The sequence below is a fragment of the Mesocricetus auratus genome, unplaced genomic scaffold (genome assembly GCF_017639785.1).
Source record: "Mesocricetus auratus isolate SY011 unplaced genomic scaffold, BCM_Maur_2.0 Super-Scaffold_100004, whole genome shotgun sequence".
Classification (NCBI taxonomy): Eukaryota; Metazoa; Chordata; class Mammalia; order Rodentia; family Cricetidae; genus Mesocricetus; species Mesocricetus auratus.
The window spans coordinates 57,302,240-57,374,328 of NW_024429189.1; the positions used below are offsets into that span (position 1 = coordinate 57,302,240).

Genomic DNA, 72,089 nt, shown 5'->3' on the forward strand with positions numbered 1-72,089 from the left:
GGTATGTGCCCACTCATATATGGATTTTAGACCTAGAACAAAGGATTCCCAGCCTATAATCCACACTACCAGAGCATCTAGGAAACCAGGAGGACCCTAAGAGAGGCATACATGGTCCCTTGGAGAAGGGGAAAGGGACAACATCTACTGATCAAATTGGGAGCATGTGAGGAGGGGAGAGGGAGTTAGGAGAAAGATAAGGGGAGAGGGAGACATGAGGGAGCAGGAAGTTTGACTCAGGGGAAGAATAGAGGAGATCAAGAAAAGAGATACATAATAGAGGGAGGGAGCCATTATAGGTTTAAAGGGAAATCTGACACTAGGGAAATGTCCAGAGATCTACAGGGATGACCCTAACAACATAAGCAATAGTGGATAGGTTACCTTAAATGCCCTTCCCTGATAATGAGTTTGATGACTACCTTATATGCTATCCTAGACCTGTCATCCAGTAGCTGATGGAAGTAGAAGCAGACACCCACAGCTAAACACTGAGCCTAACTCCTGGAACCCAGTTGCAGAGAGGAAGGAGTGATGAGCAAAGAGATCAATACAAGGTTGGAGAAACCCACAGAAATAGTTGACATAGCTCATGAACCCCAGACTAATAGCAGGTGATGGGGGAAGTCCTTCTGTGTATATGTTGTCCTATTGGTTGATTAAATACAGGACTGTTGTATAATAGGGAAGCAAGATAAGTGGGATTATGAGTTGAGGAGGACTCTGGGAAGGAGAGGCACAGGAGTCATGGTGTAGGGAGTGGGAGAGGTAAGAGGTATGGACCCTTTCTTCGGTAAGAGAAGATCACACAGAATACTTAGATTAGCAGTTATGAGTTAATAATTAATTCAGAGCTAGCCAATAAGAAATTAAAGCTAATGGCCAACAGCTTCATAATTAATATAGTGTCTTGTGTGTTACTTGGAAGCTGAGACAGAAGAGGGACCCAAGTGGCTGGCAGGAAGAATGCATGTTACAAGCAGGGAAACCAGCATAGAATTGATCCAGACCTCCTGAATGTGGATGTCATTTAGGAGGCCAAGGGAATCTATGCGGATCAGTATTTTTCCCTAGTATACTAATGGACTTTGGGAGCCCTTTCCATATAGAGGGACATTTCTTAGCCAGACACACTGGGGAGGGCTAAGGCCTTGCTCCAAATGACATGACAGACATTAAAGATTTCTCATGGAAGACTTCACCCTCTTTGGGGAGTACAGAGGATGTAAGAGGGGATCTGTGGTGGACAGGTGGGAAGGGAGGTATGGGGAACTGGAGATGACATATAAAACAAGCTTGTTTCTTATTTAAAGATAAAAAGGGGGAAAAGGCATTCAAATTAAATCACTTATTATCCAAGATTGAATACTTTCTTAGTAACATTCTATTTGAAAATTTAACCTCTGCATTCTTTACAGTGTTGATAATAGGATTTAACATGGGAGAGACAAGAGTATAAAATTATGCGGTGGTTTTATCTACCTGAAAGTTGTCATTGATCACATATATGTATAAATACATAGCACAAAAAACATGAAAATTGTGAGGTGGGACCACAGGTAGAGAATGTCACTAGTTGTTTTGGCCCATGACACAATTACAACAGACATCAATTGATATTTATAGGCTGGCCAAACAGTTGATCAACTAATATTTTGGAGGAAATTCATAGTCAAGGATTATGAAAATATTGGTTATAACGACTGATTGCTTGTTTTTAAATTCACATGTGAAAAGGCAGTATAGTATCTCCACAATACCTATGCTGTAATGTGCAATCCTATATGATGTGTATATATAATCTCATATCAGGAAGATGATATAACTTTAACTATATACATATATATTTTTTCTACTAGGATATGCTGTATAACTAGATCTATTTGCCACAAAGACTGTGATACACAATAAAGCCTGCTTTGATATGACAAATTACCAATTTCTCCTCAGTCTAAAACAAACTGCACAAAATTAGCTCATCTTTACCTCCAAGCAAATGCAAACTAGACTAAATTTTTCTATAAATAGATCATAACTTAAAAACTTTCAGTTATACACAAAGTTAGAGTCACAGCTAAAATTATACAAGGGTAAAATGAAAGCATCTTCAACAAATGGTGCTGCCATACCTGGAGGCTGGAATGTAGAAGATGTGGATAAACCCATGTCTATTGCCATACACAAAACTTAAGTCCAAACGGATCAAACCTCAACATAAATCCAGCCACACTGAACATCTTAGAAGAGAAAGTGGGAGGTACCCTTGAATGAATTGGTACAGGACACAGCTTCCTGAACATAACTCCAGTAGCACAGACCCTGAGGTCAATAATTAATACATGGGCGCTCCTGAAACTGAGAAGCTTCTGTGAGACAAAGGACACAGTCAACAAGACAAAAAGGCAGCCCACAGAATGGGAAAAGATATTCACTAAAACCACATCTGACAGAGGGTTGATCTCCAAAATTTACAAAGAACTCAAGAAGCAAGTCTCCAAACACCAAAGAATCCAATTAAAAAGTGGGCTACAGAACTAAATAGAGAATTCTCAATAGAGGAGTCTAAAATGGCTGACACACTTTAAAAAGTGCTCAATATCACTGCCCATCAGGGAAATGCAAATCAAAACAATTCTGAGATATGATCTTGCTCCCCTCAGAATGACTAAAATCAAATACACCAATGGCAGTTATACTGGAGAGGTTGTGGAGAAAGGGGAACACTCTTCCAATGCTGGTGGGAATGCCAACTAGAATAGCCACTTTGGAAATCAGTGAGGAGATTCTTCAGGAAAATTGGATTCAGCCTACCACAAGACCCAGCAATTACACGCTTAGGCATACATCCAAAAGATGGACATTCATACAACAAGGACATCTATTCCACTGTAATCACAGCAGTATTATTTGTGATAGCCATAACCTGAAAGCAACCTAGATGCCCTTTAACTGAAGAGTAGATAGAGAAAATGTGGTACATTTACACAATGGATTACTATTCAACGGGAAAAAACAATGAAATCTTGAAATTCTCAGGCAAATGGACAGCACCAGAAGAAACCATCCTGAGTGAGGTAACCCAGTCACAAAAAGACAAACATGGTATGTACTCATTCCTATATGGATTTTAGATGTGAATCAGGGGGGTGACAGCTTACAATGCCACTGCCAGAAAGTCTGAGAAACAGAACCTTCAACCAATGACTGATGGAAGCAGAGGCTAACACACACAGCGAAACACTGAGCTGAATTCAAGGAACCCAGTGACAGAGAGCAGGGACTGATGAGCAAAGGGGTTAAGACTGGGTTTTTTTAAACCCACAAAAATAGTTGACCTGAACAAGGGGAAGCTCTTGAACCCCAGGTTGATGGCTTGGGGTCCAGCATGGCACTGTACCAGACCCCCTGAATATGGGTGTCAATGGGGAGGCCTAAGCAATCTATGGGTCATTGGGTAGCAGATCAGTATTTATCTCTGGCTTACAAATGGACTTTGGGTTACCATCCCACAATGAGGGATCTCTCTCAGCCTGGACTCTTATGGTAGGGAATAGGCTCTGCCCTGAATGAAATAACAACCTCTGGATATGAAACCCTGGGGAATGGAGTGGTGATTCATAGGGGGACTGGGGAGGTGGTGGGAGGGAATGGGAGGAGGGGGAGGGAGAGGGAGCTGGGATTGACATGTGAAATAACCCTGTTTCTAATTTAAATTTAAAATAAAAATTAATAAAAAACAAAAAAGGATTTCAGAAGCACTTGGGAATTTGAAATATGTCACCTTCCTGAGAAGGTTAAAGTCCTCTGAGAATGTCTTACTTCTAGTATCTGGAAAATTAAAACCTCCAACTTATTTATTTTGTTAAATCAGTTGATAATGTCTTATTGGTACTCTTTCACTTCTCATGTTGCCTAAACAAACTATTAAAGGAAAATTTATATTGATTCTTCATGCTTTATTCTTAACCATATTTCATATTAAATATACAATAAACCCCCTGTATAAATACATTAAGGTTTAGTAAGCTTTATTTCACTTATTCAAGTTATATAATTTCAATCCAATGTCTTCTCCTTCATTTTTATTATATTATCCTATGATCTGTCTAATGAGAAATGCTGTCAATGCTATGGGAAAAGGATATCACATATTATTTATGAGACTGTTAGTTGCTATGCCCTATATGCAAAACAATACAGAACTTTCTCTAAAGACAACTACAAATAAATCTCTTCTGTGGTCAGGAAAGCCCTGTTTTTATAACTATCTGGATGAGAGGTCATCGATAGTCTGAAGATGCACCTGAACTCCCTGTCTGTTGCAGTTCTCCTCACAGTAACCAGGAAATGGAATCAACCCAGTTTTAATGTGAATAAATTGGCAAAAAGTGACCAAAGCACAGTAGGAAAAACTATTCAGGAGCATAAACACTTGAATCTTGTCATTTGTTACAAAATTAATGAGCCTGGGAAAAATGTTCATTGAGATAACCTGTATTTTAAAAATCTTACAGCAAAGAGTTAAAGAACAAGTTTAACTGTCTGAAGTGATGGCTCATGATTTAAGAGCAGTGGCTGCTTTTTCAGAGGTTTGATATCCAGCTCCTACAATTTGACTCAAAATCTTCTGTTCCAGGAAATAAAGGACCCTCTTCTGCCTTCTCCAAGTACCAGGCACATGGGTGGTACACAGACATGCAATCAGGAATAATACTAATATGTATAAAATATTAATAACAATAGAGCACATTTCATTATTATTTCTAATGTCTTCATTTCCCAAGACACAAATGTTACATGGATGAAATGGAGCTAATTAAAGCAATAACATAAAGGAGGCAAACAAAACATACTCATTTGTATTTAGTGTTCTATAGAGGAGAGGTAGAATAAAGAAAACTTGGTAACTGGGAAGAAAAACATTGGGTAAGATAGGAGAAATAATTTGCAATGTTCTGTACAAGAGTAGTATGGCTATAATTCACAAAATTTTGTATATATTAAGCTATTCAAAAGAATTTTCATTATCTCAAAGGAAATGATAAATATTTGTAATGCTGGATATGCCAAATATGAAACTGCATCATACAAATTTCAAAATGTTCTAGTTTATCAATGTATAATTATTATATACCAATAAAATAATTTTAACATTACTTATAGCATTATCTTTAATTAAGTAAAAAATGTTGGAGGTAGCTTCAGGACAAATATTGGGGTTTTATGTGCTTGATTTTTTAAATTTTTTCCCTATATGGAATAGATGTTAGTCTTATTGGAGTAATTTAGAGGAACTATACACGTTTTTTGCTTAGTTGAACTATATTGTTACTTCAATTAGCTTCATTATTTTACAGGTGAAATATGCAATTATGGAAATAAAGATGGTGAGTGAACATAATTAAATACATCCTAGAACTCTTTAGGATTCTTGCCACAAAAATACACCCCAAAGATTAAAGATAAGAAAATAATAAGTACAGAATAAGTCTGTACTTTATATCAACTCATAATCCAAAGAAAAACAAGTAAATTAATAGTCTAGTGTCTCCATCTCTCTTCAATATTGTACTCGAAGTTCTTGCTATCACAATAAGACAACAAAAGGAGATGAAAGGGATAAAAATTAGAGAGGAAGTCAAACTTTCACTATTTGCAGATGATATGATAGTCTACATGAGCAACACAAAGCATTCTACCAGGTAATTCCTACAGCTGATAAGCATCTTCAGCAAATTGGCAGGATACAAAATTACTAAAAAAATTCAGTAGCCCTACTGTATACAGACAATAAAAGGGATATGAAGGAAATCAGAGAAACATCACCCTTTACAATAGCCACAAACAACATAAAAATATATTGGGGTAACTCTAAAAATACAGGTGAAAGGCCTGTATAAAAAGAACTTGGAGTCTTTAAAATAAGAAATTAAAGAAGATACCAGAAAATAGAAATATCTCCTATGCTCTTGGATAAGTAGGATCAACATAGTAAAAATGACAATCTTACCAAAAGCAATCTATAGATTCAATGTAATCCCTATCAAAATAGCAACACAATTTTTCACAGACCTCAAAAGGACAATCCTCAACTTTATATAGAAAAACAAAATATGCAGGATAGTCAAAACAATCCTGTACGATAAAGGAACTACAGGAGGCATCAACATCCATGACTTCAATCTCTATTATAGAGCTATAGTCCTGAAAACATATAAAACAGAAAAGTAGACCAAAGGAATAGAATAAAAGACTCTGATATCAACCCACACACCTTTGAACACCTGATCTTTGAAAAAGAAGCTAAAACTACACAAATGAAAAAGAGAGAATCTTCAAAAAATGGTGCTGGAAAAACTGGATGCTGGCATGTAAATACAGCAGATGTCCATCACCATGCACAAAACTTAAGTCCAAATTGATCAAAGACTTCAACATCAATCCAGCCACACTGAACCTCATAGAAGAGAAAGTGGGTGGTACCCTTGAATTAATTGGTACAGCAAACAGATTCCTAAATATAACACCAGTAGCACAGACCCTGAGATTGACAATGAAACTGAGATGCTTCTGCAAGGCAAAGGACACAGTCAACAAGACAAAAAGGCAGCTCACTGAATGTGAAATGATATTTACTAACACCACATCTGACAGAGGGCTGATCTCCAAAATTTACAAAGAACTCAAGAAGCAAGTCTCCAGAACACCAAAGGATCCAATTAAAAAGTGGGGTACAGAACTAAATAGAGAATTCTCAATAGAGGAGACTAAAATGGCCAAAAGACACTTGAGAAAGTGTTCAACATCCTTAGCCATCAGGAAAATGCAAATCAAAACAACATTGAGATACCATCTCACTCCCATCAGAATGGCTAAAATAAAAAACAATTCCACTCTTAGGCATACACCCAAAAGATTTATACCCATACAATAATAATATCTGCTCAACTATGTTAATAACAGTATTATTTGTCATCACCAGAACCTAGAAGCAGCCTAGATGCCCCTCAACTGAAGAGTGGATAGAGAAAATGTGGTACATTTACACAATGGTGTGCTACTCAGCGGAAAAGAAAATTGGAATGTTGAAATTCGCAGGCAAATGGATGTCACTAGAAAAATCCATCCCAAGTGAGGTAACCCAGTCACAAAAAGACATAGTATGTACTCACTCATATATGGATTTTATACATGAAACAGGGGATTGCCAGCCTACAATCCCACCACCAGAGAGTCTGGGAGGCAGGGAAGACTATAAGAGATATATGCATGGTACCCAGGAGAAGGTTAATGGGACAAGATCTCTGAATTGGATTGGGAGAAGTGGTGGAGGTAGGAGGAGAGGAGGGAAGAAGGGGAGAAAAAGAGGGGAAAGCAAGAAGGGGAGGAGGACACGCGGGAGCAGAAAGGTTGAACCAGGGTAAGTATAGAGGAGAGAAGATGAGATACCATAATAGAGTGAGATCTCCACAGATCTACAAGAATGGCACCAACTGGCATTAAGGCTACCTTAAATACCCTCCCATAATGTTGAGATTGATGATTACCTTATATACCATCCTAGAACCTTAATCCCATGGCTGAGGAAAGCAGAGGCAGACACCCACAGCTAAAAACTGAACTGAATTCCTGGAACACATTTGCAAATAGGAGTGATGAGCAAACAATTCAAGACCAGGGAAACCCACACAGGCAGCTGACCTAAACAAAGGAGAATTCATGAACCCCAGACTGATGCCTGAAAGGCCAGAATGGGATCTGATCCAGACATCCCTCCCAAACCTGGGTGTCAGAGAAGAGGCCTCAGCAATCTATCGGAACTTAGAGAGTAGATCAATATTTATTCCTGACAAACAAATAGACTCTGGGAGCCCATTCCACATGGAGGGATGCTCTCTCAGCCTGGACACACGAAGGAGCACCTAGGCCCTGCCCGGGATGATATTACAGACTCTGAAAATTCCTCATGGAAGCCCTTAACCTCCCTGGGGAGCAGAGATTCATTGAGTGGGATGGGGTGTTGGGAGGATGTCGGGGCAGGGTAGGAGAGGAGGGAGAGGGAACAAAAAGTAACGTGTAAACATTTAAATAAAAAAGAAAACAACAAAACCAAACCAGTGAATTTTTTACTAGATTTGAAGCCTACCATGTAGGAGGGGATTTATTTCTAGTACTGCAATATGGACAAATATCTGGGACTAAGGAGGCATTGACTCTGGGTTATTTGTGTGGTGGAGCATCAACTGACATTGTTTAAATAAATGGTGACATTGTCAAAGTTGCTTCTACATACCTTTGAGTATGGTTTGTGCTCTCTCAAAATCGTTAGAGAAGCTCTTATTGATGGGGGTGGTGGTGGATGTGGAGACTTGTAATGGGTCATATCGAAAGACTAGGAGTAAGACAGGCTCCCCTAATAAGCAGACAGACAGAAAGTGGGGCCATAACTGAGAAAAGAGGATGGTGAACTTCCATGATGACGGTGTTACTTTACATCCTCCTAACCCTAGACAAAATCCTGGCAGCTTAAGAGAGAGGACTTGTGTGCATTTTTCTCCTGTCTGCATGCTCTTGCTGATGGACATGCTCAATATGTTCAAGCCCAGATCAAGATGTCTTTACATATTTGGGGCAATCAGTCATTGTCTTTCTTCAAACTGAACCACACTAAATGAGTGAGGAAAACCCCTTCAGATGCCTAAAACCTCTCAGCACTCAATGAAAACCTGGGCTTTAGATTCCTGAGTACTTTGGGGTTAGGAGTCTTTTTCTGTGATATATGTCTCCTCACTCTCAATAAAATCCTTTCTTCAACTGATGATTGTGTCTGATCATGCTTACTGTATCTGAGATTTCTCTGATACAACCTGTAGAGATAGAGATATTTTTCATTGCAAATTAATTTTTAACTGAAAAAAATGTGGCTCAACAAGAAGAACACCAACATGACCCCACCAGAATCCAGGGAACCAACACCAGCAAGTCCTGAAAAGCACTACATAGACGAAGAAGAGACAGACCTTAAAAATTATTTCATGAAGATGATGGAGACCCTCAAAGAAGAAGCGAGGAAATTCCTTAAAGAAATAGAAGAAAAAACAAACAAAAAAATCCATGAAATGGGGGGAAAATTCAAGAAATAAACAAATCTCTCAAAGAATCTAAAGAGCACCAAGAAAAAACAACCAAAAAAAATTAAGGAAACAGCTCAAACAGTTGAAGGATTGAAAGCTGAAATAGAAACGATAAAGAAAACACAGAATGAAGGGATGCTGTAAATAGAAAAGCTTGGTAAACGATCTGGAACTACAGATGCAAGTATCACCAATAGAATACAAGAGATAGAAGAGAGAATCTCAGGTGTTGAAGACTCATTAGAGGATATAGAGTCGTCAACCAAAGAAAATCTCAAAACCAACAAATCCTTAACACAAAACATCCAGGAAATATGGGACACTGTGAAGAAGCCAAACCTGAGAATAATAATAATAGGTATAGAAGAAGGTGAAGAAATTCAACTTAAAGGTACAGAAAACATATTCAACAAAATCATAGAAGAAAACTTCCCTAACCTAAAGAAAGATATGCCTATGAAAGTACAAGAATCTTACAGAACACCAAATAGGCTTGACCAGAAAAAGAAGTCACCTCGCCATATAATAATCAAAACATCAAACCTACAGAGTAAAGAGAAAATATTAAGAGCAGCTAAAGAAAAAGGCCAAGTAACATACAAAGGCAGACCTATCCGAATTACACCTGACTTCTCAATGGAAACGATGAAAGCCAGAAGATCCTGGTCAGATGTCCTACAAACGCTAAGGGAACAAGGATGCCAGTCGAGACTACTATATCCAGCAAAGCTCTCAATTACCATAGATGGAGAAAACAAAATATTCCATGACAAAGCCAGATTTAAACAATACATATTCATGAATCCAGCTCTACAGAAAATGCTAGAAGGAAAAGCTAGAGCCAAGGAAGATAACTACATTCACAAAGACACAGGCAATATATAATCACACTTTACAAAACACCAAAAGAAAAAGGGAGGAGAAACTACACAAAATAACATCACTAACAATAAATCAAGCGCAAACAAGGATCACCAATCAATGGTCATTATCCCTCAATGTCAACGGCCTCAACTTGCCTATAAAAAGACCCAGACTAGCAGAATGGAAAAGAAGACAGAACCCTTCCTTCTGCTGCATACAAGAAACACATCTCAACATCAAAGACAGACGTTATCTCAGAGTAAAGGGAAAAGATCTTCCAATCAAACGGTCCCAAGAAACATGCGGGCATAGCAATCCTAATATCTAACAAATTAGACTTCAAATTAAAATCAATCAAAAGAGATGAAGAAGGGCACTTCATATTCATCAAAGGAAGAATACATCAAGACGAAGTCTCAATTTTAAACATCTACGCCCCAAATACAAAGGCACCTACATTTGTGAAAAAACATGACTAAAGCTCAAAATGCACATAAAATCTCACACACTAATAGTAGGAGACTTCAACACTCCGCTCTCACCGCTAGACAGGACCTCCAGAAGAAACTTAACAAAGAAACAAAAGAACTAGTAGAAGTTATGACCCAACTGGGTTTAACAGACATCTATAGAACACTCCACCCAAATACAAAGGGATATACCTTCTTCTCGGCACCACATGGAACCTTCTCTAAAATTGACCACATAATAGGAAACATAGCAAATCTGAACAGATACAAAAAAATTGACATAACCCCCTGCATCTTATCAGACCACCATGCATTAACATTAGAATTCAACAATAACACAAATCGCAGAAACCCTACAAACTCATGGAGATTGAACAATGCACAATTGCACCATCCCTGGGTAAAGGAACAAATAAAAAAAGAAATTAAAGACTTCCTCGATTTCAATGAGAATGAAGACACAACATACACAAACATATGGGACACTTTGAAAGCAGTGCTGAGAGGAAAGTTTATAGCACTAAGTGCCCACATGAAAAAACTGGAGAACAGTCATACTAGAGAATTAATAGCACAGCTGAATGTTCTAGAACAAAAAGAAGAAAACTCCCCCAGGAGGAGCAGACGCCAGGAAATAATCAAATTGAGGGCTGAAATCAATCAAATAGAAACCAGGAAAACACTGAGAAGAATCAATGAAACAAAGAGTTGGTTCTTTGAGAAAATCAACAAAATAGACAAACCTCTGTCAAAACTAACCAAAAGACAGAGAGAAAGCATGCTAATTAACAAAATCAGGGATGAAAAAGGGGACATAACAACAGACTCTGAGGAAATCAAGAGAATCATCAGGGCATACTTTTGAAAATCTGTACTCCACGAAATTTGAAAATTTAAAGGAAATGGACAATTTCCTGGATAGATATCACTTGCCAAAAACTAAATCAAGAACAGATAAACAATCTAAACAGACCTATAACCCCTAATGAAATAGAAGCAGTCATCAAAAGTCTCCCAAACAAAAAAAGCCCAGGCCCAGATGGCTTCAGTGCAGAATTCTACCAGAAATTCAAAGAAGAGCTAATTCCAATACTCCTCAAAGTATTCCACACAATAGAAGCAGGAGGCTTACTGCCAAACTCTTTCTACGAGGCCACAATTACCTTGATACCCAAGCCACACAAAGACACAACTAAGAAAGAGAACTATAGACCAATTTCACTCATGAAGATTTATGCAAAAATACTCAATAAAATACTCGCAAACCGGATTCAAGAACACATCAGAAAAATCATCCACCATGATCAAGTAGGCTTCATTCCAGGAATGCAGGGATGGTTCAACATTAGAAAATCTATCAATGTAATCCACCATATTAACAATCTGCGAAAGAAAAACCACATGATCATCTCACTAGATGCTGAAAAAGCCTTTGAAAAAATCCAGCACCCCTTCATGATAAAGGTCCTAGAGAGATCAGGGATAACAGGAACGTACCTGAATATAATAAAAGCAATATACAGTAAACCAACAGCTAACATCAAACTAAATGGAGAGAAACTCAAAGCAAGTCCTCTAAAACCAGGAACAAGACAAGGCTGTCCACTCTCTCCATATTTCTTCAATATTGTACTTGAAGTTCTAGCTACAGCAATAAGACAACAAAAGGAGATAAAGGGGATACAAATAGGAAAAGAAGAAGTCAAACTTTCACTATTTGCAGATGATATGATAGTTTACATAAGTGACCCAAAAAACTCCGCAAGGTTACTCCTAGAGCTGATAAACACCTTCAGCAATGTGGCAGGATACAAGGTAAACTCAAAAAAATCAGTGGCCCTATTATATACAGATGATGAAGTGACTGAGAAAGAAATCAGATAAACATCACCTTTTACAATAGCCAAAAACAGCATCAAATATCTGGGGATAATGTTAACCAAGGAAGTGAAAGACCTGTATATCAAGAACTTTGTGTCTTTAAAGAAAGAAATCAAAGAAGATACCAGAAAATGGAAAGATCTCCCATGCTCTTGGATTGGTAGGATCAACATAATAAAAATGGCAATCTTGCCAAAAGCAGTCTATAGATTCAATGCAATCCCTATCAAAATTCCATCACAATTCTTCAAGGACCTGGAAAGAACATTAATCAACTTTATATGGAAAAACAAAAGGCCCAGGATAGCCAAAACATCCCTATACAATAAAGGAACTTCAGGAGGCATCACCATACCTGACTTCAAGCTCTATTATAGAGCTATAGTCCTGAAAACAGCTTGGTATTGGCACAAAAATAGGCAGGTAGACTAATTGAAAGCCCTAATTTTAACTCACACACCTATGAACACTTGATTTTTGACAAAGAAGCTAAAACTGTACAATGGAAAAAAGAAAGCATCTTCAACAAATGGTGCTGGCATAACTGGGTCCTGGTATGCAGAAGACTGCAGATAGATCCAGGTTTATCGCCTTGTACAAAACTTAAGTCCAAATGGATCAAAGATCTCAACATAAATCCAGCCACACTGAAACTTTTAGAAGAGAAAGTGGGAGATACTCTTCAACGAGTTGGTACAGGAGACCAATTCCTAAACATAACACCAGTGGCACAGGCACTGAGATCGACAATTAACAAATGGGACCTTCTGAAACTAAAAAGCTTCTGTAAGGCAAAGGACACAGTCAAAAAGACAAAAAGGCAGGCCACAGAATGGGAAAAGATATTCACAAACCCTACATCTGACAGAGGGCTAATCTCCAAAATTTACAAAGAACTCAAGAAACAAGTCTCCAAAACACCAAAGGATCCACTTAAAAGGTGGGTACAGAGCTAAATAGAGAATTCTCAGTAGAGGAGGCTAAAATGGCCAAGAGACACTTAAGAAAGTGCTCAACATCCTTAGCCATCAGGGAAATGCAAATCAAAACAACTCTTAGATACCATCTTACTCCTGTCAGAATGACTAGAATCAAAAACACCAAAGACAATTTATGCTGGAGAGGATGTGGAGAGAGAGGAACACTCCTCCACTGCTGGTGGGAGTGCCGACTCATACAGCCTCTTTGGAAATCAGTATGGAGATTCCTCAGGAAAATGGGAATTAATCTACCACTAGACCCAGCAATTCCACTCTTAGGCATTTGTCCAAATGAGGCAGGTTCATACAACAAGGGCATCTGCTCCACTATGTTCATAGCAGCATTGTTTGTAATAGCCAGAACCTGGAAGCAACCTAGATGCCCCTCAACTGAAGAGTGGATAGAGAAAATGTGGTACATTTACACAATGGAGTATTACTCAGCAGAAAAAAAAACAATGGAATCTTGAAATTTGCAGGGAAATGGATAGCACTGGACGAAACCATCCTGAGTGAGGTAACCCAGTCGCAAAAAGACAAACATGGTATGTACTCACTCATATATGGATTTTAGACATGGATCAGGATAGTGCCAGTCTGCACTTCCACAGATAGAGAGTCTGGGAAACAGGAAAGAACCTAAAAGATATGCATATATGCATAGTACCCAAGAGAAGAGGATGGAGACAAGATCCTCTGAATGGATGGGGTACACGTCGAGGGGTGGGGGGTGTGGGTCCTGGGAAGAAGAGAGGGGGTGAAGAGGAAGGGAGTTGGTCATGGGGGAACAGGAAGTTGAGGGGGTGGGGGTAGAATAGGGGGAAGAGGGAATCATAGGTTAGAAGATAGATCAGGCACCAAAGTGACCTCGAGTGATCTAAAGGGATAACACCAATTGACAAGCTAAGCAATAGTGGAGGGACCACCTCGAATGCCCATTCCTGATAATGAACTTGATGTCTATAACCATCCGGGAGTCTTCATCCTGTGACTGATGGGAGCAGAGGCAAACACACAATTAATCACTGAACTGAACCCAAGGAACCCAGTGCCAGAGAGAGAGGAGTGATGAGCAAATTGGCAAAGAATGGGCTGGCAAAACCAGCAGAGACAGCTGAACTGAACAGGGGAGAGCTCTTGGACCCCAGACCGACAGTGGGTAGGCCAGCATGGGACTGATCTGGACCCCCCAAATGTGAGTGTCAGTGAGAAGGCCTGGGCAACCTATGGGGCCCTGAGCTGTGGATCAGTGTCTATCCCTGGTGTACAAACTGTCTTCGTGTGCCTATAGCACAAAGAGAGATGCTCTCTCAGCCTGGACTCTTGGGGGGAGTGCCTGGACCCTACCAAGAGTAAAATGACAGACTCTAGATATCCCCTATGGGGAAGGATTTGGCAATAGGGTGGGAGGGAGGGGGGGGGAAGAGGAGTGCGGGAGGAGGGGAGGGAGAGGGAACTGGGATTGACATGTAAAACAAGCTATTTAAAATTAAAATAAAAAATGATAAAAAAGAATCCTAACTAATAAAAATATTGATAAGAGTAAGTGACTGTGAATACTCAACAACAGATAATCATCCATATAAGCCTTCTTCCAGTCCAGGTATACACAGTGGTGAAGGGAGAAGAAGAATGTTCAAACCAGAGTATAGAGAGAGAGCTTTGAAGTACTTTCTTATGGAAATAATATTGTTGAAATTACCATTCCCTTATCAAAATACAGACTCTATCTACTTGAACATCAAATGAAATTCAGGACTGTCCTATCTAATCAGATATGGCCGAAGTGATTCTATCTCACATCTAAAGTTGTTTGTAAAGTGGTGAGTTATCTTCTATGAGTCTTTTTGAGCTCTGTGACACCATATGCAATGTCAATTATTCTGAAGCTAGTACGGTTGATAGAATATTTGGAAAGACCAAATAAAAATGTGGGGAGCTGTTGTCCAAGGAAAAGAAGCTCCAATGTTCTAGTGAACAATCTTATAGATGATCTTAAAGTCAGTTAATTAATGACTCCCATTATGAGATGATACCTTTGATGTAAGTGCCCAGTTGAGTTGCTCACAAATGTCTAACCTACATAAAGGATCTGGTAAAAGTAAGGAAGTAGATTTGGTACATTAGATCCTAAATGCTGTGCCCATTTAGCACACTCCGGTAGTATCTGACCCTCTGCAGTAATTCAGGTTCTGAATAGAATGGAAGTTAAGAAACTGTCATGAAAGGATAGTGTTGCTCAGTAGGTTTCAATAGATGGAATTTAGAAACCAACTATTATGGCAAGAAATAAGGTAAACTTTCATCTCATATGAGAACTAAAAGGTAACAATTGGTGTGGAGATTAAATAAATTCATCTAGAAAGCAATTTTTAAAAGATTTATATTGTTTCTATATACAACTGGTGTCAGGGTATGACTCTGACAAATATAAGTAGGGGATTCTCTTCAGCAATTCAGCTTCCACATCTCTGTGATGGCTTAAATGGAAAACCCTGATCTGCCATTTTCACAGTATTATCCTGATGCCAGACTCTAATTATAATAATTATGAAGTTCCTAACACTCCATGTTGGGCCCCTGTCTCATGAATCAATAGCTATACTACTTTTATTTTCTCCACCATTGAATAAGCAACATGTTACACATTCTTTTAGTCAATATAAGTTGAATTTCTGACCAGGCTGATCATGACTGAACTGACACAACTGGAAGTGTTAGCATTGCTAACTATACTGACTAAATCATTTATAAATTCAAAGAAGGGAGAGTGAAGAAATAATACGTATTTTTGTGTTATTAAAATAAATTTGAAACTCAAAATACAGAAAATAAAATTGAAGTGGGATTGAAATGAATCTTAAGGTTGGATGACACATTTAACGTATTAAGCTTATACAAAGATAGTCTCTAAAGAGTGAAGGTAATTTACTTATATATTAATGTCAATGGCTACTTTTTATTAAGACACTAAGTTACCAAGAGAGAACAATAGTAAAAATGGTACATGCTTGCAATAAAACTGTGACCTTTGCATATATATATATATATATGTATATATATTATAGATTTCATTTTTCAAGAATGAAATAGCCTACTCACAACTGAACTGTATTTTTGGCTCCAAACTTTCCTCATGGCATTTTTCATTTCTGAATTTCTCAGGGTATAGATTAAGGGATTCAACATTGGAGTTATGAAAGTTAAAACCACAGTCACAGACTTATCTATGGGGAATGTGGAAGTAGGCCTGGCATACAGGAAGATGCAAGGAACAAAGAATAAAACAACCACAGTAATGTGGGATGCACATGTGTACAAAGCTTTGCGCTTCCCTTCCAGACTGTGTGCCTTCAGGGAATGTAAAATGACCCCATAGGAAACTAGAAGAATTAAGAAAGTGACAGTGCAAATTGCCCCTCCATTAGCAATCATACAGAGTCCAATGAGGTAAGTATTGGTACAAGCTAGTTTTAGCAAGGGATACATATCACAAACAAAGCTGTCAATGATGTTTGGACCACAGAAAGGGAGCTGATAAATGAAGATGAACTGAATTAATGAGTGAATAAAGCCCCCAATCCAGGCCCCCAACAGCATAAGGACACACGCCCGCCTGTTCATAATGGTCAAATAGTGAAGAGGTTTACAGATGGCCACATAGCGGTCATAGGCCATCACCACCAGAAGAATGACCTCAGCTCCAGCAAATAAATGGTCTATGAAAACTTGAGTCATACAAGCCTGGAAGGAAATGGTCTTTGTTGCATAGAGCAAGTCAATGATCATTTTGGGAGCAATGGTAGTAGAATAGACAGTATCTATAAATGACAAATAAGCCAGAAAAAAGTACATAGGAGAGCCCAGGGACTGGCTGGCCATGATGGTCACCATGATGAGCAGATTGCCCATTACTGTCACAATGTAGATGAGCAAGAATGTGACAAACAGAACCTTTTGCCCCTCAGGGTTCTGGGTAAGGCCCAGGAGGATGAATTCGGTTACATTGTTCCTCTTTTCCATAAGTTCTTCTGAGGGTTTTGAATTCACATAGAGAACCTGCAAACAAGAGCATTTAATTAATTTGAAATTATTTTAACTCCATGTTACAACAATTTTCTCAACGGTTTTCCCAGGTTTGGTTACACAGGTAACTGGACTCTTTCTGTCACCATAATAGTGAATCTTCAGGGTTCTGTCTGGCATATACTTGGGTGATTTATCTCAGAAATGTTCCAGTAAAAACATAATCATAGTTTCATACTGTATTCTGATATTCATGTAACATAATATATATAATGCAATTCACAAAGTTTGTGCTCATGTTTAGATACAGGCTTTCTGATTATATAACATGAGATTCTAACCCCATAAATCACAGCAATTGTATTAGTTTGATTGCTCTTTATACGCTCAATTCAATGTAATCAAATCTCAAACTTCCTTAGAAATGTGAGTGAAAAATAAATGTTAAATTTACTCTATCAATGAAAATTCATAAAAGCAATAATTTTGAAAATATACACATACTCATAAAGAGTAACAGTGATGATTGCCTGACAGTGTATTGTATATTTTACCAAAACAAAAATAACAAAACATCTACCAAGCGCCTGAACATTTAAAAATACTATTTGTACAGTGACAGATTAATGAAAAGTGTTATATTCTCCAAATGAAATAAAATATATGTTTTATATTATAAAATATTACTGAAAATATGTATCATGGATTTGTTATGTTTTACCATGGCTTTCTCCATCTTAGAACACATTGCTAAATATAATACATTAGGAGATATTATTTTACTTGCATTTTTTTCTAGCACTACTCTATAAAATGAAAACATCATGTATATTGTAACTGATTCTTGGCCCTGGAATGAAGTTGTTTTGATATAATTTAAAGACATATTTAAGGATGGTACAGAACTCATTCAGAGTAAGTGGAGGTTTCCCATAAATATATTACCTGGATTTTCTATTTTATTTTTGGCCAATTGCTTCAAATCCAGATGTCTAATGTTTTGTCTTTGATTCTAGAAAATAACTTAGTTTGATGAAGATAAGATGATATTGCAAACATATCAATCAAGATATGATGACAAAGACAGAATAATAACATACACAGTCATTGGGACTTTAAATCTTACACAGATATATGGTTCCTGTAGCTTATAGCAAAAACTACTATTATTTCCATTTTAGAAGACTTTTAATTTAAATTAATGGATTACCTACATTTGACTTCAAAAACGAACAGTAGAAGGACTACCTGTGTCATCTCATATGAGCACTGTTGTTAGAATATATCAAGCAAGTTTAAAGCTTCAATTTTTACTTGAAAATTAGATTTTGTAATACACCTAGTCTAGTGTGCATACTACTGGTTAATCTTAAACTAGACTTTGTTTTGCATTACTGTGGCATTTACATATCTGTATCAATGTGGTTCATATTAGAAGGTACTGGCTTTTATTTTATATTCTGAGGCAACATCAATTCCCAAAGGAATGATTCTATAAGGAAAAGGTACTTAATGATGAACCTTAAAATACATCACTGAATTGTTCAAACTTTCCCCAAAGCTCTTGCTCTAAATTAAATTATCCAAGGATTCAGTCCTTTCATGCCCACGAGAACTTTTGTCTTCTACATACTTCTTCCAATGGAGTTTGTATGTTCAGAGACATATCTGGACAGTTACATCAGGATAATTCAGTAGAAGAAAACAGAAACTTAATATGAAGTAACAAATTAGTTATCAAAGCAAAAATATTAGGTAGCTATGAATAAGAGTCAATTTCTCAATCAACTTAGATTTGAAAATTCGCATTCAGAAGGCAGTTACAGAAAAAAGAAGAAAAACCTCAAGTTTTCCTATAAAACGTGGAATTACTTTAAAAGAATATATCACAATTTATTGCTTATAAACTTATTAAACATTTTGATACAATTGAATGAGATGATGCCATATGTCAAATTCAACTTTATTTGAAAAATATACAATAAAATATGTTAAGAAATATTTGAGCCTTAGTTTGTGTGTTTTTAATTACATGGAGGTTCTGCAAATCTAAATCTGTCTAAATATGCTCTCAAATCTATACAATACCAAAAGTGTATAATACACATGGGTAATGCATTTAGTACATCAAAGACACTGAGGTTATTTGCAGAATTCTAACTACTCCCAAACAAAGAAATGAACATGATCTAGAAAAGAAAGTGATAGAAGCTGGAAGAGACCAAACAAGAAGGGAGTCAAAATTCACAGTAAGTGGAATATTGCCAGAAATACAAACGAAGAGCCACACTAATTCTTTCTTTACAAATTCTTATCTCATACATTACATCCACTCCTAATGTCCCCTCCTCCCATCCTTCTCAGACTTCTTTCATCTCCTTTCTTCCCCAAATTCACTCTTCCTCCATTGCTCTTCAAAACTCAGAGCAGGTCTCCCAGGGATATCAACTGAAAAGGAAGGAGGATTGTATTAGCCAGAGGGCTGAACACAGCCCACAGAATCAGCTAAGCAGGGCTCAAAAGGGATCTGAAAGGCTGAAGCAACAATCACAGACCCTGTCCTGTATTGCTCTAAGTTAGGCCCTCTGTATATATATTATGACTGTGTAGCCAGGTGTTCTTGTGGAACTCCTAACAGTAACAATGTGTGTGTGTGTGTGTGTGTGTGTGTGTGTGTGTGTGTGTGTGTGTGTGTGTGTGTGTGTAGGGGGATACCGCTGGCTCATTTTCCTTTTTTTCCTACTAGGCTGCCTTGTCCATATGAGGGTTTCTTCCTAGTCTTTTTGTAACTTGTTATGCCACACTAAATTTAAGCACCAAGGATAGAGACTTGAGATTCATGTTTATTAAACTTAATTTATTCTTTGAAAATTTCATACATCTCTACAATGGGTCCTTATTATAACTATCACAATCCCTCCTCCAATCCCATGATAACATCTCTCTTCCTGCTTCATGGCTTTCCTTAATAATCCTTTTTTTAACCTACAAACTCCTATTAGTGCCTGATGTGAGGACATTCACTGGAGTATGGACTGTCTTTCAGTGAGCACAATCATAAATTAAAGAGACTCTTTCTCCCCACCAGAAGCAACCACCAACCAATGACTCTTCAGCTAGGGGTAGAAATTTGACTTTATATCTGCTCTTTGGCTGAAAGTTTTTACCATATCTTAGAATTTTCGGGAAGAGTCTTCAGTGTCTCATCTATACAATCTATATTATCTGCAAAAAAGAAATTCTGCTTCTTTTCCTATTTGTATTCCTTTAATTCATCCTTTTAAATTGCTTCTCTTACTAAGATTCCAAGGGCTATATTGAAAAAAGATGTAAGAAACAAAGAAGCATAATTCCTGCTTTAAGATAGTATATTTTATTGAAGACAAAGCACTGCATTCATGAAACATTAACCATGTGAACACCTAAACAAGCCCTATGCAACAACACTAGTGGACATTCAATGTAGATGGAGGAATCCTCACAATATGCCACTCATAAATCCCTGTCAGATTTTTTCCACTGTTTTAATCTTGTGCACATTGTGAAAAAGTAACCATATCTAATTTGGATTCATACATTCATTAACTCAGTGTGATATGACATGTTATGTCACATCACTACTCTTCATCCTCAGGGTCTTATATTCCTTGTAAACTTTCATTGCATCCCTTGATTCTTCTTGATCCATTTCCTACTGAGCACTCACTATAACTTATTCTTAGCACTTTGTCCATTTATGATTCTCTGTACTAGCATTTATATACAATAACAGGAAGTTTCTGTGATTAAGACTGGAAGCAGCACTAATCAATGGATATGAACACAAATATTATAAAGCAGTTTGACAACACTTCAATGTTAATGCTATTATTGCTGTGATGAAATACCATGACCAAAGCAAGTTGGAGAGTAAGGATTTATTTTAGCTTGCACTTTCAGGGAGAAATTCAGGGCAGAAATCCAAATAGTAAAGGAGCCTGGACGTAGGTGCTGATACAAATGTCTTGGAGGAATATGGTTTACTTGCTTAATCAACCTGGATTTTTAAACTTGATTTCCTATGGAACCAAGGACCAACAGCTCATGGATGGTACCACCCACAATGGGCTGGGTCTTCCCTTATAAATCACTCATTAAGAAACTGTCCTACAGTCTGGCCTACAGCCTGTTCATATGGACAAATTTTATTTTTTCCTTTTTAAATCTTTTTATTTAGTTATTCTTTGTGGGTTTCACATTATGCATCTCAATACCGTGCATCTGCCTATCCTTTAGTATCTACCATCTGCCCTTGCAACAACACCATCCCCCCCCCAAAATTAAAGAAACTTAAGAGAAATGAAGAACAAATAAAAAAAGAAAAATCTCATTGTGGAAGCTGACGTATGACACAAAGAGTCATGCAATTTACCCTTTAGCCCATATATCTTTACTATTTTTATTGTCTGGATTGAAGCCTCTGGTTTTTGCTACATCACTGAAACTTGTCCCTCACTAGGACTCCTCTTGGATAGTTTCTTGTTGCCCTGTGTTATAGATATCCTGAAGCTTGGATCTGCAAGACTAGCCCCTTCACCTTCTCCACTAAATTATCCAGTATAATATTTATTTTGAAACTCACCAATAGTTGCTCCTTTAGGATCTATGTTTTTCCTAGCAATAAGTTTCAACCATATTTATAACATCAGGTATGAATTGTCCCCTTTGGAGAAGTCTTAAAATCCCATCAAAGGAACAGATGGTTCATCCCACAGTCTTGTCACTTTTGTACCAGTGAGCATATCATGCCTGATTGGTCAGTACTGTTCTATTCAGCATCCTGCACTGGATATCTTTTCTCCTCTAAAAACACATATATTGTTTCTAGTGTTATGAAAAAACCAGGAGAGTTTCTCCTGGTCAGTTCAAATTTGATCACTCCATTCCTTTCAAACATAGTGAATGGTGCTGTCCAAAATAGTGTATCAACATTTAGTTGTGAAAGCCAACCAAAAACAATGGCCATAGGCTAAAATTTGGTAAATCATGAAGACAGGAACCAAAGTACATACCACTTAGGATATCATTCTTAAAAAATATCATTTATATAGACAATAATGGTTTGATACAATGGTTTGATATAGCAGAAGAAGAAATTTTAAAAAGGTTATGGTTCTCAGAAATAAAGGAAGAAAAGAAACATCTGGGGTACTAATTTTTATTTCATAATTCTAAAATATTTCTATGTTAAACAAATTAAAGAGGAGCATATGGGATAAAATTCAAATAAGATACAGTGAATACTTAAATATCACTCTAGCCATATATTAGCTATATTTTAGCATTTGAAAATGAAGAGAAGACAGCTAGCATATGACCATACATACTATAGTAAGAAGAAAACCCTGCCCCATTTCAGCCCACTATTCCAGCAATAGCACTGAGAAGTAAACAAAACTTTTTCAAGAATTTATAAGCATAGTTTCCAAACAAATTATGTAAGGTAGATTTAATGGAGTTGATTAATTTTGATTAGGGAGCAATTTGTAAATAACTCTGGAAATTGGATTGAACATAGAGAAAAATCTCACATGAGCATAGCTGCATCAAAGTACTACAGTATAGGAAACTCCTCATCAAAAAAAACTGAACGGTGTCTGATTCAAAGTTAGTAGACTATATCATCACATGTTGTGAATTTGCTATATAGAAAATCTAGGAATTTTTAATTTCACGTATAAATTGTTCAATAACCTATTCAATACCAATTAATATCTTCTTCAATATCCTGGGTTTTGATACATGTGTGTAGTAGCTGTCACTGCTCATTTCTGGTTGTAATCAACTGTCATTGAACAAAATGTGAGGAAGTATTTCAATATTCTTGCATTTAGTAAGACTGGTTATGTGTCCTAGTATATGAGTTAATTAGAAAATGTTCCAAGGGATGCTAGTATAGTTAGCAGTGTTTGGCTTGAATATTTTATAGATATGTATTAAATCCATCCAAACTATGAATCACTTGATTTTCATGATGATTTATTTTACTTTGATTTTTCAGTTAAATTAGAAATAATCTTGTTTTACATAACAATCCCAGTTTTTCTCGCTCCCATCTTCCCATGCCCTGCCAGCAAGCCCATCTCATCCCCTTTCTATTCCCCAGGGAGGGTAAGGCCTTCCATGGGGGATCATTAAAATCTGTCACATTATTCATTTTGTCTACATTAGTTGTCTAAGGCTAAGAGTGAGAAAGTAAAGTCATCACTATTGTTTTGTGGAGTTAGTCAGTACATTTATGTTCAGTAGCACTAGTTTTATATTCCTCCAGATGATTAAAGAAGAACTAATTCCAATGATCCCAGACTATCTATCCCACATGGTATAAAGCTAACAAGCACTATTAAAATCACTTTATGATACCAATATCATCTTGATACCAAATACTAAAAGAGATACAACATAAAAATTATAAGCCAATCTTCCGATGAAGATAAATATAAAATAACTTGATGTAGTATTTGCTAACAAAATGCAGAGATGCATAAAAATCCATCAATAAGACGGGCAGGTTGGCACATGCCTTTAATCCCAGCACTCGGGAGGCAGAGGCAGGTGGATCTCTGAGTTCGAGACCAGCCTGGTCTACAAGAGCTAGTTCCAGGACAGTCTCCAAAGCTGCAGAGAAACCCTGTCTCAAAAAAACAAAAAAAAACTCGTCAATATCTATGTGGCATAGTTCAAGTATTACAAGAATGTTTCAACACAAACAAATCAGCAACTGTAATATAGCAATGATACAAGTAGATAAAAATCACATTTTAGTGTAGATTTGCTGCATGATTAAAAAAACTTTAAGAAAACAGTAATAGAAGATGTAAGCATCACCATAATATAGAATACAACCAATAATATGCTGCATAGGGTAAAGTCTCAATCACTACAACAAAAAATCTGAGATGAGCTCAAAGTATCAATTTCTCAATTAAATTTTACTTTTATTTTCTATTTAAAATTGTATAGCATGAATACTATATTTACATAATTTTTACATACCCTGCCCCTTCACCTCCTCTGCTGACACATCCCCTCAAATTAATGACTTCTTAATTATTATTGTTGAATATATGTAATTCTCCTCTATGCCGTGTTTGTGTGTTGACTCCATTTAGCTTTGCTCATAAGTACAAGTGTTTAGGCTCACTACTCTGATTGGATAACATACAAAGGGAGTCATTATTGGAGAATTCCAATTTAATTGATCTCTGTCTCTCAGTAGCCATTTATTGCATGTATCTCCTCTTCTATGGGTGGGGCTTTGTGGGACTTTCTGCATCCATGTTGGAATCCCAAATGTGTTGTCATTGGAAGGGTGTTGTTTAGGGAACATATTGCATATGTGAAGCTCTCTGCCATATACAGAAGACACTATCATATAGCAATGTCCTGGTCCTGAGATTCATACAATCTTATTCAATAAGGGCTGTACCTTGGTATCTCAGTGATATCTTTTTAAAGTCAAAGAAATAATAAAGGGATACAAAAACAATAAAGACAAAATATATTTACTTGTAGATAACATAATCATCTACCTGAGAATTTAAAAACTCTACCAGAAATTTCAAAGATATAATAATTTTAGCTGAAGTTCAAGATATAAAATCAATATTTATAAATTGATTGCTTTCATGGGTGGCAATAATGAACATGCAGAGAAAGAAACAATATATTCTTATTCACAACCATTTATAATTGATTTTTGATGAAGATGCCCAAAACAGACACTTGGGAAAAAGTCAGATTCCTCAACAAAAGGGCTGCGGAAACTGGACTCCTTGGGGTGTCAGTAAGGAGGCCTTGGAAATCTATGGGGCCTCGAATAGTAGATCAGTATTTATCCCTGGTGTACAAATGGACTCTGGGAGCCCATTCCATGTGGAGGGATGCTCTCTCAGCCTGCTCACATGGAGGAGGGCCTAGGCCCTGCCTGGGATGATACAACAGACTTTGAAGATTCCCACATGGAGGGCCTCACACTCCCTGGGGAGCAGAGGGGGATAGGGTTGGGAGTTTGGGAGGTTGGTGGGGCCAGGGGGGGAGGGGGAGATGAAGCTGGGACTGCCATGTGAAGCAAGTTTGTTACTAATTTAAATTAAAAAATTTAAAAGAAGAAAAAACAATAAAGAAACCTGTGTATGGGGCAGAGGAGGACTCTTTGTACCATCTTAACAATTATTCAGTAAACCCCAAACTATTACAAAACTAAAAAACAAACCGAAAAAAATGGTACTTAAACTTTCTCTCTAACACTTTACAAAGAACAATTTTAAATGAATCAAAAACTTAATGCTATATACCAAATTCTGGGACTCTCTAAGGGAAATTATTTGAAATCTTGATCAAGATGTTTCCATAAGGGGCTAGTATGACTCAGAAATAGTGGCAGAATTGAACAAGATGATTGTGTTGAATTAAAAGTTTTCTGCACAACAGAAGAAGCAACTAAAAGAAGAAACAAAGAGTTTAAAAATAGAAGAAAATCTCTGATAACCACACATCTAACAGATGTGTAACGTTAAAGCCTACATAAAAGGAACTAAAACAACCCTACACAGCAAGAAATCAACCATCACATCATTAAATTGTTTACTAAACCGAAAAGCTCTCAAAAAATGAATAAATGACCAATAGATGTGTGGAATCATGTTGAACATCAGGGAAATACAAATTGAAACTATACTGCAATTCTATCTTGCCAAAATAAAAATGCCTATTATTTTTCAAATGAAGTTAATAAATGCTAAGAAGGAAGCAGACAAAAGAGAAACCTTCTACACTTCTGGTAGGCAAGCATATTAATCCAGTGTGGGGTGTGGGTCCTCAAAAGCTTGTAACTAGATCTATTAAATGAGACATATAAAACTTCCATTTACTCAAAACATTTTATGTCAGTCAACATTGCATGGACATTTTGCACATCAGTATTTTCACAGCATCAAATACACAGGGAATTATATTCAGCCATAGAAAGACAAAAATTTGTAATTTGAAGAAAAATTGATCCAGCTAGAGATTATACTATTAAATAAAAACTCAAATTCTTACAACAAATTTCATATGTAATATGGATTATAGGACTTTTTTAGATACTGTTAAGTAAACAATATTTTTGAATTTCAACTTAGAACTTTATCTTACTGGATCCTTGAACTAAAGAGAAAAGTCTTTCCAAAGATATACTTTGTGTTCAAATCTTTCTCAGCAAATAAACAGGACCTATGCTGACCACACACAAATGTTGTGAGGGGAAAGGGTCAATTAGCTCCATTAAAGCTTTCAATAATATGTGGACAGATCAAAGCAATTTTTTTTGTTTTTCGAGACAGGATTTCTCTGTATTGTTTTGAAGTTGTCCTGGAACTTGCTCTGTAGACCAGACTGACCTCAAACTCACAGAGATCTGACTGCATCTGCCTCCCGAGTGCTGGGATTAAAGGCATGTGCCACCAATGCCAGGCCAAAGCATCATCTTTTAATCTATAAATATATGCAAAAACTTATCAATAAAAATAAAATTTCAAATTCATGAAATAAATTGAAAATATGTAAGAAGACAAAATTCTAATCCATAAAAAAAACCTTAAACTAAGGCAGCACTTTAAAGCCAGGACTTGTGTTTCAGAAGAAGATGGATCTCTGTAAGTTTAGGACAGCTTGGTCTTATAGGCAAGGTTATACAAAGAAACCCTGGCTCAAAAACAAAGAAACAACAAAAAAAAACCTTAATTTGTATTAAGCATGTAGGATAGTCTTGTTTTTTAAAGATAAGTCACAATCTGATTAACAGGAAAACCACTGTTTTAGAACAAATAAGATAAATAACAAAAGAGAATAACAATGAAAATGATTCAAGGCAATTATCCCTTGCTTCCATTAAAGAGTGAATGGCATGTTCTACAGGAACAATATATCTCTCCTATTAAAGTTATTTTAGTGCTCCAAATTCTCCTCATGCCATTTTTCATTTCCCCATTCCTCAGGATGTAGATGAATGGGTTCAATTGGAGTAATTAAAGATAATATCACCATCACAGACTTATCTATGGAGAATGTGGAAGTAGGCCTTGCAAACAGGAAGATGCAAGGAACAAAGAATAAAACAACCACATGTATACAATGCTTTGCATTTCCCTTCCAGACTATGTGACCTAAAGGATTATAAAATGACAGCATAGGAAAGTAGAAGAATTAAGAAAGTGACAGTGCAAATTGCCCCTACATTAGTTATCATACAGAGTCCAGCGAGGTAAATATTGGTACAAGCTAGTTTTAGCAAGGGATAAATGTCACACAGAAAGTTGTCAATGATATTCGGACCACAGAAAGGTGCCGATAAATGAAGATGAACAGAATTAATGAATGAATAAAGCCTCCAATCCAGGCCCCCAACAGATGAGGACACATACCTGCCTGTTCATGATGGTCAAATAGTGAAGAGGTTTACAGATGTCTACATAGCAGTCATAGGCCATCACCACCAGAAGAATGACCTCAACTCCAGCAAATTAATGGTCTATGAAAACTTGAGTTATACAAGCCTGGAAGGAAATGGTCTTTGTTGCATAGAGCAAGTCAATGATCATTCTGGGAGCAATGGCAGTAGAATAGATAGTATCTATAAATGACTAATAAGTCAGAAAAAAAGTACATAGGATAGCCAAGGGAAGGGCTGGCCATGATGGTCACCATGATGAGCAGATTGCCCATTACTGTCACAATGTAGATGAGCAAGAATGTGACAAACAGAACCTTTTGCCCCTCAGGGTTCTGGGTGAGGCCCAGGAGGATGAATTTGGTTACATTGTTCCTCTTTTCCATAAATTCTTCTGACTCTTTTTAACTCACTCAGGTGTCAGATCCTGCAGACAAAAAGCTGAATTTTGAAGTGATCCTAAATTCCATGACCAAAAAAAATCTATCACTAACTACTGCTCACATGGTGTAGTATCAAGCTGTTCCTTAAATTTTTATCTTTGTATCCATACATTAGTACATATCTCAACCCTCAGTTGAAAACTTCTTTTTGCAATAGATAGGAATTCACACAGAAACACACAACTGCTGGACTATGCAGAAAATTGGAATTTGTGGAGTTTTATCTCTAATTGGCACATATAAACCCTCCCTTTATAAGGCTCAAGGATAGTTTCAGAAAATGTGACAGAATTATAAGCCATATTTAGTGGAAATCTTCATTCAATTAATATTTGCCAGATGTGATAGGGACACACCACATAGGAATTCACAGTGGGTATAACTGCATACACAAGAAATAAACCAGTAAAATGGAAGAATGGATACTGAGGGGCACGTAAATCCCACCACTGACTGAGATATAGCTTGAATACTCCCCACAGGAGAAACACCTGAGAAGATGAGTGTTTGCATACTCTCTCTCATGGCTTTCCCAAACATCTTCCTATGAACACCATAATGAAATCTCAGGATGAAAGCTTCTCCTAATTCCCATAGGCTTCTTTCTCTAGGCAGCCACTCACAAAGTCTGCAAACTGGAGTTTACCTATACTATTTTTTCTCAAAATCATTTTTAGATTATTCATTTTATTCAATCAATGTTATACTTTATGAAACAATAAACTGTCACAAATATTGAGGAGACTTCCACATTCTTAAGTAGACAACAAATAAATTATTAATGGATGCTTTAAATATGGCACATGAGGTAAATAGAAAATAACTGCAAATCTACTGCCATAAGAGAGAAACAAACTGTGTTCCTTGGGAGTGGATAAAATACTAAAAAATACTTTCAAACGGAAGTTTTCTGCAAGTACAGATGACTAAATTTGCATTTCAATATAGAAACTTTGAAATCACATGAGGAAAGTCTTTGCCTGCACTTTCCTATCTAAACCACTCTGTAGTGAGAATTCTATCCCTTGAAAAGAGTATATCTCCTCAAATACAGGACAATAAACATGTAAATAATGTATCCATAAGCGCCAAGTAAAAAGTAAATGAGATCATTGAATTTCTCATTTTAATATGTTTTTTTAAAATATCATGTGTTTTCGTATTCAGTTTCTTTGAAGTAAATATCAATAACTGTTTTTAAAATCTATCAGGAGCCAAATGAACATAGTGAAAAATTAGATTGGTTTCCTCTGTTGTACATTCTTATTGATAGTTTTGCTTTGCTTTCATGAGAAAGAATATCTGGAACATTTGAGATGTTGAGATCCAATTTCTTATTTGGATTCTCAACCTCCAGATTCTATATTGAACAATTATGTGACCCTAGGTGAATTAAAGGATATCATGTGTATTATGGAAGCTGCAAAACATCTAACATGTAGGAAATGTGAAGGATTAAATGCAAATATAGTTTGAAGAAAATTATTTGGCACATAAGCAAGTAAATAAATTCAGGGTATTATTTATTGTTATTAGTTTCTGTGTATATTCTTAAAGCCATGACTTCTTGAAAAAACAGAAAAGAATATACAAGAATTTCCCCAAAGACTTCATCTCTAATGACCCAAAGGGGAATTCTTATTGGATGACTGGATGGCTTATATTTTTATTGTGTACAGTTACAGTGATTATCCCTTCTTATACTATCAGGAAATTCATTGTATTGCTTTTTGTTTGCATTACTACTGTCTTTAAAACTTATTACAATTAAATGTAATGCTTTAAAGCTGTGCAGTCAACTTAGTTTAAAATTTTAAAGACAATAGAAATGAAATCTGTAAAATACTTAGAAACAGATGGTGCTATTTTCTTGCATATTCCTGCAGATTTTATACTTAAATAATCACAAAAATCTTTATCCATTATAATAAGTAAATGCAACTCCATGCATATTTTAAAAATAAATTTTTGAGATTGACTTCCATATTTTATAATTGCCTAATAATTTCCACATTGAATTCTCATCTATGACAATAAAAATAATGGGAAAATAAACCATAACAAATATTTAACTAATGTTGAAAAAGAATTTTTCACAATAGATGAAAAATAGTAACAGCACACTTGCCCACCAATAGACAAATGAATAAACACACTATGTATCACACACCCAAAAGTTTAGCATCAAAGTAGTTTTCAAAGAAAGCTTTCTTACAGTGTGTGTCTTCATGCCTGTGCAAAGGAGATACTTTTGAAACTATAGGATGGGACTAGTTGAGGAACAGGTAAGCACTATGTTGCATTTCAAAACTAAATGTAATTAAATGGTGAAACTTGTAGAAATTATACCAAATCATTAAATCAGAACAACACAAAGATGCAGACATTTTATTATCTCACCTCTATGTAGTACTTTTACCACACTAAATATAACTGTTGTAATATGAATATTTTATTTATTTATTGAAAATATATTTAAATGTAACTTCTTCAGTCATTTAAGAAAAGAGGCCAAATATTTGATAGAGAGCCAGCAGAACTGTGCATGGAAAGAGTAGGAGGGAGAAAAGGGAGGCAGACATGACCATTTTATTTTAATTTGAGAAATAAAAAATACTTTTAAAACTTACATTGAATTTTTAAAAGAATCAATATCTGCAGAGAAACAAGCATTCAAAGTCCCAGAAGGAGTTGGCAATTGGTAATAATAACAGTTACACACTCTCAATTATATAAAGTATCTGACAAACACATTTCCAGGAAGATAAACCATGTGAATGTTACATTGTTCATGTTTTGCAACATGCTCTAAAGTCTGTTATATGCATTTGAACAAGAATATGAAGTTTATAGATAGCCGTATTTTGTTTATTCTGTAGATATTCTATAAAGTAGATAAAGTACATGCACCGTCCTATTCTTGTTTCTAGCATAAAATTTTGCTGACTGTCTTTACTCCTATTACAAAATCTCTGGAACAATTTCATTGATATGTTACCTGGGTTTTCTGTTTCTTCTTTGCTTACATGTTCCAAATTAAGACTTCTGTCATTTTATTTTCAATTTTGGAAAGTTATCTCTTACTTTGGTAAATCAAAATTGCAAGCATATCAGTGCATGTATACATTCAAAGAAATGCACACTCAGCCACTGAAGCTAGACTTGCTCTATCATAGAGAAGCAGCTTCTTGGGTCCTCAAAAAACATGATAAACATGCTTCATTCTTCAAAAAGCATTTTAGAGTTTAGGTTACAGATTTGCCCACAAATGGGTTACAGAATAAACAGTTGATGCATATGTGAATCCTAAAATCTGAAGGCTGTTTTGCGAACATGTATCAGGATTTATTTAAAATTTCATTAATATGCATACTAGGAAATTAATTTAAAAAGACTTTGCATTTTGTCACTTGGAAAAAATGCAGGATAATATAAAATACTGAATTTATTTTATATTACTGATCATTTTCAAACATGCATTAGTAATGTTTATAGGTGCCATTTATTGGCATTTTATTTTATAACCTAGTAGTAAAATCAAATCCCAAGGAAATTCTTTTATGAGTCAAGGGAAATCATTTACAATAACTTGAAAATGAAATATAAAATATTTAACTAAACCCTTCAAATTGTCCCCAGTGTGCTTATTGCAAATTAAGTTCTCTAAAGAATTATGCCCCCAGAGAACTGATACCTCCTATATCCTCCTTCCAATAGCATCTGTGAGTGTTGACTTTTACACAAACTCTACTAGATTTAAAATCACAGTAGTAATGACTGGCTTCCATACTTCATGAAATCTATTTTAAGGGACTTCCTATTTTCTTTTATTTATTAACATTTTTTGTCTTACTGATTTTCCGTTTAACTTTCATTTTTGTGTTTTATGTTGCTTTCTAAAGAGAGAGAAATGGTGATGTAGAGAAAGAACATAAAGTTAGGTGTGTAGAGACCTGGGGAAGATCTTGGAGAAATTGGGAGATAGAGAAATGATTAAATCTATTGCATAAAAGAGCTTAAATGGAAAAAAAGAAAAAATTCTTGATTTAGTTCCTGAGCTCATGAAGTCTATTTCAGAACCCACCTGGTTGTGCTTTTCTCTAAAGTGTTTCATGACCTATTCCTCTAACAGTTTCAGAATTTTCCAATTGCTCACCTGAGCAGACAATCCTACTTCTTCAGCTTCCCAAGTGTTATTTAGAGTTGTGGGCCAGCATCCTGTTAATTCCAATTATTTCAGTCAAATGCAACACTTTATGACACACAAGATTCATAAACGGAACATGAATAAATAATGACTCAAAGCTGAGAAAAATCTTTAAGTGACACATTTAACCTATAGGTGGAAATTTGCCATACTAATAAAATAATAAACACTAAAAATTGGAAATCACACTTTTGTGGGGAAAAAGTGTGTATATTTAACAAAAGGATTTCTAATTAAAATGGAATGTAATGGTTTCTCAAAAATGGATTTTTCAAATTCTAGAAAATATACATTCTTCTTAGTTTCACTCCAATATAAATTGAATAAGTTATTCAGAAGTGTCACTGCAGTGATCATGTTTTCCAGTGCTGAATCAATGCAGATTGGTCCACCACTGGCAGCAGCTTGTGACATCAATGAAGAAAGTATCAGAAGTTTCAGTAAAGCAAACCTGTCACAATGAAGTATTCAGTAACATTGAGCCCACAGAAACGATTTATGCCACTGAGTAAAAACCAACATTTACCACCAATGGGTGATTATCTTGCTGTGTCACTGGCCAAAGGAGCCCAACTGAAATCCTCAAACATCACAGATTATTGTAAATGATATATGTTGCCCCGCACAACTTGTGGTAAGGCCCTGTTGCTGAAGTCAGCACACATATGTCGTTGAATATGATTAAGACAAGCTTTGCCTAACTAGAACTTTCACCCCTACTGACATTCATCCCTAGAATTCATAATAGTGACGCAAATGTTATGAGAAGAACCAACACCTTCTTATTGGATTTCAGGCCCACTACATAAGAAAACACCCATTCTTGACACTACTAAAGTGACCTAGAATATAAGACTAGATGGGTCATGGAGCTAGCGGTAAGCCAAATACCATTATTCAGTCAAAGGAATACATAATAAAATAGCTACTAATGGTTTTCTACTATATTCATCGAACAGTGCCTCACTGAGCCTTCATCAAATAAATTCTTCTTACAGTAAATGGGAACTAAAACAGAGACGCATAACTGGACAGTGTGCAAAGACTGAGGGACTTTGGAACACTCCATCCTAAATACGATTTCTTCATCAAATGCCTCCTATCAAGGCTGAAGAATCTATGCAGAAGATGGTGCAAAACAATTAAAGGAGCCAGAGGTGATGGTTGACTCCAAGGAAAGAATGTATTTCAGACATAACAGGACTGATGCACAAATAAATTCACAGATACTGTAATATAGAAACAAGATATGCACAGGCTTTAAAGTCTTTTAGTTTCATTATTTCTCTATTAGTTTTTGTTTGGATGACCTGTTCCTTAGTAAGAGTAAGGTATTGACATTGTGCACAATTAATATTTGAGGTGAAATATTTGATTTAGGCATTTAGCAATGTTTCTTTTACAAATGTGAATGCCCTTGTGTTAGAGGCACAAATGTTAAGAATTGAGATGTCCTCTTGGTGCATTTTTCTTTTGATGAGTTTGAAATGTTCTTCTCCATATCTTTTGATTAATTTTGGTTGGAAGTTTATTTTGTTAGATATTAGAATAGCTACTCTAGCTTGTTTCTTTGGCCCATTTGTTTGGAAAGTCTTTTTCCAACCATTTATTCTGAGGTAATGTCTATCTTTGATATTGGAATGTGCTTCTTTTATGCCCAGAAAGTTGTATCATGTTCTCATATTCAGTCTGTTAGTTTGTCTTTTTATTGAATAATTGAGTCCATTGATATTGAGAGATATCAATGACCACTGCTTGTCAGTTCCTGCTTTGTTTTGGTGGTAATGGTGGTGGTAGAGTGAAGGGGGTGTATTTCCATCTTTGGGTTGTGCTGATGTGAGATTATTTATTTCCTGTGTTTTTGTGAGTATAGTTAACCACCTTCTGTTGGACTTTTCATTTTAGTATGTTTTGTAGGCCTGGACTTGTGGATAGATGTTATTTAAATTTGACTTTTCATGGAATATCTGTGTGGATTAAAAGTTTTGCTGGGTGTAGTAGTCTGGCCTGGCACCCTTCTAGCTTTTAGAGACTTATTGAGAAACCCACTGTAATTGTAATAGGTCTGTCTTTGCATGTTACTTGGCATTTTTTCTTTGAAGCTTTGAATATTTTTCTTTACTCTGTGTGTTTACTATTTTGATTATTATGTGGTGCCTGGAAGTTTTACTCTGGGCCTGTACATTTGATGCTCTGTAAGCTTTCTGTACCTTTAGAGGCATATCCTTTTTTAGGTTGGAAAAAATTCCTTCTATGATTTTGTTGAGTATATTATCTGGGTCTTTGAATTGACATTCTTTTCCTTCTTCTATACATATTATTTGTACATGTGGTCTTTTCATAGTGTTTAAGACATACCGGATGTTTTCTGTTAATAATTTTTTAGATTTAGCATCTTCTTTGGTATCATATCTTCAGGATCTGAGATTCTCTGTTCCGTCTCTTGCATTCTGTTGGTGATGTTTATATCTGTAGTTTCTGTTTATTTTTTCACTCCCAGAATTCCTTCAGTTTGTGTTTTCTTTATTGTTTCTATTTCCATTTTCAGATCTTGAATAGTTTCTTCATCTCTTTCTTTGTTTTTTCTTGGTTTTCATACCATTGGAAAATCTAAAAGATATGAGCAATTTTCTGGATAGGTACTACACACCAAAATTAAACAGACTAGATAAACTAATTAAATAGATCTATAATCCCTAAGGAAATATAAGTCATCATCAAAAGTCTTCTAACCAAAAAAAAAGCCCAGGGTCATATAGCTTCAGCACAAAATTCTACCAGAACTTCAAATAAAAGCTAATACCTACACTCAATAAACTAGAAGGGAGTCATTTCAAGGTCAGGTAGAAACCTAGTACAAGGGAAAATCCAAGGAAACTACAAGGGTGACCCAGCTAAGACTACTAGCAAAAGGACAGGCTAGTCTGACCTGGCCACCTCCTGTGACTAGACACAACTACCAGTAGAAAGATTGGGATACCAACTCATCCATATAACCTTTGACCTACAGTTGATTTGACCTATGGGATTTGCCGAGGTAAAGGTGACACAGAGTTTGTGGGAGCGGCCAACCAATGACTGGCCTGGCCTGAGACCTATGCCAAGAGAGTGAGCTCACCCCTGACACTTGCTGGAGTGCCAGGAATCAGAGGCAAGATAGCCCAGGCACCTAGGATAGGACAAAACATGGCTGGAGGGAAAATAGTCAATATATTGATGCCTGAAGATATTTTGCTATAATTATAGATTGGTGCCTAGCCCATTAATCATTAGAGAGACTTCATCCGGGAACTAATAGAAGCAGATGGAAAGACTCACAGCCAAACATTAGACCTAACTCCGGAAATCCTGTTGAAGAGAAGGAGGAAGGATTGTAGGAACCAGAGAGGTTAAGGATATCACAAGAAAAGCCACAGAATCAAATAACCTCGGCTTATAGGCATTCATGGATACTGAACTGACAACCAGGGAGTCTGCATAGGATTGACCTAGGCCCGATGTATATATAACAGTTGTGTAGCTTGGTCTTCTTGTGGGACTCCTAACAGTGAAAGCAAGGGATGTCTCTGACTCCTTTACTTACTTTTATGAACATATTCCTCACACTGTGTTGCCTTCCGAGCCTTAATACAAGGTGAAATGCTTAGTCTTACCACAACTTGACATAACATGTTTTGTTGATAGCCATGTGAGGCCTATTTTTTTTCTGAATAGGAACCTAGGAGTGGATAGGGTGGGATTAAGGGCCAAGGGTGGGGAATAGAAAAGGAGGGTTCAGATTGCACACTTGGATAAAAATAAACATTTATTTTATATGTGTCTGTATTGATTGAGAAATATGCATCAAAATATTAAGTATTATTTTGGGTTATTATCAAGTCCATAGAAACCCCATTTCTTCAAAAGATAATGTTAACCTCAAAATGACAGTCTTGGATCAGGTCAAGGCAAACTACATAAAAAGATTGCTAGCAGAGTGATGAAAGCCTACAGTCAGCATTCCTTAGGAAACTGGAAACAGGTTTCTGCTGGCCAGAAAAGGATACTTCTTTGGCATATGCCTCTAGTTAAATATCAAAAACCAAAGGCTCCCCCAGACTCCTCCAGTTCCCAATAGCATGCACACGTTATGAATATTAAAGTCTACATGCTAACCTCCTGGCCATTTTCACTTCCTCCTTTATTTTCCAACTATGGTAGTTCCCATGCTGTTGCAACTAACCCACCCTCTTCCCCAACTCAAGATAATTTAACATTATAACTGGCAGGACTCTCACACCATTTTGCTATTTTCTCTGCTCACAGGAGAAACACAGAAGTTTAGAAACACATCTAGCGATTGCAAAATGCTTATCTAGTACCAAAAAGATAATTTAGGACCAAAATGCAATTACATAATTTAATCAGGAAAAATCAAGAAAGGCATTCAGTGCAAGAAACCACTGTTTTATGTTGCTGATATATTTCTATTCCTAAAACACTTTCCCAACAATAAAACAACAACAGTTGTAGGTATTTTGTGGATATGACTAGAGACACTGGTACTTGGATCAGTATAGATGTGGATTTGGATAGAGGTTCAAAGAAAAGCTAAGTACGTGAGAGTTTCTATCTTACTCTAAAAATGAATAGAAATCTCATTCTTTCTGTTGACTGACTTATCACAAAAGAAACAAAGAACACATTGGCACATTGTCATAACACTGGAGCAAAATCCTTGGATCATAACATAAGATGTAGAGTTTTCAATATCCTATTCACAATTCCTAAATTATTTTGGCCATGCTCCATCTGTAATATTGGTAACACAAATTGGACTTGGTATATATTTTTTCTTTGTTGTGGTACTGTCACAAGAGTATGGGGGTAGACTTGGGAGAACTGGGAAGTGAGTGTGATTGAGGCATATTCCCAAATAATCAATAAAAATATAATATTTGAAAAAATTTTCTGAATTTATTTGAGATTATAATATTTATATCATTTGTCCCTCCCATTTCTCTGATCCAAACTGCCCCATTTACCCTTACTTCTCTCTTACAAATTCATAGTCTCATTTTTCAGTCTTTGTTGTTTCAGGCATGTATGATGAGTATGTATATTCATATTCCTAACTACACCCTGTTCAGTCTGTGTAATGTTACTCATATGTGTGGTTTCAGGGCTGAGCATTTGGAATTGAATAACAAATTGTTGTGCTCTTCCCTGGAGAAGAATGCTTTCCTTTTCTTAGCATCCCTTGGTTGCCTGTAATACTCTGTGTAGCATTGGGGACTCTCTGGCCTTCCCCTGTCAACATTAGCATATCTATTGGTCTCCGCATATTCAGCTCATATTTAGGCAGTCATGTTAGTGAATTTTTTTGAAAATATCTTCTGACATTTCTAGAAGACACAATTTCATGTTCACCTCGCTGATTCTCAGGCTCTTACAATCTCTCTATCCACTCTTTAACAATGTTCTCTGAGCATCGGTTATAGGAATAATTTTAGATGTATCCAATGGAATCATGTTTCGCAACTCTCCAGTTTGATTGGCTTTGATCTTCTTTAATGGCCTCTACCTGTTGTAAAGACAAAATTCTTTGCTGAGGGGTGGCAGCTACACGTATCTGCAGGCACAAGGACAAATGTTAGATCATATTTAGAAATTATGCTAAGTTTAGTGAAGAGGTGGTTTTAGATTCTCTCCAAAGATCCATATCTTTACTAACACTGAGTAACTGAATAAGTTTTCAGCATCAGGCATGGATTCCTGCTTCTTGAGTGGGTCTTAATTCCAGTTAAATACTGTTGGTTACTGCCAAGATATGCATGCCACTAATGCATCCTTAGGTTTATCATGCCACACTTGTCATTGGTGTGATTCACTAGACATCTTAACTAGGTAGGATTGGTGGTTATTTCCCCTTCTTTGGAAGCTTGCACAGCTCCTGTGGCAACATGAAAGCTTGTTCACAGAGAGGAGGTATTCGTGTCACTTCTATCTCAGGAAGTGGGCTCTGTATCTGAGGTGTATGGTGTCTTCAACAATAAGGACTTAGCTTCAACCCTTGGTGGGCAACCAAAGAAAATAGCAATTGCCTCTATGTTTTAGGAACTCTCTTGAAGAACCTTGACCAACAACTCAAAACAGGGCTTGTCATACTAATATTGGGGTTCAATTAGGTGGACTTTGGTGCTTCCAGAGGACACTATCAGGCAAAATGAGAAAATTTTATTTAACACACGCACGCACACACACACACACACACACACACACACACACACACACACACACGGGTAGCATATAATTTTTCTTTATATAAATAATTAATAGTATGATTCCTTACAACTTTTTCAGACATCCTTACTGTTCTTTGACCTTTCTTCCTTCCCTCCTCCCTTTCCCTTAAAAGTCCCATTTTTCTGAATGGGTAATATATATGCTGCTATTCTGTTCTCTCATTGCAACTCCCTATCATGACAATGGCCTTTTTCATATCCATGGTTACTCAAGGATCTGTATCTGTACTCACAACTGAAGATTTGTTCCTTGGAGCCTCTTAAGAGATAACATGTGACATATGTCTTTATGAGTCTGGGTCGTTTTATTCAGTATGATATTCTATTGTTCAATCATATTATCTACAAAGTTCATGATTTCATTTTTCCTTACAGCTGAATAGTATTCCAAAGTGTATACATACTACAATGTTATTGTCCATTCATCAGTTGCAGGACATGTAGGTTATTCTTATATCCTACTATTGTTAAGAAAGTAGCACTAGTGCTAGATCTCTCTTCAAACATATAATGACTCTTTCTATTATGGTATCTTTCATCCTTCTCTCCTCTATTCTTCCCCCTACTCAACTATCCTCCTCCCCCATGTCCTCCTCTCCCATCTCTTCTCTCAGTTTTCTCCCTCTCCCCCATTCTCCCAATCCCTTCAGAAGATTCTGTCCTGTTAATAACAGCTGGCAATCTAACCAATACTGAAGAGGCTACCTTAAATGTCCTTCCCTGATAATGTGATTGATGACTTTTGTATGCCATCCTAGAGCCTTCATCCAGTGGCTGAAGAAAGCAGAAGCAGACACCCACACCTAAACACTGAATTAAACTCCTGGAACCCAGCTTCAAAGAGGGAGGAGTGATGAACAAAGGGGTTATTACTTGATGGATGAAACCCACAGAAACAGCTGACCTGAACAAAGGGGAGCTCATAGACCCCAGACTGATAGCTGAGAGGCCAGTATGGGACTGATCCAGAACCCCTGAATGTGGGTGTCAGTGAGGAGGCCTCAGCATCCTTTGGGGCCTCAGGCAATATATCAGCATTTAGCCCTGTCATCCATATGGACTTTGGGAGCCCATTCCACGTAGAGGGATGCTGTGTCTGCCTGGACACATGTGTGAGGACATAGGCCCTGCCTAGAAATTTAATGTGAATATCATATAAATTTCTTTTCTATTAAAAATAATGGTACTGGTTTTCTTTATTAATTTTTACATTATATTTTGATTTTACTTCTGTGATTGTAATTTAGTTACATTACTATCATCCCTTTCCTACTTCCAGAGTCTCCCATATGCTCCCATCTTTCCTTCAAGGTTGGTCTTTTTTATCAGACAACAATCTAAGTATTAACTCAGTAGGGAATGAAAGAGGCAGAAAACCATTTATTAAAATCTACTGTCTCTTTGTTACTTAATATTTGTAACAAAAGTGCTCAATGTGGGGAATGCACTCTTGTTCTACCTGAAGTAATTTTTTATACAAGAGTTTCTGCATAGCATCTTTCATCTCTGGATTTCTCAGGGTGTATATTAATGGATTCAACGTGGGAGTAATAACTGTAAATACCACACTTATCGATTTATCAATGGGAAAGTTAGATACTGGTCTAACATAAATGAAAATACAGGGAACAAAAAACAGTGCAACCATAGTGATGTGGTAGCCACAGGTGGATAGGGCTTTTCTTCTCCCTTCATGACTGTAGCTTTTAAGAGAGTTTAGAATGATGCATAGGAGACTAGGAAAAGAATAAAAATGATTATGCAGATTGCTCCACCATTGGCAACCACAGTAAGACCAATGAAGAAATTATCACTGCATGCTAGTGTCAGTAGTGGGTCCATGTCACAGATAAATTGGTCAATGACATTGGGTCCACAGAAAGGGAGATTAGACACAAAAATAACTTAAACCAAACCCACCACCCCAAGCTATCACTAACAGAAAGATGCAGATCTTCCAATTCATTATGTTCAAATAGTGGAGGGGCTTACAGATGGCCACCTAGTGAACATAGGCCATAACCACAATGAGGAAGACCTCAGCACCACCAAATAAGTGTTCAGTAAAGAGTTGAACCATGTGTATGAGATAGACTTTTTGTCAGAAAGCAAGTCCATAATCAACTTGGGTGATGTGGAAGTAGAATAAACAGCATCCATGACTGACACATAAGTAAGGAAGACATACTCTGGGGAGTCCAAGGTGGGGCTGGCCACCACTGTCCCCACAATGAGCAGGTTTCCCACCATCGTCACAATGTAGATGAGCAAAAAAAATGACAAACAATGCTTTTTGTCCAGTTGTATCTTGAGTGTGTCGCAAGAGGATAAATTCTGTTACATTGTTTCTCTGTCCCATTTATATATATATGTGGATCCTGTCACAATGAGAAGCTCAGGAGAAGAGGATCTGCAATGATACTATAAAAAGTACATGAATTTATTCTGTCCTTAAGCACATCTTCAGTGAAAAGGAAACTGATAATAGAAAATGAAGAGATAAATAGTAAAGAGAGGAATGTGATTTTAACATATAGAAAATAGTATTTTGTATGTAAAATTTCCTTATTTGTAGCATTTACATTAGGAGAATATAGAAAATAAAACTAATATGTTTAGACTCCAAAAACCAGGATAACCAAGGGAAAAGTTTAAGTTCATTGTGAAAATCATGGGCTTGAGTCATTATCAATGAGTAAATATTAATATGTTTCCATTTGCACAATTAGAAATAAAAAGATTGAACAACATGACATCTGAATCCTTTCTTTCAAAAGAGTCTACACTGCTGATAGTCATATCCTGAGTTTTTCTTTCATTGACTTTTTTTCTTTCCATTAGTCATCGTCAAATAAAAATTCACAAATTAGTTGATATTACTTGGAAAGTGTTACCTAGTAATCACGGGAATATGATGACTGCAGTGAACAAATACCAACTCTGAGTCTCCCCGTCATTGTGTGCAAAGATCCAAAGGGAAAAAAAAGAGTATAGCAGTGAATAACAGGTACTCTGGAACTACATTGTGCCTGCTGTATACCTAGGTTCACTCACCACCAGTGTGGACATCAGCAAATACATTAACTTCTCTGTGCATCTGTTTCATGATTTTCCCAGGGGAGATATGACACCACCAACTTCTGTTGAAGCAAACATAAAGTACCCTGAGCACTGGTGAACACTAGCAAAATCTAAATTAATAAAGTGCATCCTTGAAACTTGAACTAAATAAATAATACAATCTCTATTAATTTACTATTTATAAATATAAACCATGATATAAAAATATTATGCCTATTAACCATGAACTAATTTTTAGATTAAAATGAGTTTAACATGTATTAGATGAATTTGATTTGGTTTAAGTACATTTATAAGTATGCATAATATTTACCTTTTTTGAATAGAAGCAAATAAGTGGACTTCACACACACTTACTAGGACATGGATGTGAAAAATGAGAAGTGCACATTATGCATACACAAAAAAGACATAGTCATCCACAGAGACACGCATGCACACGCGCTCGCACAAACACACACACACACACACACACACACACACACACAAGAATTGAAGCCTAGAGTAACAAGTAACAAGACAAGAAAGACAGCATGTAGCACTTAAAAAAAAGATCTAGAGACTGATATTGGGGTTCAAACTGAAGGTCAGGAAAGCAAAGCAGCCGGTCACTAGCTCTCACCTTTAACTTGGGATAAAAGGGCTGATCCAGGAGCTCATCACCAAGCCTCAGACTGCTATCTGTCTTTGGTGTGCCTGGAGAATGAATGCCTTCTACTTTCAGTGTAGGTGGAGAATGAATTCCACCTCCTGATTCCTTGCTCAGATTTTTTATAGCCTCTAGGGCTGGGATTAAAGGTGTGAACTATAATTCTCTTTTAGACAGATTCATTCTTGTGTAGATTTGGGTGGTATTGGACTCACAGAGATCAGTCTATCTCTAAATCTTAGTCCTAGGATTAAAGTTGTGTGACTGGATTCTATGGCTTCTGGTTACTTTATTTTCTGAATCCTCAAGCAAGGTTTAATAAATCATAAATAATTCATCATTATGAGTGTAAACAAAATAATAAAAGTAGTTCTTAATGTAAGATAAGCAAAACAGGGCCAGAGAGAATCTAGTATTTCACAAGATGGTAACCATGTTGAACCTTCTACATGTCTCATTCACATTGTTGCCTCATCTCATTCAGCAGACCCATCCTTGAAGAAACAGACTGAGTATGGCACACGTTTTGCAGGACATAAGTACAATTATGATCTCCAGTCCTCCTTAAGCTATAATTTATTTTGCATGTGTTTGCTTCTTCTCATACTTCAGTTCTCATTTTGGAAAGATGGACATTCCTGATTATTATTTAATAGTCTAATCATTTACATGGCATAGTAAAAACTAGCATTTGAACTATAGTTTATTGTGTCAACTGTCAAATATTTTTGCCACAAGAAATTTTAAAAAATTAACACAGGTTCTTAAGAATATGTTTTTCTCAAAGAGCAAAGAGGCATATTGAGAAGGTTTAGGGGGAGAAAAACAGAAGACAGAAATGTTGCAATTATATTATATTATAAATTGTAAAATAAGAATGATTTTCTCAAAATAAACTATATAATGATAAAAATACCACACTAGTATTTTCTTTTATGGGGATGGGGGTTCGAGACTGGATTTCTCTGTGGCATTGGAGGCGGTCCTTTTAGACCAGGCTGGTCTGGAACTCACAGAGATCTGCCTGCCTCTATCTCCCAAGTGCTGTGATTAAAAGTGTGCACCATGACCACCCTGCCAGACTAGTATTTTATGATAATAATTTTACACATCTGTCTAATTGGCAGTAGTTAGACAATGTTTTGAACCTGAGTTTGTTTCTGAGTCCATACTAAATTTCTTGCTCATGTCTTTTATAAAACTGCACATAATCTTCAGGGTCAGGGTACACATTGGAATTTTATATTGTAGCATGGTTGTGAAGGTGCCTGATTTTTCTAATTCTCATATCTAAAACAAATTATATGCACATATACTGTGCAAAATACAAATATCTCATGAAGAAAAATATTGGGTACTAAAGAGTTTGGTTTGATACACACATACATACATACATACATACATATATGCATGCATAAATACATATGTATTGCTATTGCAAATACAGAAGATAAATGCCAGTCAAATATAATACTAAAACAGACTCTGTATTGTCAGAATAATATTTGTGTTTTGGTAGATTTATTATTTAATTCAGTTGCCCCATGGGACAATATATGGTCTTCAGATTATTGCAAGATATCACAGTGATCTGCATCTAGCATTCATTCTTAGTTGTTTTGAAAGGGTACATTTTGAGTCTTTTCCTGGTTCACATAAGCTATGATTCTTTCACTCAGGTTGTTATATCACACCTATAGATATGGTATGATAATAAAATATATAAATAATTTATGTCTAGTTCTAGAAGTAATAACAGTGGATGACTGGTTCAATGTTTTTGCACCTGCTTCTCATTAAGTCATTCTTCCAAAGAGTTAGAAAAGTGCAAGGTGAATGCTTATAATGTAAAATCATTTAAAGTGAACATATACTATATAGTTAACGATAAAAATTCTTACCAGATAGGAAAAATTGCTTCGTGAAGAAATAGATATATTTGGTGTGTAAAACTCTGTCTGTTAGTGAAAATCAACCTGGTCTGGACCACTCTTTGGTAGCTCAAATATACAAATGCACAATTTAGCAAGATTAAAATATCACATAGTTGCCAGGCGGTGGTGGCGCACGCCTTTAATCCCAGCACTCGGGAGGCAGAGGCAGGCGGATCTCTGTGAGTTCGAGAACGGGCTGGACCGATAGCCTCCGCAACAATACAGAGAAACCCTGTCTCATAAAAAAAAAAAGCACATAGTTTTTCCCTTAATCATTTCCTGTGAAATAACCAAAAATGACTCTACTATGAGGACTCACAGCTGACATGTTTAAACTTCACTGCATAAATTTTAGGCCCTCTGTTGACACAGCCAGGTTTCAATTTAATGTCTTAGATAAGAAGATGAAGGAAAAGTTTCCATAAGTATAATCAGACTTCAACTTTTTCTCAAGTATCATCCTCCTAGGAAATACTTGGTCTTCCTTCCCAATTAAAAACTTACTTGTAAATGTCTTACACAAACTTCTGGGAGAAGTCATAGATGTAACAAGAGACCATGATAGACTGAGGACTGGAGTCCAATTATGGCATCCACTAGCTTATATTAAATGGAGTACTTACAATGCCCTTGGGCCATTCTACCTGGAGAACAATTCCTCCATTTATATGTGCAGATACAACCTATGACTTTTACATCATCACTTATTTAAAGTTGAGACTAGCAGGTCATAATACAGCTATTTGTTAAAACATTTCAAACAAATTCAAATTCAACCATCTATTGCAAAGACGTTTCTTCACTAGACAAGGCCCTATAGGATAGAGACTCTGCCAAGAGACAGGATGAGAATTCTTAATAATGTAAGCAACCTATAATAAGAAAAGAAAAATTCCAATGTGGAATGATTGATAAAACATAAAACATGAGATGCAAATCATCAAATATTTAGGAAGGCAATAATACTTAGAAGATTCAGAAGGAGAGAGCATGCCTGTTCTTCTCCAGCACCCAAGCACAGCATAGCATTCCTCTATAGCAGTCTTATTTTAAATGTTCACTGCAGACACATGAAAAAAATAATGCTAAATGAATTTATTTATATATGTAAATATGTCCACAGAATGGGAAAAGATATTCACTAACCCCACATCTGACAGAGGGCTAATCTCCAAAATTTACAAAGAACTCAAGAAGCAAGTCTCCAAAACACCAAAGGATCCAATTAAAAGGTGGGGTGCAGAACTAAATAGAGAATTCTCAATAGAGGAGGCTAAAATGGCCAAGAGACACTTAAGAAAGTGCTCAACATCCTTAGCCATTAGGGAAATGCAAATCAAAACAACTTTGAGGTACCATCATACTCCTGTCAGAATGGCTAAAATCAAAAACACCGAAGAAAATTTATGCTGGAGAGGATGTGGAGAGAGGGGAACACTCCTCCACTGCTGGTGGGAATGTCAACTCCTACAGCCACTTTGGAAATCACTATGGAGATTCCACTGGAAATTGGGAATCAATCTACCAAAAGACCCAGCAATTCCACTCTTAGGCATATATACAAAAGATGCAAATTCACACAACAAGGATATCTGCTCCACTATGTTCATAGCAGCATTATTTGTAATAGCCAGAACCTGGAAGCAATCTAGATGCCCCTCAACTAAAGAGTGGAGAGAGAAAATGTGGTACATTTACACAATGGAGTATTACTCAGCAGAAAATAACAATGGAATCTTGAAATTCGCAGGTAAATGGACAGAACTAGAAGAAACCATCCTGAGTGAGGTAACCCAGTCACAAAAAGTCAAACATGGTATGTACTCACTCATATATGGATTTTAGACATGGACCAGGATAGTGCCAGTGTGCATTTCCACTGACAGGGTCTGGGAAACAGGAAAGAACCTAAGAGATATGCATGGTACCCCAAGAGAAGAGGAATGAGGCAAGATCTTCTGAACAGATTGGGAACACTGTGAGAGGTGTGGGGGAGTGGGAGCTGGGAAGAAGAGAGGAGGAGAAGAGGAAGAGAGAGTAGGTCATGAGGGAACAGGAAGGCTGAGTGGGGGGTAGGACAGGGGAAGGGGGAATCATAGGTTAGAAGACAGATCAGGCACCAGTGTGACCTCTAGTGATCTAAAGAGATGAAAACAACTGGCAAGCTAAGCAATAGTGTAGAGACCACCTCGAATGTCCATTCTTGATAATGAACTTGATGTCTATAACCATCCTGGAACCTTCATCCAGTGACTGATGGAAGCAGAGGCAAACACCACAGTTAAACACTGAACTGAACCATGGAACCCAGTGACAGTGAGAGAGGAGAGATGGGCAAATTGACTGGCAAAACCAGCAGAGACAGCTGATCTGAACAAGGGAGAGCTCTTGGACACCAGATTGACAGCTGGGAGTCCAGCATGGCTCTGATCCAGACCCCCTGAGTGTGAGAGTCAGTGAGGAGGCCTGGGCAACCTATGGGGTGCTGGGCAGTCGACCAGTGTTTACCCCTGGCATACAAACAGACATCGTGTGTCCATAACACAAAGAGGGATGCTCTCTCAGCCTGGACTCTTAGAGGAGTGCCTGGACCCTGCCCTGAGTGAAATGACTGACTCCAGACATCCCCTATGTGGAAGGAAGTGGCCATAGAGTGGGAGGATGGTAAGGAGGAGGGGGGGGGAGAGGGACCTGGGATTGACATGTGAAAGAAGCTATTTAACATTAAAATAATAAAATTAAAAATTAAAAAAAAGAACAGGCAAAAAGAGAGACAAGGAGAGGGGATTGTGAAAGCCTAGCACTTTTTTTTAAATCACTTTTTATTTTAATTTTAAATAGCTTGTTTTACATGTCAATCCCTGTTCCCTCTCCAAGCCTAGCACTTTTAAAGGGTGCAGGTGTTGCATGGCTGAGGGTAGAAAGGCACCTGGCTGCAGGTCAAGCTGTAAATGCTTTTCTGGAACAGCAGGAGCTAACAGTAACTTTAACGAGTTTGGGAGTGGGTAGGTGAAAGGCTTCTGTACCTTGATATTAAGTCTCTTCCAACACAGCCAATCAAACCAAGACAAATTAAGAATTAAAAGACAAGGTTTACTGAGTAAAATGCTTCTGGATGGTGTCCTGGCTGCCCAGAGAGGAGACAAGGAGAAGGAACCAGAAAACCACATGGTCTTTTCTTTAAAAGCCTTTTCACAGGCTTTCTGAGACTGGGCAGGATTAGGAGTGAGGGTGCCCCCTGAGGCAGAGCTCCACCCAAATATCTCAGATTCCTTGGGTATATGGACACTGGATTCACATGTGGTGACTTCAAATGAGCGTAAGATGACATGGGAAAGGGTATCAGGGAGTCAGTGAGAGACTCAGTGGGCACCTGCTGAAGAAGCATTCTGTTAGTTGCCATCCTGGAGACCTCAGGCATTTGTTCCTTGAAGGAGCTGAGGAGGCAAATTACCAGGAGAAAAAAAATCAATGCCAGTATGAGTGCTATGAGTGGTGCTTGTAGGTCTCTGATGTGGCTTTGGGCGATGAAACACAAACCACCAAACTCACCAAACCCGCATGGAATTTCTTGGGAAAGGGAGAGAGAGGGGGGTCTGGAGGTACACGTTAACCAGTCAGGAGCAGAAATGGGAAGACAGAACAGGCGTGAACTTGCTTTATAAAGGGAAAGAGAGCAGTTTAGAACTAGGCTCAACAGTTGGAGTCCTGGAAACTGGAGTCATGGAGATGCCTTTGGCTCAGTTCCTCGTGGCCTCTACATGCAGAGTCCTTATGTAAACACTTAAAAAATGCATGACATAGGCACGCAACATTTGACAGCCTTTGAGCTGTCAGTGAGGAGGGATCACCTGTCAAAGATAGATCCAGGAGTGAGGGAAGATAGCATGGAAAATAGCTATTCCAGGGTGGGGGGAGAACCTGAGAATTAGAGAAGCCCCACAATGAGGAAAAGTTCCCTAAGGAGAAGGCACAGGTCCAGGAGAGTGCTGGCACAGAGTGACAGGTGGGTTTGATGGAGAAAACACTAAGGTAGGAGAAGGAGAGGGGTCAGGAGTAGGAACAGTATCAGGTTGCCCAGGACCCTGGGAAAGGGAGAAGCCAGGATATTAACAGTGCTATTCATGAGAATAGTGGAGATTATCAGCAGGAATGGAATGGAGATGTGTCCTGGTTGTACTGACAAAGATGTATGAACAAGGCAGGAGAGCAAATAGTTCATTCATGAAAACATCTGGGAGAACTGGAAGGTGTAGGGTACCAGGTGCTAGACAGACCATTGATTCTGGATAGGTGCTCTCAAACATGGAGAGATGGTACCAGCATCGGTGTTTCAAGAGTTTGGCAGTCAAAGTCCTGTCCGTTGGGACTCAAGAGACTTGGGAGGTAGCTGTTTGAGGTGTACTGGGTCCCCTGGGGAGTATAAGGCAGGCTCAGGGGCAGTTGGATCTAATGACATGGGGGCAGGGGAATAGTTGTCAGCATTTGAACAAAGAAGGGACCTCAGAAGGGAGAGGTAGAGGAGGTACCTGGCCAGTGGAGGAGTTTGGGCCAAGAGGTAGTGATTGAGGAGGAAGGATTTTCCATAAATGAGCTCCAAAGTTCTTAGGCCTCTAGAATGTGGGGTTTCCTGGAGGTGAGATAGAGCAATGGGAAGAGGGAAGGGCCAAGATAACCTGAGTTCAGAGGAGAGCTTGATAAGTCTCTTGACCTTCTCAATCTTTCCCAAGGACTGTGGACAGCAGGGGGTGTGGAGCTTCGAGGAAAAGTTGAGAGTTTCTGACATGAATTCTATTACTTTACAAGTTAAGGCTGGCACTGGGGTTGTGTACATAAGTGCAGTGCCCACAGAGAGCGCATGTCAGATTTCCTGGAAATGGAGATACAGGTGGTTGTGGGCTACCCAACATAGATACAGTCCTCAGCATTATTTATATTTGTGGCTTTTCCTCCTGAAGAATATCAATTTTCTTGTTGATTTTTTTTCTTTCATATTGTTGGCTTTTTATCCATATTGCTGACTTTCTAATCCATTTTGCTGGTACTGTCTCCTGTCCAGGTTGTGAATTGATTTTCTTACTTTATTTATCTTCTTGTTTATAGTCCCTTTGAGATCATAGGTTACTTCTACTATAAAATTTTTGGCTCTTCATCCAAAATTCTACTCATTTCAGTATTTTTAAATTTGGAGGTTGAGGAGTGAGGGTCTTTTGGAGGAACCATGTTGCTTATGTTTTCAAGTTTCTTGTATTGGCTATGATTTGTGCCTCTGTTGCTTTGTGTAGTCATTACTTTTCTTGTTACCATAGTAAATACAGAAAGTGACCTACAGAGGAGAAGGCTTATGGTTTGAGGGGATACAGTCCATGAAGGCACAGGAGACACAGCAGTGGAACACAGATGATTGGTTACACTATGTCTATGTTTAGGAAGCAGAGAGGTGAGCACAGGTGCTCACATGTGTGTGTATGTGTGAGGTCAACTTCCCGTATTGTTCCTTAGGGGCATTCCACTTTGTTTTCTCATTGTATTCCTCCTTCTCCTCCTTTCTTATCATATTTACTTATTTATTATTTGTACGTAATGTCTGTGTGTGTGCACACATATATGTGTATGTCTGTGTGTACAATTCCTAGCGTGTAATGTGAGTGCTGGGATCTGAACTCCAATCCTTATGGTTATGCAGGAAGCACTCTTAACCACTGAGACATCTCTCTGCATTTCTACCTTATTTTTATTTATCTATTTGTTTAGATAAATAAATGGTAGCCTGGAGCTCACCATGATTTATGAGCAGGCTGGTGGCCAGTGAGCCCAAAGGAACCTGTCTCTGCTTCCTCAGCTCTAGGATTGCAAGCAACACTACTGTCCTTTCCTTTAACTGTGAATTCTGGGAATTAAACTTAGATTGTCATGCTGTGGGCAAGCATTGACTGATCTGTCTTCCCAGTTCTCCCTCTTTCGTCAACCTAGAGCTGTACTCCAGAGTGGTGCCACTTACATTTCCCTCCTCAGTTAAGTCACAGATGTGCTCCAAGGAGTATCTCATGGTGACCTCAAATCTAGACTAGTTTGTTGTGGAATAATCTTTTTGTACAGTGTGAAGATGTGTCTTTGCCAAGACACCTTCTGCTTGGTTTAATAAAGATCAGAGTGGCCAAAGGCAGACAGGTAGAGGTGAGGCGGGATTTCAGGCAGAGAGAGAGAGATGAATCTAGGTGCTGGAGGGAGTGAGGTCAGGGGATGTGGAGAAGAAGCAGGAGGTACACGAAGAAAGAGAGGTAAAGCCACAAAGCAAAATATAGATTAATGTAAATGGTTAATGTAAGTTATAAGAGCTAGTGGGACAAACCTGGGCTATAGGCCGAGCTTTCATAGTTAATATTGTAAGTCTCCGTGTTGTTTTTTTGTGAGCTTGTGGTCCAAAGAAGAAACTACTCAAGTTGACAGTGGAGATTAGTCCTCACAGTTTGGATCGCTCTTAAAACTGCTTAAAACGAGGGGCTGGAGAGATGGCTCAGCGGTTAAGAGCACTGACTGTTCTTCCAGATGTCCTGAGTTCAATTCCTGGCAACCACATGGTGGCTCACAACCACCTTGAATGAGATCTGGTGCCCTCTGCTGGCATGCAAGCAGAAGGCTGTATACACAATAAATAAATAAAATTAAAACTGCTTAAAACAAGCAGTCTACTGTTGAGAGCACCTCCTCATTACAACTCAGAGAGAAGAGAGACTGTTTTGGAATGAGGCTTCGCTTTTCCTGCCACACCTGCATCTGTGCCCGTTTATCTGCAGCTGTGCCCGTGTACCTGCAGCTGTGTCCGTGTACCTGCAGCTGTGCCCGTGTACCTGCAGCTGTGCCCGTGTACCTGCTGCTGTGTCCGTCCGTGTATCTGCAGCTGTGCCCGTGTATCTGCAGCTGTGCCTGTGTATCTGCAGCTGTGCCCGTGTATCTGCAGCTGTGCCCGTGTATCTGCAGCTGTGCCCGGGCACCTGCAGCTGTGCCCGTGTATCTGTAGCTGTGCCCGTGTACCTGCAGCTGTGCCCGTGTACCTGCAGCTGTGCCCGTGTATCTGCAGCTGTGCCCGTGTACCTGCAGCTGTGCCCGTGTATCTGCAGCTGTGCCCGTGTACCTGCAGCTGTGTCCGTGTATCTGCATCTGTGCCCGTGTATCTGCATCTGTGCCCGCGTATCTGTAGCTGTGCCCGTGTACCTGCAGCTGTGTCCGTGTATCTGCACCTGTGCCGACGTATCTGCAGCTGTGCCTGTGTATCTGCAGCTGTGCCCGTGTATCTGTAGCTGTGTCCGCGTACCTGCAGCTGTGCCCGTGTATCTGCAGCTGTGCCCGTGTATCTGCAGCTGTGCCTGTGTATCTGCAGCTGTGCCCGTGTATCTGCATCTGTGCCCGCGCACCTGCAGCTGTGCCCGTGTATCTGGAGCTGTGCCCGTGTATCTGCAGCTGTACCCGCGCACCTGCAGCTGTGCTCCGCAGGGCTCGCTTCTTTATGGCCTGTCACCTTCTGTCTTTCCATGCTTTCAACCATCTTGTCACTCCGTTGGTGAATTTCTGAAGCTTTCTCTCCTCTCATTGGAATGGATAGAATCCATATTTTTCTTTTCCTGTTCCTTCTTTACTGGGTCATGCAGAGCACACAGAGGCAACTTCTTGTAAGCAATTTTATCGAAAAGACTCTTACCTTTTTAAACCTTTATTTTGAGATTAATCAACTAGAGACAATATTAGCTTCCAAGTATATATAGCAATGACTTGAGAATACTCTGGAATGCTTTGGTGGTCTTTTGATCAGTACAACTTCTTTGAGATTAATCCTTGTCGTGTATGTCATGTCCTTGTATTGCAAACACGTCAATTGTGTGACTATATAATAATTTAGTTATTAATTTGCCTGTTGATGGGTATTCATTTAAAATTTCTAGCTGTTATGAATAAAACAAAATTATTTAGATAAAAAGAAACTAAGTTAAGGCTGGTCCATTGTCTGTTCCTGTGTCTGTGCCATGCCAAATGGATGAATGATGTGGTCCAGGAGTACCTGAAATATCATATCTGTCAGGATGAGGGAAATGCTTCTATTTATCCTGTAAAAGTGTCAACAAGAGTTAGGAGATAACAGACATATTTATGAATGGGCAGGTGGGTGAAGTCCGCCTTCCAGTCCTTGCCATGTTGGTGTCCTTGAAGTGCACCAACTGACATATCTGGAGGGCCCGCTGTGGACTGGCCTTAGCATATGTCTGCCAGGAGGAGTGAACCTGTAAAATACAACCTTGACAATGGATAGGGTCAAAGAGGGGCTCTAATAAATGAAGCAAAGCTTTGAGGTCTGTGTGTAAGGTCTGCTAGATGTTTAAAATGATGGACAATGCACATGTCACATAGCTGATGGTGGAGAGGCACCTGGTAACAGAGGATGATGTAACTACTTTGATGCCAGAGGCAGACTGCTATCATGGTGGGTGGAAAATAACATCATCCTTAAGTGTGTCTAATATATCAAATGAGACTCTTTTGGAGAAAAGTGATTATTTTTTATTAGCAAGCTGCTGTGAATTGGAAATAGCTTCTTCTGGGTTGGTGTGGGAGTCTTATCTACTTGCCCTTATAATTGCTTGGACCACTATGGCTACCACAGTTTCTGTAAATTCATATTTGTATCAGTTCTGTTATAACTTAAAGAGAGTATTAATTTAAAGACATCCATTCCCATACAATCTTTCAATCACCTCTTCTGTACAGCTCCATAATCACAGGCAGAAGGGTTTTAGTGAATGCATCCCACTTAGGACTGAGTCCTCTATTCAAAATAATCAGATATTGGAACCAGCATACATGTCCATCAATGAAAGAATGGGTAATGAAATTATGGTAAATTTGCACAATGGAATATTACTCAGCTGTTAAAAATGAAAGTTGCAGTTATATGGATGAATACAGAAGAAAAATCATGCTGAGGGAGGTACCCAATACCCCCCTAAATATTGTATGTGTTCTCTGATATGTGAATACCAGATTTTAAGCCTTCAATAGACATGCTATAATCCAAATAACAGTAGAGGTTAGGTATAGAATAAGGGGTTGAGGTACGAGAAGATGATATTCAAAAGTCAGGTAAATAGAACACATATTTTGGGAGAGAAAGGGGCAAGATAAGAGCTAGAGGATTAAATGGGGAGAAGAATGGTAGAGAGCTGTAAGGGAGGGAATACAGAGAGGGACAACAAACACCAAGGACTATACCATGACAAATGAAAGACCTAGAGACTGATATTGAGGCTTAAGCCTGAAGCTGAAGATCAGAAAAGCAAAGCAGCCAAGCCACTAGCTGTTACCTCTTTGTCAGCTCAGACAAAAGGGGCGATTCTCAAACTGTTCCCGACTTCACTGTTCCTCAGATTTACTCAGACTGCTATGCAATCCCCAACTTGGCTAGAGAATAATCCTGAGACAGACTACTGGAGGCCCTGCTCCTGTCGTTTATACCTCTCTAGTATGGATATTAAAGGCATGTGATCCCAGGGGCTGGGATCACCTTTGTGTGAGTATTTCCTTTTAAGACTAGATCAATTTCATGTAGTCAGTGTGCCCTTGAACTAACAGAGATCCATCTACCTCATAATCCTGAGTCCTGAGATTAAAGTTGTGTATCTATTGAGCCTTGGGCAGTAGATCAGTATTTATCCCGAGTACACAAATGGAATGTGGACTCCCATCCAACAATGTGAGATGCACTCTCACCCTGAACTCTTGGGGGAGGTTCTAGGCCCTGCCCTGGATGAAATGACAGACTGTGGACACCCCCAAGGAGGGCCTCACTCTCCCTGGGGAAATGAGAGGATATTGAGGGGGATTGGGAGGAGGTCACAGGAGGAGGGGAGAGAAACAGAGAGGGACCTGGAACTGACTCGTAAAGCAACCTTTTTCTAATTTAAATTTAAAAATAAACAATAAAAAATAAAAAATAATTGCTTTTACTATGCATAGTTATTAACATTGAGGAGAAAGTGTTCTAAAATAATCTTCTGATTTCCACATTGTGTATATGAGTAATCTGTAATTATTTCTTCACCATTTATATTTACTTATTTTTAAAATTTAATTATTTATCGTTTTTTGAGAATTTCATTCACGAGTACTGCAAAATAATTCCCCATTCCTTTTATTCCATCGAACTCCACCCATACCATCTCACTCTCTCAAAAAATCATGGTCTCTTATTATCAATTATTATTGTTTCATATATATTTACATATTTATTTGTTTCTTTATAAATACAACTTTCTGAATCCAGTAAGTGTTGCTTGTATGTCATCTAGAAGGGATGACTTGAGATCAAGTATTCTATCAGAGTAACAGTCCCTAGAGATTAACTTCCTTTCTTAGCAGCCATCATTTTATGACTTATTTTATTCACTTCATTTCCTTTTTCTTGTCCAAAGTTTCTTCATGGCATTTTTCATCTCTGCATTTCTCAGAGTATATATGAGGGGATTCAACATTGGGGTAATAACAGTGTAAAATACAGTCAACGATTTATCAATGGGTAAAGTAGAAGGAGGTCTCACATACATAAATATACAGGGAACAAAGAAGAGGATTACCACAGTGATGTGGGAGCCACAGGTGGATAAAGCTTTGCGCCTCCCTTCCTGACTGAGATTCTTCAGGGAGTGAAGAATGACCCCATAAGAAATAAGCAACAGCATAAAGATGACCACACAGATTGCCCCATCATTGGCAACAACTGTGAGGCCAATAACATATGTGTCTGTGCAGGCCAGTTTTAACAAGGGGTACATGTCACAGATGAAGTGGTCAATGACATTAGGACCACAGAAAGGAAGGTTATATACAAAAAGAAGTTGGACTACAGCATGCACAAAACCCCCCACCCAGGCTAACAACAATAGCAGAACACACACACGCTGGTTCATGATGGTCAGATAATGCAAGGGTTTGCAGATAGCCACATACCGGTCATAGGCCATGACAACCAAGAGTAAAATCTCAGCACCACCAAATAAGTGTCCTATAAAAAGCTGGGTCATGCAAGCTTGGAAAGAAATAGTTTTTTTCTCATAGAGTAAGTCTATAAACATATTTGGTGTAACTGTAGTTGAATAAACAGCATCCATGAATGATAAGTAACCAAGAAAAAAGTACATGGGTGCATCTAAACTTGGGCTAACCACAACAGTCACAACAATGAGTAGGTTGCCTGCCATAGTCACAATGTAGATGACCAAGAATACAACAAATAATATTTTCTGGCCTTCAGGACTCTGAGTGAGGCCCAAGAGAACAAACTCAGTCACATTGTTTCTTTGTTCCATATATTCTTCTGTATATTTTTATGTCAGTAGTCAAACAAATTATTGGAAATCATACCAGTGACTTCATGAAATTTTAAAAAGTTGTTTATTCATTCTGGAAATAAGAATACAGAGATCATGATTTATTTTATTCCAGAACTTTTAGATAACACAAATAAGAGTCTGCAAATTCAGTGATGTTACAGGTTACTTGAAAGATATATAAGAATTAAAGACATATGCTGGAAAAGAACAAATTGTCAAATGAATGAGCTCTTATACCTAGATTTTACAACTACATAGTAGCTGAGAAAACAGACATGAAGCTAGCACGATAAGAAAAAAAACAAAATAATATGAATTAAGGATATAATGTAAAATTAAAACAAGTAAATACATAAAAGAAACAAAGCATGCAAGAAAATAATAAAAGACAACAAAATAGGTAATATTATAATATCAAAAATCAAAATATATAAAAAGACTTTAAATGAAAAATATAATGTTTAAAGAGAAATTAATAGAAATATATCCAAATATATGAAAAACATGATAGGATACTGAAATTCATATATTAGTAGAAAATGAAAAACACTATAGGATGCTGAAATTCAAATATAAGCAGAAAAATAAAAATCATAACCGAGTCTATAACTCTCAAATGAACAACAGATTACTTGTGTAGTTTAAAAGAACATGTTCGTATTCTGAAATACAATGTAAATTTTATATTTTGGGTACAATTTGACATGAAATATGAAAAAATAGAAGTATTTATCATCTCACCAGTTGTATCCTTTAAGCCTGTTCCAAAGAAATTGAAGTCATGGAACATGAGGAAGCACTTTGCTGTTTTACTTATGATCACAGGAAGCAAAATAAATTTTAAACGCTAATAAATAACTCGATAGAACACAAAATCTATTATGTAAAAATATCTATTTAAAAAGATAACAGTTACACCCAAAAGATGGTTGAACAAAACAGAATTAAGCATAAAATTACAATAAAGTGATATGATACATATTTATTATAAATGCTTTATATGAGAAAATGTGAAATAATATATTTTCTTGCAAACATTTATATTTATACTGTTTATTCAGGAAGAAGCAAGGAGTGTTACATGATAGGATGAAATTCACAGGAGGAAATGATCAATAGAGAGAGACAGAGGGAAAGGAAGAGAGACAAAGGAGGGATGCAGAATTGATTTCATATATGAAGCTAATATATAATATATACTTATATATGCTTTAGCACACAGGAGGAGGACAATTTTCAGGAATTACATCTCTTTTTCCACCACGTGGGTCCTGGAGGAGGATGAAACTCAAGTAATCAGTAATCAGGTTCCATGGCAGGCACTGTTACCAGTTGAGTTAACTCACCAACACACCTCTTTAGCATTCCCAAAAACACTATTCTTGCATCCCCCCTATGTTTACTATATCATCAATTTTCTACCTATATTGCATTATCCTTTCATTACACTTACATATGTCCCTTTAAAATAAATCTATCCTCTTGCCCTATATTACTTTCAAGGGAGCACCTACCTCCATTCTGTGTTCTTTGTATATTCCTCACTTCGCTAAGCCTGAAAGCTGTTTTATACTTCCTCTTATTTGTCCTGTTATTTATGTCAACTGAAGTAGCAACAGGCTTAAGGGTTATGTTAGTTTTTTAAAATACCCTCATTCAACTACAGCAGCGATACATTATCCTCTAATATTCAACACATTAAATACTGCTAAGAGAATATCTGAATTGACACTATCAATTTCCTGTCCAGTGGAAGATCCTGCAAATAGTTACACTGGAAATTTATTGTTAAAACAGTAATCAGGAAAGCATATTCCAGATTTTTATAACATTAGACATCCAAAAGCATTGCAGTTTTATTTGGCTCCACATACATTTTGGTAGTCACAATGAATCCTTAACAGGAATGATTATCACCACCTCATATACAAAATGTTAAAAGACCCTTGCAAATAAGTCTATATCGTTAGTTACCTATGTAAGGGCATGTTCATTCAGCCCAAATTCAGGAGTATGGTTTCTGATTACTGGTCCTGAATGATGACAACTTCACACACTGATTCCACTTCTTAAGAAGGAGCAAAATTATACAGGTGCCAATCTGGATTTTGAACTGCTTCCACCTTCATGTTTGCAAGAATTCTGACTGCTCGGTCTTTCAGAAAAAATACATAAAACTGTTTCACCTTATTGGGACTTTTAAATTGTATGTTTGGAATATGCTATAATGACAAAAATTTTAGTATGGATCTGCAACATAGAAATCTGAAATCTTTCATTTGAAAAAATTCTTGAAATAATAAAAAATATTAAATATGCATGCTGAGGATACATGGGTGAATTTTGTTGGATACCGTGAATGCATAATAAAACTAATTATAATTTATGTTTTACATAGAAAATTAAAATAATAAAATACCCTTTAAAACATTGGAATCTAGGGTATAGAAATCTGTAGGTATAGTTGAACTCAGGTTCCCTGAAGGATGTAAATAGCCTGAATCTGCATCCCATCATTCTTTTTTGGGTTTATCATTTCAGATTTTGAAAACCCAGATACATGAATACTGATATAGACAAATGCTCTAAAGGAAGAGCAAAACCTGTGGATATTTATACAGCACATAATGACAAACTATCATATCATTGTATCTCCAATGGTGATTTTCCTCTAATTAGAATCATTGGGACTTTATTTGTAATACTGAAGTTAGGGTTATGCATCTCCAGATATGCCCCCAAGGAAAACAACTATAGATTTACAGAAGCATAACCTTTGATGAAAATAATCATGAGTGAACAACTTGAGGAGAACTTACCAAATAAAAAAGTCTAATCAGGGCCAAAAAGAGTTTGTATAAAATCTCACACATAAAAATCACAGTGAGTATATAGTTTAACCTACACTTTCCCAGTTGACAATTAATTTTCCCAGTTGATATTAATTTTGAACTAGTTACCAAAGGCTTAATTCAAATGCAGGGATCTTCCTTACAGGGAAAATTTCAAGTTTATATAGTTTTAGAGGCCAGCTAGTAGACTGTGTTTGAGTACAGGGGTAGAAAAAGAGAATACAAGTTGAAGGTTTGTCTATTTCTTTCAGATACCTCAGAGAATAGCTACTGAAATGGATTTTGCAGTCACTAGTCTACCACACATATTAATACATATTTCAAAAAATTTTACTCACCTAAAATAAGTATCTGTAGGAATTCATCTAAAAATTGATAACAAAAATGACTAAATTTTAACCAATTGTTTACAAATATAGCAACCTAATCTATAAATCTCCACTGGAATATGCTTTATGGGTAAAAATTTCTACTAAGAACTTTAATTGCCTATAGTGATATTGTATATAATCATGTTTTAGAAACATCAACAATATTGTTTACTTTCTTTGAAGTCTTTTCTTCTTTTTTATTTAAATTAGAAACAATCTTGTTTTACATGTCAATCCCATTTCCCTCTCCCTCTCCTCCTCCCCTGCTCCCCCACCAATTCCCTATCTCAAACCCATTCTGATCTCCAGGGAGGCTGAGACCTTCTATGGGGTATCTTCAAACTCTGGTGTATCATTTGGAGCAGAAAGTAGGCCCTCCAGCAAGTGTCTAGACTGAGGCAGTATCCCTTTATGTGGAATGGGGTCCCAGAGTCCATTTGTATATTAGTGATAAATAATGATCCACTACCAGAGGCCCCATAGTTTGCCCAGGCCTCCTAACTAACACCCACATTCAGGGGGTCTGGATTGGTCCTATTCTGGTTTCCTAGCTATCAGTCTGGGGTCCATGAGCTCCCCCTTGTTCAGGTCAGCTGTTTCTGTGGGTTTCTCCAATCTGGTCTTGACACCTTTGCCCATCACTCCTTCTGCAACAGGATTCCAGGAGTTCAGCTCAGTGTTTAGCTATGGTTGTCTACTTCTGCTTCCATCAGCTATAGGATGAAGGCTCTAGGATTGCATATAAGGTAGTTGTCAATCTCATTATCAGGGAAAGGAATTCAAGGCAGTCTCTCCACTATTGCTTAGATTGTTAGTTGGTGTCATCCTTGTAGATCTCTGGATATTTCCCTAGTGCCAGATTTCACTTTAAACTTATAATGGCTCCTTCTATTCTAGATTTTTATTAGTGTAAAATTAAAAGTGGTAATTACATGTATTTCAAGTATATCACTAATATTTTGGTCAATGTCTACTATATGAAATGGTCACTATAAGTAAGTAAATAACACACTTATCACTTCAAGTGACTGATTATTTCTTTAAATCATTTTGTAGTTAGAAATAACTATATCTATTTGTCATGATTTTCATATTTATAAACAGTAGATAATGTTATAAACTATTGTTTTAGTCAAGGTTCTCTAGAGAAACATAATGGAATGAATTAATATAATAGAAGAGGTGTTGTAGTCCAATGACAGCAATATTCAAATGAAAAATATAAGAATCTGATTGTTGTTCAGTCCACAGTGTTAGATATCCCAGCTGGTCTTCAGTCTATATGAAATCCCAAGAAAAAGTTTCTAATGCTATTGAAGGAATGCCTCAGAAGTGGGATAAACTTACCAGCATGAGTAAGAGCAAGCAGGAAAAAAAGCTTCCTTCTTCCCTGTCTTTTTATGAAAGCCAGATCAGGAGGTATGTCTAAAATTTAGTGTGGGTCTTTTCCCCTATGTGATCCCATCAAAAAAGTCCTTCATAGATATGCCCAAATGTAATCAAGTTGATAACTAAGGTAACCATAATAGCTAAAATGTACAATCATTGTTCCTACATATTAAAATGGAAGCATTTCACATTATCCTTTATCCTCCAGGCTCTGACAAGCATTATGCTTTGCTTCTGTAAGTCTACTAAACACCCCACAAACCTGAAATAATGCATTGTCTGCTTTCTGTACTTGAGATAGAGATGTGATTTAGTTTAACAATATACATTGTAACAAATGGCTATGTATCTTTCCTCCTTAAGGCTGAATAGTGTGTTATTGTAAATCACATTGTCCTTATCCATTCCCCCAGGCCAAGAAATTTCCGTGTTTTCATATGTTGATCTTTAAAAATAAAACAACACTGAATATGGACATGCACAGTTGTATTTCAGATTTGTATTTGTCTAAATTCACAGAAGTAACATTCCTTGATAATGATTATTTTCATATTTAAAAAGATTTTACTTTTAATAATTCATGTTTTATTACATGAGAGTTTACATATATGTGAAAGTATATGTCCATGAAGTCCAGACAAAAGAGCTGTGACAGGAGAACTGTGAACAGAACTTGTCTAATCTCCAACGTTTCTTTTCTTTTCCAAACTTATTTCCATAATAACTCATGATTCAATATCTCCAAGAAGAGTACAGAGGATTTTTCTCTCCACACTATCACCAACATTAATTTTACTTTGTATTTGATTTATGCAATTCATGTATTATTTTGGTGTTTTTTATGTTTACAAAGGTCTACCATGGAACTCTGCTCTTATTTTAGTATTCCAAATGCTTGACTAATAGGCTGTTACCACCAAAGCCAGACCTTCTGCCTTTTGACAGCAACTGTTCTAACAGATGTGAAACGACAACTATTTTTAGCTCTTATTTTCATTTCCCTAATAGATAGTAACAAAGTGAAACATTAATGGATATGTGGATCATTTGTTAGTCTGTTAGTAATGTCTACTGAGAATTAGGTACTGGAATTTTGAAGTAAATTGAGTTTAGTTTTTGCTGTTTGGTTTTGGGTTTTTTTCTTTCTTTTTAGGATTTTTCTTTTATTTGTGATATCATAATTACATAATTTCTCTTTTCTATTTTCTCCATTCCATGAAGCACATATACAATACTTCTTTGCTTTCCTTCAAATTCATGACTTTTTTCATCATTGTTTTCATTTTTGGTACTGGATCTCATGTAGATGACCTTGAATTCTTGATTCCCCTGCTTCTACTTTCTAGGTGCTTGAATTGCAAGAATATGCAACCATTTTCAAATAGGTTTGCTCTGTTTAGTTTGAACAGCACAATCTTAAGGGACTGAACTAGGGCTGCACACATGCTGTGTCAGAACTCTATCATGGCACTATGTCCATGTGAGCTTTATTTATTCTAAATAAGAAAATGAAGTCATGTCATTTTAAGAAAATATATAAAACTCCCAGCATATATAACCAGTAAACTACAGTGATTTAACTGTAAAAGAATAATGATAATAGTATAAACACAGTTTGTATGTAAATTGAATTAATCATACCTGGTATGAAAGGAAAATAAAAGCATATATCTGAGAAGGATGTTTTTTCCAGAAGATGTGTGTCTACAAAGTGAGAAAATGGTCAAGTGATGGCTCACTTTACAATGATATGACATTTTTTTGATTCAGCTTTTCCTTCTCATTTATCATCATTGAATTTCTTAAACGGTAGATGAATGTGACTAGCATGAGGGTCACTGATGTCTAACACAAAGTGTATAGCTTTTGTAACTGCTTTGAAAGGTTTTATTTGCTTCTATCATGACATCAGTGTACAGAATAACCATTTTTAACGCATGCTGACCTCAAACTCTTGATACTCCTGCCCTTGCCTCCTTCAGCAACTCCTCCTGTAATGTCCGTTTTTAATGAACACATTTTATAGGAAAACACAAAATATACTCCCATGCATTCAAATAAGAGTTCAGAAGAGTTCAGGGCCACTCAGTGTTATTAATTGATGATTTCCATTTCTAAATTATGTATATATATACATATGCGTGTGTGTATATATATATCATAAATTACTATTTAGTATATAGTGTAAATGACAGTATACATATATACTGTCTAAGGCTTTCTATTGCTATGAAGATATACCACCATAACCATGGCAAATCTTTTAAAGAATAACATTTAATTGTTTGGCTTACAATTTAGAGGCTTAGTCCATTAAAGTCATGACAGGACATGGCAATATTTAGGCAGACATGTGCTAGAGAAGGATCTGAGAGTGTAAAGGAAAATAAATCTTGATCCTTAAGAGACAGGAAGTGAACTGTCACACTGCTAGTAGTTTGAGTGTAGGACACCTCAAACTCCACCCTTTCAATAACACACTTCCTTCAGCAAAGGCACACCTCCTAGTAGGGCCATTTCTTAAGAATTGTACCAATTACATTCTAACTATCATATTTACATGAGATTTATTTATACAAGGCAAAAATTTCTAGAACTCATAGAAAGTCAAGTACAAACATCTGTATCCATCATATATATTAGGTATAATATATATTAATGTGTATGTCATAGAAATTTTGGAGTCGAAGAAGCAGGAGGAGTTGGATGGAAAAGGAGGAGCAGGAGTTGTTATATGCAATTCTCATGTATGAAATTTTTAAAGTATTATGCCAGTTTAGCAGAATTATACTAGTTGGTTCTCCCCTAGGATGTATGACCTCTTCTAGTCATAGACTCTTGGCCAATTAATGGTAGAAGTTATGTTTTTCACTATGTGGAGTGGGACTTAAATCCTGTTTACTATCATAATATGTATGAGTGTTTTCCCTGCATGTATATAAACAATAGCCATACTCCTCATGTCCATAAAGTCAAAAGAGTGTGTCAGATTCCCTGAAATTAGAGTTACAAATAGTTGTAAGCCACCAGGTCTTTTGCAAAAGCATTAAGTGCCCTAGTCCCATACCTGGAAACCTTACCTGGTTACAGAGGATGACCAGTTCAGACTCTGAACTCTTCATTACTGGAAGTCTTTGTAGGGGTCACCCTCTTAGAATCCTTGGGAGTGTCTATTGCACTAAATTTACATCACCCTCCACAAATGCCTTCAATTTCAGTGCTCTCTTTCCCCATTCCTTGCCCCTGATTCCTCCTGTTCCATTCTTACTCACCCAAAAGAATGAAAAAATGTTGATTTAATGATGTGGTGATAGTTTTCTCATATTAGTTGTAACCTTTTTAAAAATTTAGACAAAAAGGGGGATATGTGGTGATATTTTCCTTGAACAAATAAAGCCTATCTGAAGGTCAGAGAATGGATCTTGCAATAGCTAACCATAGAATTCTTGAAATAGGAAGTGAGCTATCTAGCTGAGAGGAAACAGAATATAGGCAGGAAGAAATGTGAATTCATGCTCTTGTCTGCAGAGATGCTAAGGAGGTAAGGTATAATAGCGGCATATTCTTTCTTCTCTCTGGTCTCTCAGCATTTTCCTCTGTCTGGCTCCAGGTTCTAGTTATTTAGACCAATAAAGAACTCAGTTTGTATAATGATGCAAATTTTCAGTTAGACTAGAGGACTCAGTTTAAGATTCCATTGTACATCATAGGGACACTAATCAATAACTTGCATTGAATTCTTCTAAATTTTAAAATTAGATTTGAAGTTATGAGGAAAAACAAAAAGTACCATTTAAGCAACACATATATTAAAATACAATAAAATAATTATAATTTATCTCAATAATTATGTGAAATGCTAAATAATAACATAAAAACTGCATTCATCAATATTGCATAAAATATATGCATATATATGCAAATATATACAAAGCTTAGCAATGAGATTACCTTTGGAAACAAGAAAGGGATTATACCAGTCACTTAGACAAATTACTTTCGATGGCTTCAATAATAATGCAACATAAGATACAAAATAATTTGCATGAATCATAGATATGCATAAATTTATGTTTTTAAAGGATGAATGTTCTAAGATGTATATTAAATTAGTAAACCTGGGTGTCCAGCCTAATTCATGCTACACTGCTATATCTACTAAATATCCTCTCAATAACAAACATTAAGACAATAAATAATAAAATTTACTGTATTGAGAGTATGGATGATCCACCACACTGTAGACTGAAAAAATAAAGAACCGAAATTTTGAAAAAAAAGTAAGCTTAAAATCTATAATTAAATACCAAATGAAATGTAACATTTAGTAAAAACAGTTTATAGTAAACAACATTTTTGTTTTATTGATACTTATTTTTTGAAATATTGAAAAACTGATATACGTAACTGGTGGAAAAACAAGAATTGTTTCACAACTTGGCATAATGTGGGTTTCAAATTATAGCCATTCTATCAACTAGAACTGTATTATAGTGCTGTCTTCAATTGAATCTCATATAAGGAAACTATTCATATCTTTAGCTAATCACAATATCACCTAGCATTAAAGTACATAAAATGGAAAATGTTTTAACATTGACTCAGGAAAAAACAAGGAATCCTGAAGCAGTGCACAGGTATTAAAATCATCCAGGCATATCATATAACAAATAATTACTTTAGAAAAACTTTTTTCCTAGGGATTATTCTCATTGATTTTTCATGAATGTCGGTGATAATTTCAAAATATTGATTAATTGACTGCTTAGAAAATAATAAACCCCTGTTTTCTGTGCCCTAGTAAAAATTAATAGTTGTAAGTCTGATCTCAACAGAAAATTAATTCTGCTCCTCAATGTCTTTGTCTGCAGAAAAGCATACCTAAAAAGAATTCCCTGAACAAATTACATCATCTTTTGTTAGAATTTATTGCCTAATTTTAGTTTTAGAATTAGTATGTTCAGCAAGGAAACAATCTTAATCTTTTCATAGTTAATCTTTCACACCAAAGTTTTTCCATACAATTTTTCATCTCTGAATTTCTCAGAGTATATATTAAAGGATTCAACATGGGGGTGATAATCGTATAAACTACAGTCAAGGATTTATCAATAGGAAAGTTGGAGACAGGTCTAACATACATGAAAACACAGGGAACAAAAAAGAGGACAACAACGATGATGTGGGAGCTGCAAGTGGACAGGGCTTTACGTCTACCTTCCTCACTATGGGTCTTAAGCGAGTTCAGAATAATCCCATAGGAGACTAGAAGAAGGATAAAGACAGTCATACAAATTGCTCCACCATTGGCAATCACAGTGAGGCCAATTAAGTAAGTGTCAGTACATGCTAATCCGAGTAATGGGTTCATGTCACAGATAAAGTGATCAATGACATTGGGGCCACAAAAAGGGAGGTTGTAAACAAAGATTACTTGAATAAAAGAGTGGGCAAAACCTCCAGCACAGGCTGCCATTAATAGTAGAATGCAAACCCGACGTTTCATGATGGTCATATAATGCAGGGGTTTACAGATGGCTACATAGCGATCATAGGCCATGAATACCAGAAGGAAAACCTCAGCACCACCAAATAAGTGCTCTACAAAGAGCTGTACCATGCAAGCTGAAACTGAAATTGTTCTTCTGTTGCAGATTAAGTCCATAATCAACTTGGGTGAGAAGGCCGTGGAATAAACAGCATCCATGAGTGACAAACAGGCAAGAAAGAAGTACATTGGGGAGTCCAAGGAGGGGCTGGCAAACACTGTACCAACAATGAGCAGGTTTCCCACCATTGTCACAATGTAGATAAGTAAAAACATGACAAACAATGCTTTTCTCCCAGCAGGATCTGAAGTGAGACCCAGCAGCACAAATTCTGTCACATTGTTGCTCTGCCCCATTTAGTCTCACAAGAGTAGATTCAGAGATAGTAACTCAGGATAACACCTGCCAGGAAATTGTGAACATGTCCAGGAATCATTTTATCATCCACAGCATCCTGAGTTTTTAGTTGTAAACCCCAACTGATTTTTAATAATTGTCTATCAAATTACTTTTACAGGGTGCACCATTGATGTACTGATAACAATATTTCTCTTTGGTGATTTTGTTGAGGCCCCAGCAAACAGGTTTGTTGTCCAGACTTAAGTGGATTTTTGTATCTAAGACCAAACAAAAGTTCCACAGTTATATACCTAGAATTCTTCTTTAAAATAGTTTTTCACAAGTATCAGTGATGTCAAGGGAAAGGTGCTAATTTTAAGAAATCTATATACTTGGTTGAAAATAAATGTAGAATTCATTGACTAATATAAAGTCTATCATTTGAATTGGTTGTTATTTTGAGAGGAGTAGCTTTATAATACTATCTGTGTAATCCCCAGGCTGCTCTGCTCCAGGCATATCCATCTCAAAGCTATGAAACTGCATCTTTACATTTTCTCCTAAATATCTCAAATGAATTTTCTCTTTTGAAATTTCATATTAAATTTCAAGGAGTTTGATGTTAAACAGCATCAAAAAGTTATAATATAATATAATACATTGGAGACAACATTATCTGATTCATTAAAGATTTGATGGCTATAAAACTGTCTTACTCTTTTTTTTTAATTAAAGGATTAGCATTCTTACTGAAAATTATTTAATAAATAATTTAATATAGTTCATAAAATATAATCGCAATTTAAAATAGTTATTTTATGAATCTGGTTCATAGCAAGTAACAATTCTATATTCATATCCCAACAACTTTGCTTGGATCATTTTAAGGTTCACTAATAAAAGTCAGTATCAAGTTTCTGGAACACATTATACGTTTATTTCCTTGCATTTGGCAATTTCATTATAAAATACATTTACTAACAAACCCAAAATAATTATATTTCTTTCTTAAAATCATGTAATATATAACACCCATAAATGAGATGATGAGGTGTTATCTATTGTAACATACACAATAACAAACATATAATACTATTTGACCTTGTAGAAATTAGGTAATAATCATATGATAGTACTGGATACAATATAAGATTTGCATTCCAGTTAGCTTTTTTTGACACATTAATTTTTTTGTTTTAGAAATCACCAAAGTGATTAATTAGGCATTAGTTCTGGTCAGTACTTTATAAGAATATTTTAGTAGCCCTAGGCCTTTTTCTCAGAAATTAATATCCTGAGTTTTCTTTGATCTAAAAATCATTCTCACCTCTATAAAGGGTGACTGCAATATACAATAAACATATATAAATAATATATAAGTATTTTATGGACAGATATAAAACTGTTTGACTAAAATTCAAATACTCTATAACGTAGCCAAATATTTTTATCCTCTGTAAAAATGTTTCATAAAGAAATAATGGCATGTATGCACAAATGTGTAAAAACTATTAACCAAATTAAACAGATAACTGATTTAAATATTCTCAATCTTACATATCTATCTCATCATGTACAAGTCACAGATTTGTAAATATTATATCAGGATTTTTTCTGTTCACATCATAATTTTTATATTCTGTGGAGTAGTTAACTACTCTCTCTTGTCAAGATCCAGGTCATTTCCTCCAGACATTTTTCAAAGGAAGAAAGCTGCTGAGGGGTGATTTTTCTAATCTGAATTTGTTCCATGTACTTCACTGCAGTTAATAAAGTCCAAAGAAAGAAGACGTCACAATTACCCAACATCACCCTTACACAATTCAGTATTGCTGTGATGGCCAGGGACTCTCAGCCCAAGATTCTCCATGGCATGAAGGCTAAGAGCTTGCAAATTCTGTGTGTTCTAGTCTGTGTTCTAATTCTTGGAAGATACTCCAAATAATTCTAAACTTTATTAGGAGCAAAATGTTTCACCAGAGTCTCAAACTGAGGGATAAATCTGTATGATTGGTAGCTTCTGGGAGATTGAAGGTTAGTTGTTTTTTTAAGATATGTCCCCAGTAGGTCTAACCAGCTCTAGTGGATGGCCATACACCCAAGAGTATATAAGCAGTCTTAATTGTACTCAATGGGTTAGAAAATAAATGAGGACACACTTTTATGTGGATATGTAATGAGGTTTGATCAAAATACTAAAAACAAAATTATCAAAGATTTATCAAAGATATTTTAAAAAGAGAATTATATTAAATATTAACATACAAAGTTGAAAGAAATTTTCTGCATAACTAAGAATGAAATAATGCATTTTTTGGAGTTATTCATCCCTTTTGCCTCTTACTATCTTGCTACCTCCTCTTCCATATAGCTATCTGAGCCCTGAGAGGTAGGGTTTGGTGAGAATACCCCATATGGACGAAGTGTTCCAAAATCTCTCACTCTCACATTGATCTCTGTATTAGTTATGATCTGCTGCAAGAAGAAATTTCTCTGATGATGACTGAGAAAGGCACTGATCTATGAGTATAAAGGAACATTTTTAGTAGTCACTTACTTTAGTAGAACAATATTGTTTGATTTTCTCCAAAATAACAGGACTGATGAATATATCAACTCAAAGTGTCTGTGGAAGTACACACAGAGCCAATACATGTTAAAGCCAAATGGGTCCAGGCACTGAGGGGAGGGTCCCAACACAAACTCCCATTCATTTCAACAAGTAGTTATCTGCAAACTGACACCCACAGGCAAGGGAAAATTAGTTTTCTCCAGTGGGGTATTACTGTAATTAGTAACCATACTTCAGGGTATGCCATGTTCCATAAGTAGGTAGCCATCACAAAATGATGGTGTCATTATGGTCTTTTGTGTCATGGCTTTCTTTGCATTTTCTTTTTTGTTCTATTGATCTTCTGTCTGTATGTTTTTTGATCTTGTGTTTTTGTGGTGTGTGTGTTTGCGTGTGTGTGTGTGTGTGTGTGTGTGTGTGTGTGTGTGTGTGTTCTTGAGAGAAAGAAATGGCATGGAAGTAGGTGAACAGGGAGGAAGAAAGGATTTGGAAAAAGTTAGGGGAAAAGAAACAATGATCATAATATATTGTATGAAAAATATCAAAAAAGAAGCACACTTAAAAGAAATCATGTTTTCAACAATATTGGAGAAAATATATAAAAAATAGAAACCAAAAATATTTTGAGATTTACAATGATAAAACAAAATGGGTGATAGTTTATGAGCCATCCAATGACTTTTAATCTTGAATTAGAAAATTGTGAATGTTAAAGACATTGCTGAGTAGGTGTCAATTTAAGAAGTTGTGACTAAGCTTAATGTTTTTATTGTCCATATGATCTCAAATGATGTCACAACATTCTGTAAAGAAGAATGAATCCTGGTGGTTGTGGCATATGACTTTTAGCCCAGCACTTTGGATTTAGAGGCCTGCAGTAGCTTTGGTTGCCTTTGTGTGTTAGGACCACAAACCTACAAGCCATACTCACCTGAGGTGGGAAACTTTCATCACTCTAAAGGACTCAATACACCTGCCCCACTCAATTTCCCCTACATCACTGTAGTGCATTGTTTATAAAATGGAGATCAGTGCAAAGAGCGATATTCTATTTCTTTTTATATTACTTTCCCATCTTTATTTTCCATCTTCTTGCCTTCCAAATTCAGATCTGCAGCCCCAATGACATCACGGTAATCAAATCAGATTCTATTGCTTCCTGCTTTCAATTTCTTCCTTATGCTCAGCTTTCACTTAGAAACTGTTTCTCTGGAAGGCCAGAATAAAGCTCTCATATATTTCCATAGAATGGTCATAGTATTTCCTTGATTTGTGCTTGGACATGGCTGTTACATGGGAACTTTCATTGGACTGACGAAGGAGACAATTAGAAAGGGCAGAAAAAGAGACATATTAGGTAATGTGAGTGTGACTATAAGTAAATACAATGATATATTGTTTGAAAATATCACAATGAAATCTATAGTTTCTTACTTTGTCTATAATATTAATAAAAAATTAAGACCATTAAATATATAATAATTTTGACAATACCACATTCTCATGAACTGGGATTGACATGTAAAACAAGCTATTTAAAATTAAAATAAAAAATGATAAAAAAGAACCTCTAACATATTCACAAAAAAAAGAAATTTAAATAATTGTATGAGAAGCAAAAATTTATGTTTTAAAATTTTGCTAGGGAAAGGTCCAGAGATCGATAAGAATGACACACAGAAACAGCTGACCTCAACAAGGGGGAACTCCTGGACCCCAGACTGCTGGCTGGGAAACCAGCATAGGACCAACCCAGACCCCCTAAATATGAGTGTCAGTTAGGAAGACTTGGAAGTCTATGGGGCCTCTGGTAGTGGATCAGTATTTATACATAGTGTACAATGAACTTTGGGAGCCAGTTACACATAGAAGGATACTCTCTCAGCCTAGACACATGGTTGAGGACATAGGCCCTCCTCCAAATGATGTGACAAACTTTGAAGATCCCCCATGGAAGGCCTCACTCTCGCTGTGGAGTAGAAAGGGAGTGGGATAGGTGGTCAGTGGGGGGCAGGGCTGGAATAGAGGGTGAGGAAAATGGGATTGACACGTAAAACATGATTTTTTCTAATTTAAAATTTAAAAATTGTATATAAAACTTTGCTCACCAAGAGAATACTGAAAATCAAAACTTTTATGCACCAAAAATAAGATCATGCAAGATCATAAAAGAAACACTATAGCCACTAAATTCACATACTGACACTCACACAGTGATAGTGCATGACTTAAATACCACACACACTCTTGCTAATACACAGATCATCCAAATGAAAGCTAAACAGAAATATGTTGGAGCTAAAGAAAATAAAAAACAGATACTTGTATAATATAGCTCCCCTCAAAATGTATATATCTTTTGGTCAGCACCTCATGGAACTTTCTATATAACAGACCATATGCTAGACTAGGAAGCAAGTGTCAACAAATACAAGAAAATTAATATAACAACCTGCATCTTACCTGGCCACCACAGATTAAATCTGGATATGAACAAGAGAAATCTTACAAACTCATGGAAACAGAAAAATTCACTACTGAATTAAAATGAGTCAAGAAAATAATTAAGAAATTAAAATCCTTTTAGAATCCAATTAAAATTTAAGCAAACATACTGAACGTTCTGGGGCAACTGAAGGTTTTACCAGGAGGCAAGTTCATAGCACTATGTGCCTACATTAAAATACCAGAAAGTTCTCTTATTAGTAACAGCATACGCGAAAGCTCTAAAACAAAAAAAGAAAAGGAAGAAGTAATGCCCTTTTTAGTAGACATCAAGAAATAAATCCAGAATTAAAATTAATAAAATGGAAAAGAAGTGTGAATAATAACTGAAACAAAGAGTGGATTTTTTGAGAAAATAAGTAAGATTGACAACCCCTTCTGCAAATTAACCAAAAAGCTGAAGAAGATTCAAATTAACAGCATTAGAGATGTTGTTTTGTACATACCACCTACCAAACTTAAACCAATATCAGATAAGCTGCTAGACAGTGGTGATGCACACCTTTAATCCCAGCACTATGGAGGCAGAGGCAGGGAGATCTCAGAGTTCAAGGCCAGCCTGGTCTACAGAACAAGTTCAAGGACAAAGAAACTATATCTTGAAACAGAAGGAAGAGAAGGAACAGGAGGACAAGAATAAGAGAAAAAAGATGAAGAAGAAAAAAGAAGAGAAGAATGGATGCATTCTTGAAATCTAAAGTGTGTAACAT

The 72,089-nt window shown here is 36.7% G+C and overlaps 3 protein-coding genes and 2 pseudogenes across 3 annotated transcripts; all 5 read right to left on the reverse strand.

The window, feature by feature from the left end:
• Nucleotides 1-1,344: 1,344 nt before the first annotated feature.
• Nucleotides 1,345-17,352, reverse strand: LOC101833109 (olfactory receptor 4A15-like). Its single transcript, XM_005064978.2, has 2 exons — nucleotides 16,466-17,352; nucleotides 1,345-1,387 (listed from the first exon to the last, which is right to left on the reverse strand). Exons 1-2 carry the CDS (start codon nucleotides 17,350-17,352, stop codon nucleotides 1,345-1,347), a joined length of 930 nt encoding a protein of 309 aa, XP_005065035.2.
• Nucleotides 17,353-27,251: 9,899 nt separating this feature from the next.
• LOC101829038 lies at nucleotides 27,252-28,218 on the reverse strand (annotated as a pseudogene).
• An 11,972-nt stretch (nucleotides 28,219-40,190) lies between these two features.
• Nucleotides 40,191-41,119, reverse strand: LOC101828768 (annotated as a pseudogene).
• A 13,591-nt stretch (nucleotides 41,120-54,710) lies between these two features.
• LOC101828509 (olfactory receptor 4A15-like) lies at nucleotides 54,711-55,778 on the reverse strand. Its single transcript, XM_040744915.1, has one exon. The coding sequence runs from the start codon at nucleotides 55,776-55,778 to the stop codon at nucleotides 54,861-54,863; it is 918 nt and encodes a 305-aa protein (XP_040600849.1). The 3' UTR covers nucleotides 54,711-54,860.
• Nucleotides 55,779-65,374: 9,596 nt separating this feature from the next.
• On the reverse strand, nucleotides 65,375-66,319 carry LOC101832842 (olfactory receptor 4A16-like). The gene has a single exon (XM_005064977.2). The coding sequence runs from the start codon at nucleotides 66,317-66,319 to the stop codon at nucleotides 65,375-65,377; it is 945 nt and encodes a 314-aa protein (XP_005065034.1).
• Between the last annotated feature and the right edge of the window lie 5,770 nt (nucleotides 66,320-72,089).

Excerpts from the sequence above, each read along its gene's own strand:
- LOC101828509 (XM_040744915.1), bottom strand. The coding sequence starts at position 55,778 with ATGGAACAAAGAAACAATGTGACTGAGTTTGTTCTCTTGGGCCTCACT.
- LOC101832842 (XM_005064977.2), bottom strand. The coding sequence starts at position 66,319 with ATGGGGCAGAGCAACAATGTGACAGAATTTGTGCTGCTGGGTCTCACT.
- LOC101833109 (XM_005064978.2), bottom strand. The coding sequence starts at position 17,352 with ATGGAAAAGAGGAACAATGTAACCGAATTCATCCTCCTGGGCCTTACC. Across the intron at positions 1,388-16,465 it reads TCAGAAATGAAAAATGCCAT|TAGAATGTTACTAAGAAAGT; the intron begins GAGGAAAGTTTG and ends TAAATTTTCAAA.